Below are 72,089 nucleotides of genomic sequence, written 5' to 3'. Positions count from 1 at the left end.
ACCAACTTAAAATGATCCAAATAATGCTCAAGTATCACAAATCTATTAATTGACAAGGAAACAAACAATAAACAGCTGTACATAGAGTGCATGATACACCCCTATTGAGCAGATCGAAATTGTTGCAACAGTATAATGGGATATTCAGAAATCCTTAAATGAGAAGAATATAAAATAGCTCTGTAGAAAAACAGTTCTGGTGATACAATTTGGCGTATAAACATTGTATCATATATGACTGTTGAAAATTCTATAACTCTAGATTGACCAGCAAAGAGTTCCAAATAAAAAAAAAAATCTGTATTCACCAAATCTTTAAATAGCGTCAAGTTTGTATTAGTTTAATTCAAACATAGTAGAGATATATTTAAAATAAATCCTTATATTTGTCAGATAACCCTGGGACTTTTAAAAAAAAATAAGACAGTTTATTATGTTTACCAATTTAAAACAAAAATCAAAATGGAGTTTCCTTCTGTCCATCTTAAAAATAATGTAAAGTATAGAGGACAAACGATGTAGGATGAATAGTATGGGTACAATCTCAAAATCTTAAAAGCATAAATAAAATGCCTTCAATCATACGGTTAAATTAGAAAAAGGGAGCTTTCTTCCGTCAATTTTAATGTGTCAAAATTACATGAGTATCTTTTAAAGCATATTTGAGTTATTGTACAAAATGTTGATCGACTTACGGACGGACGGATATGGATACACAACATGACTTAGACTTATCGTCGGATTTGTTCTTACATGAGTGGTTCACAATATGCTTACCTTTCCAGTGCCTCTGAGATTACCTGAAGGTTTTGGTGGGGCTCGTGTTGTTCAGTCTTTACTTTTTTTATGTTGTGTTTTGTAAACTGTAACACACTTGTTTGCCCGTTTATGTATGTTTTTTTAACCATTGTTTTGTCAGTTGATTTTGAATGACCCTTTTGGTATCTTTTGGAAAGTTGACCTCCAAGTTTCAATATAAACAATATTAATATTTTAGGGACTATCTTAATTTATGCTAACAATTTCCTCTATGTATGATGACTGGTAGAGGAAAATAAAAAAAATGTTGGGAAATGTAATTAAAGAAAGAACGGTGCCTTATATGGGGTTTTCCATAAAAGAGCTTATAATTTGCACTTACGTGAATATCTATGTATAGAAGTGATTAGTGGGAATTATTAATTTATTTGTTAAAATTTATTGACATTTTCCGGGTAATACTTAATGATTTTTCATATCTCGATTACACATTTTTTTCATTCAAGTCATTGATTAATTTCTGTAAAGATATAATTTTTTGTAATGTAAACTATTCACACGGGAGAAAACTTGCACAAGCTGTATGAAGTGTATCATTAAAAAGACAATGCTATCTAGGGCTCCAAAAGTAGAGTTTAAAAAATGGCAATGGGGGAATGTGTAATTATCAAAGTGTTTTTCTTTTATTAAAAAATAACCCAATCTGTACTAAACTGCAATTTGAAACAATAAACATTTTACATGTAGGGAGTGACTGTGCGTTGTAACAACTACTCTCATTATGAAAAATCACATTTTGTAAAGTAACAAGATTTGGCATCTGCATTGCATAGATAATTGCAGTTGCGTTGTCAGTATGATTTAGATTTATGAGTTTGACTGTCCCTTTAGTATCTTTCGTCCCTCTTTTGCAAGATTTGGTCTTTAGTCCACTTTATATCATCTGCTTAGACTTGATCGTGTTCCCGCTCATTTTACTTCTTGGTGGAATAACGAGCAGGGTTTCCTCTAAGTAATAACCTCATTATCAAAATTATTATCGACATTTCATGTTTTTTTCATCATGTTTTATCCATTCAATTTTTTATCAATAGTGTTTCTCATTGTGAGCTAAAACATATCTCAAATTTTTTGTTTCATAGTATAACTCCCTCATATTTCACATGCCAGGCGGTATTTGTGGAATGAAACCTAAAACTTGATTTTGCCAGGTAATGTTATAAAACATTGTTAATACTTTTATTTTAAATAATATGTAGCGAAAAAAGACAGTAGTATTACTCCTTTACATTACAGAACCATAGAGAATTGACTCCAGTGCCAACCTTTCCAATCACAATTTAAAAACCACGATGATTCATAGTTTTTCAACACTTGTTTATATTTCCTGTTTCGATAGGAATTTAACTCATTATTCGAAAACCTTTACATAACTGTCAAGTGAAAATTTTGAATTCGTTGCAAAACCAAGTTGCAATGAAATTATGTAGCTGCGAAAATTTTTCAATGCATTTCACGGTCACTAATTTTATCATTTGTAGTATTATCTTCTGGAATTTACAGTATATAACCAAATACACATCTGACATTGTTAAAACAATCGGAGCATTTCTGCATTTTAGCTCAGTATCGTTACAAAAGATTTCAAATAATACTATTGACATAGATTAAAAAATAAAAAATAAAAGCTTAATATCAAAACTTAAATAATATGCATCCTAGATTGGTTCTCAGCTTCATTATGTAAGATGTCAAAATGTCAGGTCATATAAGTCATATATGTGTGATATTTTATAGCTTTATTAATATTTTCTGCATGCATTTGTTCAAACTACCTTATTACATGACACTAGTAAACAGTTGTTTGGTAAACAGAAGACTGTAATTTTATTGATTATGAACATAACCAAAAGTCAAAAGTTCAGTTATTTTGTAAGATAAAAAATACACCACTGAATGTAATATCATAACTTTGTAGAATATTTTTATTTCTAGAATCCAGTTTTATCTTGTGGTTCTTATCATAATGGCTGACAAAAGATGTTTCAATGCATTTTACAATCATTCATATAACTGAATATTTGTAATAATTATGTCAAACATGATACAAATACCAACTGGCAAAAGAATGTACCCAGAAGAAATATAAATTATAACTATAAATTTCCATATTAAGCCATGGCTCGATATGCTAAGCCTTTTTCAACTAATTTTTATACGCCCGTCAAAATTTTGACGGGACATATTATGGTATACAAATGTCCGGTGTCCATCCGTCTGTCCGTCTGTCCGCCTGTCCGCCGTTAACATGTCGCACTGTAACTTGAGAACAACTTATCTAAATTTCATGAAACTTAATATAGTTGTTTCTTATGATGGTCAAATGATCTGTATATTTTTTGGTGAAAATAAGATTTAAACTTTTTGAGTTACAGCACTTTGTAACTAAAACAGGTGTGTATAATTTTACATGTCGCACCGTATCTCAAAAACGATTCTTGATTATTGCTTAAAACTTTACACACTTCTTAGTTATATTAATCTCAATATCTGTATACTTTTTGGTGATGATTCAAAATTCCATTTTTGAGTAAATGAGTATTTTGTAAAAAAGGGGAGGGTTTTTTTACATGTCGCGCCGTATCTCAAAACGATTTATGATTATTGCTTAAAACTTTACACACTTCTTTGTTATATTAATCAAAAGATCTGAATACTTTTTGCTGATGATTAAAAATTTCATTTTTGAGTTATTGAATATTTTGTAAAAAAGGGGGAGGGGGTTTTTACATGCCGTGCCGTATCTCAAAAACGATTTATGAATATTGCTTAAAACTTTATACACTTCTTTGTTATATTAATCTAAAGATCTGTATACTTTTTGGGGATGACTCAAAATTTTATTTTTGAGTTATTGAGTATTTTGTCAAAAAGGGGAGGTTTTTTTTACATGTCGCGCCGTATCTCAAAAACAATTTATGATTATTGCTTGAAACTGTACACACTTTGTTATATAAATCTAAAGATCTGTATACTTTTTGGTTTGATTCAAAATTTTATTTTAGTGATATTTAGTTTTCTGTAAAAAAAAACCAGGGTTGGGGGTTTTCACATGTCCCGTTGTGTCCCAAATACAATAAATGGTTATTGCTTAAAACTTTCTAAGAAACTATTTATGATTATTGCATAAAACTTCCATACAAGACGTCGGGCGTATCATGCACTCATGGCGCAGCTGTTTATTATAGTTTGTTTTTCTGTTAGGCCGTTATAACATTGTACCATGCCAGGAGGTGGATTGAGCGTTCAGAAACATTATTTATGCATATGTCCCAAGTCAGGAGCCTGTAGTTCAGTGGTTGTCGTTGGTTCACGTCTGTCATATTTAGTTTTCTCGATTGAATTGTTTTCTATTTTTCGTGTTGGGGTCCTTGTATTGCTGATTATACGATATAGGGGTTTCTTATTGTTGAGGGTCGTTTGACGGCAGACTATTGCTTATATCCAATTTTTAAAACTTTGGCGGATAGTCTAATCCAGTAGATTTATTGACTCATAATTTTATTTTATAATTTATGAGTCATCCCCAAAAACTATCCTGGATTTTTACCAAACTTGGACAGAAGCTTCTTACAATCAAAAGATAGTATCAAGAGGAATATTTTTATTGATTTTTTCCTCAGTAAATCTAGGATGCATATTAATTAAGTTTTGATATTAAGCTTTTATTTTTTAATTTTGTATCTATGTCAATAGTGTTATTTGAAATCTTTTGTAACGATACTGAACTAAAATGCAGAAATGCTCCGATTGTATTAACAATGTCAGATGTGTATTTGGTTATATTATATACTGTAAACTCAAACTATTGTGGATTTCTACAAAACTTGGACAGAAGCTTGTTTATGATCATAAGATAGTATCCAGAAGTAAATTTTGTAATAATAAAATATTTTTTTCCCATATTTTACTTGTAAATGGACCTACATTTTCTGCGGGGAAACATAACATTATAATTTCACTCTGTGGTCAAAGTTTTTAAAATTATAATAACTTTCTTAAACTAACCTGGGTTTGTACCAAACTTGGACAGAAGCTTGTTTATGATCCAGAAGAAAATTTTGTAAAAGAATAAATCTATTTTCCGTTTTTTACTTTTAAATGGAGTTTTCTGCTAGGAAACAACACATTCACTCTGTGGTTAAATTTTAAAAGTTTTAATGACTTTCTTATACTATTTTTGATTTGTTTAAAACTTGGACAGAAGCTTGTTAATGATTAAAAGTTAGTATCTAGAAGGACATGTTGTTAATATTTTGTACCTGTGTATCTGTATTTTAATTATAAATTGACTTAATTTTTCTTCCAGTTAACATTACATACAGTCTGCAGTTAAAGTTTTTAAAACATTTATTATATTCATAAACTATCCTGGATTTTTACCAAACTTGGACAGAAGCTTCTTACAATCAAAAGATAGTATCAAGAGGAATATTTTTATTTATTTTTTCCTCATTTTTGTTGAGACTGCGATTTACAGCAAAAGTAGGCGAGACACTGGATTCAGCGGGACCCTTACAAATTTTTTAAAGGAATAATAAAGTTTGAATAATTCGAAGTACTAATTTATGGTGTATTAACCAGGACCCGTCTTTGCAGAATTTTTGACCTGTAATGGTTTCAACTTCGTGTTTGATTAGATATTTTCAGTTAAATTGGTGTCTCATACGTCGATGAAACGCATTTTTAGTGTTACAAACCACGCTTCGTACGTTATGGTCATTAAAGCGGTTGCAGGAAGCTTTTGTCATATATATAGAGAATAGAAACATTTTGGTTGTTGCATTCTATATACATTGGTATAACTATTTTTACATGTTTCTTAAGTGTGTCTGATTGTTTTCTATGCGTGTCTAGATTTTTGTACTAGTTTTTTTTTATTCTGTTTATTGGAACGGTTTAATAAGTTAAAAGAACAAGGCTGTATGCATGAGAATGTATTCAAAATCACGTTAATGTATACAATTACATCATAATGTTTATTCATATTTCCCGTTTCAAATGGAATATTTTAAATACCTATTTTTGTACATTTTTTTTACAACAGACTTTTGAACAGCTATAAACAATGTATTTTAAATATTGAATAACGATTATAAAACCGGCTGATAAAATTTAAAAAAAATTGTCAAGCTATAAACTTCCAAAGTAATGAATGTTCCCATTAGGGGGGGGGGGGGTAACTAACATTTTATAAAGTTTAGTTTGCTATGTCCATTATTCAGTTAGTTTCATATCTTTCACCTTTAAGGACAATCATGTCCTGAAACCTAAAACTGTTTGATGATATTGCATCTGTAATTGTAATTAATATGTGTGCATATATTTATTGTCAGATATGATTCTTTAAAATGAAGATGGTTCATATCATGTATATTGCAGTTAAATGGAATAGTCTTTTGTCCTTATCAACCAAGAAAGAGTTATTTTTTTATACGCAAAAACATCTAGGAACTTTGTTATTATTTCGATCAGTCTAATTTTAGGAAAGCTGAGACTCTGGACTTCGTGATTTCCACGGGATATGCCACATCTCTATTAGAGTATCATATCATTGAATGCACATGCATTCTTTCTTCGTGGGTAATCCAATAGTTCTAAAATGATATCATTACATGTAAAAATATATTGTGTTCATGAAATTTGAATGTTCACAAGAAGCTATATATTTAAAAATAAGTACGGTACCGTTAAATTATTTCACAACACATTTTAAATGAGAAAATGGTATACTAGTAAATAAATATCAAATTGCCATATATCTGTCATGAAAGGGATTTGGGCTGTTAAAAGGCTTATTTTCAAGACAAAAAAGCTTTGTATGATACAAATACTTTATCACTCTATTTTAGAAATTTATTTCAAGTGATGGTATGATCATCGACAAAAGCTTTTAGAAAAGACATACAAAATATACCAATTGGACATTAATACTCATTATTCGAAAACCTTTACATAACTGTCAAGTGAAAATTTTGAATTCGTTGCAAAACCAAGTTGCAATGAAATTATGTAGCTGCGAAAATTTTTCAATGCATTTCACGGTCACTAATTTTATCATTTGTAGTATTATCTTCTGGAATTTACAGTATATAACCAAATACACATCTGACATTGTTAATACAATCGGAGCATTTCTGCATTTTAGCTCAGTATCGTTACAAAAGATTTCAAATAACACTATTGACATAGATTCAAAATTAAAAAATAAAAGCTTAATATCAAAACTTAATCAATATGCATCCTAGATTGGTTCTCAGTATCATTGTGTAAGATTTCAAAATGTCAGGTCATATATGTCATATATTTGTGATATTTTATAGCTTTATTAATATTTTCTGCATGAATTTGTTCAAACTACCTTATTACATGACACTAGTAAACAGTTCTTTGGTAAAAAGAAGACTGTAACTTTATTGACTTATGAACATAATCAAAGTCAAAAGTTCAGTTATTTTGTAGGACCAAAAATACACCTCTGAATGAAATGTCATAACTTTGTAAAATATTTTTTATTTCTAAAATTTAGTTTTATCTTGTGGTTCTTATCATAATGACTGACAAAAGATGTTTAAATGCATTTTACAATCATTCATATAACTGAATATTTGTAATAATTAGGTCAAACATGATACAAATGCTAACTGGCAAAAGAATGTACCCAGAAGAAATATAAATTATAACTATAAATTTCCATATTATGCCATGGCTCGATATGCTCATCCCTTTTCAACTGATTTTTATACGTCCGTCAAAGTTTTGACGGGACATATTATGGTATACAAATGTCCGGTGTCCATCCGTTTGTCCGTCTGTCCATCTGTCCGCCGTAAACATGTCGCACTGTAACTTGAGAACGACTTATCTAAATTTCATGAAACTTAATATAGTTGTTTCTTATGCTGGTCAAATGATCTGTATATTTTTTTGGTGAAAATAAGATTTAAACTTTTTGAGTTACAGCACTTTGTAACTAAAACGGGTGTGTATTTTTTCACATGTCGCACCGTATCTCAAAAACGATTCTTGATTATTGCTTAAAACTTTACACACTTCTTAGTTATATTAATTTCAATATCTGTATACTTTTTGGTGATGATTCAAAATTCCCTTTTTGAGTAAATGAGTATTTTGTAAAAAAGGGGGAGGGTTTTTTTACATGTCGCGCCGTATCTCAAAACGATTTATGATTATTGCTTTAAACTTTACACACTTCTTTGTTATATTAATCTAAAGATCTGAATACTTTTTGCTGATGACTCAAAATTTTATTTTTGAGTTATTGAGTATTTTGTAAAAAAGGGGAGGTTTTTTTTTACATGTCGCGCCGTATCTCAAAAACAATTAATGATTATTGCTTGAAACTGTACACATTTCTTTGTTATATCAATCTAAAGATCTGTATACTTTTTGGGGATGACTCAAAATTTTATTTTTGAGTTATTGAGTATTTTGTAAAAAAGGGAAGGGTTTTTTTTACATGTCGCGCCGTATCTCAAAAACAATTTATGATTATTGATTGAAACTGTACACACTTCTTTGTTATATAAATCTAAAGATCTGTATACTTTTTGGTTTGATTCAAAATTTTATTTTAGTGATATTTAGTTTTCTGTAAAAAAAAAAACAGGGTTGGGGGTTTTCACATGTCCCGTTGTGTCTCAAAAACAATAAATGGTTATTGCTTAAAACTTTCCAAGAAACCATTTATGATTATTGCATAAAACTTCCACACAAGACGTCAGGCGTATCATGCGCTCATGGCGCAGCTGTTTATTATAGTTTGTTTTTCTGTTAGGCCGTTATAACATTGTCCCATGTCAGGAGGTGGATTGAGCGCTCAGAAACATTATTTATGCATATGTCCCAAGTCAGGAGCCTGTAGTTCAGTGGTTGTCGTTGGTTCACGTCTGTCATATTTAGTTTTCTCGATTGAATTGTTTTCTGTTTTTCGTGTTGGGGTCCTTGTATTACTGATTATACGATATAGGGATTTCTTATTGTTGAGGGTCGTTTGAATGCAGACTATTGCGTATATCCAATTTTTTAAACTTTTGCGGATAGTCTAATTTGCATTCGTACCACACTCCTCATTTTTATATTATATATGACATTAGTATCATATTCGCTATCATTCGTTAATCAGAAGACAGCGGGTATGTTCATAATGTCGTGACTACAATCCTGTCCCCTTTTCACGAATATGAGCTACCAAATTAGATTTATTATCGGGTTTGTATTAAAATGATCAACATGGATGGATTCCACATGTGGAGCAGGATTGGCCTACTCTAACGGGGGCACCTGAGATCACCCCAAATTTTGGTGAAGTTCAGTTTCAATGTTGTGTTTTTTGTCTGTTCGTCTTATTCTTTTTAACTATGGCGTTGTCAGTTTATTTTCAACTTATTAGTTTGAATATCCCTCTTATACCTCTATTTTAATATTAATATCAGATATTATCATGCTGACGGTCCTGATAGTTCACGAAGTCGTTTTAAAGCACTGGTGCTATTGTCCCTTTCATATTCAGCAACTATTCTAAATGATTCTTTCGCCAAGTTTGCTTTACCAGTCATTTGTGCTGCTATTCCAACAAACATTAATGACTATATACGTATAAAGCTTAATAACTGTCCTGGAGGAAGTGTCTCCATAGTTGTTAGAAATAACTGATGAAAATCGTGTATGCATGCATTAATGTCATGAAGATGGTAATAACTAAAAAATCTGAGGAAATGTAAAAAAGTTATTGCAGAAAACATTGTGTCACATCTAACATCATATTGTAGTTCTTTACGAACGGTATGTGACTTACTACAAAACCGAATGTTATTGATTGTCAATGATTTTAAGGTTGTTTTGAGCTTTTCCTTTTTCATCATATCAAGTGCAGCTTCCTGTTTAGGTGTCAATATATTCCTGCTATTCCTGTTTTGTGTTACAAATACATATTTTTCATTAGTTAACTTTGATACAGCATAGTTTATAATATCTAATGATGTTAAGTAATTCTCATGAACATAAAAAAAGGCCAACATTGACCATCCTGCTACTGCATCTGAATGTAATCCTGCTAACAGATAACTGAAGTCATATTTGTACTGAGCGTACTGTTTTTGTTTTGTTTTTGCTGAGTATATTGTAGTGTTGCTACATGAAGGTAAGCTCTTGATAGAAAGTATAGATAAACATCACTGCCATCATCTGCTTGCGATTGATAAAGCAAAGGCTTCAGTATATTATGAATACTTCTTTCATTACCATAAAGTCCTCAATTATTTTCAATGTATGATACAGTATGTATTAGTCTACTGTTAATATTCATCTGTTTGATAACTTCAGTAGGAACTCAGAGGCTGTAAAACAATTAATTCCTAGTTGATATAAATTCTTCAGCAATCTTGTGAACTTTTTCTTTTTTTCTGAATTTGCATCTAATCCCAAGTTAAAAAAATTATAGTCGGGAATGAAATAATGTAACAATACTGAATACTCTACACTATATAAAAGTCTCTTCAAACATGCCCTGAAACATTCTGTAATATTGTTTGATCTCCATACAGTTGTATCTAAGTCATCCGAAACCCAAAACATAAGAGTCTTCAAGTAATATGAACACAGTAAACCTTAGAAATCGTTATCCTTATTTATTATTTCTTTCAGGATTATTTTTAGCAAAGCATAACAAAGCAGCTGGGTATGGTTAAACGAAAATATCAGAACCTTTTCTGCCATAGAAAATGATATATACCATTCCAAATTTTCATATATTGACCCTTTTATACCAATTGGAACAAACAAAACACCAGACATTGCTATTTTAGAAATAATCTTAGGTGAAAGCCAGGATAAACGTGATCTTGTGACCCATGGTACTGCTTTGGATATTCATTTGTCACATTTTAGGCAGAATGCAAAATCATAATTATCATAACAAGTCAAACTTCAAACATATTATTTGTTGTTTGTTATATTAAGGGGGTTCGCGGGTCTAAATCATTTATATAGGACTTCTCTATATTTTTTCTATAAATGAACTTTATCTTATAGTTAATAGAAAAATAAAATAAAACAATGGGGTCACCGTTCATTTGCGCTCACAATCTGCCTTCGAAAGAAGCATACATCTTTGTGAAAGTGTTTTTTTTTTCTGTTGAACTAGTAGGAGAAATAAAGGTAATATCGAAATAAAAAAAGAAATTTATTACTGAAATCGCTCAAATTTTACAACAAGTTAGTTTAAGTACAGCATATATCGAAATCATATTAAAAAATATAGGTCACCGATGAGTTAAAAGAGATATTTCAATTTAAAAGCCAAAACATGGCATTTGTCCACCAAAGGGAGATAATTTGGAACTTTTTCAATGATGTTTACATTTTAAAGTAATCTGGGGCCAACACGAATTAATTGTTTTGAATGTTTTTTTTGTACCATATGATAAAGTAACAACAACAAAAGGTAATAAATAAAATTTGTAATGAAAAACAAATGTTTAATTTTTTTCTGAAATTTTTATACCCTCGAGCCTCCAAATAAAACTCAAGACATTGTTATTTTACAAATAATCTCAGGGGAAAGCCATGACGAACGGGGTCGATAGATCCACGGCACTGCTTGAGATATCCATTTGTCATATTTTAGGCAGAATGCAAAATCATTATTATCATACCAAGTAAAACTTCAAACTTATTATTTGTTGTTTGTTATATTAAGAGTAAAATAATATGAAATTGTATCCACATCTAACAACAGGGTTTCATTAGCAATAAGTGCTCACAGATCATCTTTTTTTAATTTTATCTTATGAGCAAAAAGTCGGATAATATATTGTAAACTTAACAGTCATAATACCACGTTCTGTTTTACAGGTTATGGAGAAATTAAGAATATTATTTGCAGGATATGCTGATTTTTCTCCAACTTGTTTATATTATGTGGAAATTTTCTATTATCACACCAGGGTAGTCAACATGTTAAGATTATGAAAGGTAATTAAACTAGTAAGCAAATTTCAGTCTGAAACTCATTTTGATCTAAACAATTTGAAAAGCATATGAAAATTCCAAAAAGAAAATTATTATTCATGTTCAGTCTTTTGGTCAATATTCAGATTCATTGACTGCATTATATAAAGTACTGTTGATATTTGCTCGTAGTCAACTAAGTTCTGTTCAGTAGCTTTTGTCCAAATTATGCATGCAATACTTAAGCAACTAACATTCAAATCTTCCAAAGAACTTTTACATAGCCTTTTTCATATTTCCTACATTGAATAATGTCTGGCAGGATTTATTACCTATTGTCTTTTTTGTCAGAATCTCTGGCAAAATTGTTATCTGTTATCTTATTTGTCAGAATGTCTGTTAGTATTGATACCTGTTGTATTTTTTGTCAGAGGGTTTGGCAGAATATATTATCTGTTATCTTTTTTGTCAGAATGTTTCCACAACTTAACAGAACTGATATGCGAGTTTCCAATATAAGTTGAAGGCAGTAGATTTATATTTGTACCAGGACCACAAGACCCAGGACCTATGACGATTTTACCTAGGTATGTATTTAATTTTTTACAGGTGCATGGTAGGACTAAATACCATATGACTATTTAAGATTAAGAAAAATCTGAAATATTAAACATTTGTTCACAATAAATTGAAATGTTTTGTTATTTTCAGTGAAACAAATTACCCTATTTTTTAATCAGAAAAGTTTTTCCAGTTCATTTGAGAATTGAAAAATGGTCAGGAGCCATTTGTTTAATTTTTTCTTTGGGCCCTTGGAAAGTGATTAAATTCTGTAGAATTAACTTTAAAATAATTTTTCTTATATTTAACAGACCACCTATACCTAACCCAGTTACAGAAGACATAAGGAAAAAGATCCCATCAGCACAGTTTACCAGTAATCCGTGTCGTATCCAGTACTGTACCCAGGAAATTGTAGTGTTCCGTGAAGTCATTGTTACAAAGATGTGTAGGCATTGTGTCAAATTTCCAGAAGATGGAGAAGTGCCTAGTCATGTAAATATTATTTGTGAAGTATAATTGATTTTATTAGGTCTCAAACTTTTCTGAACTGGATTGATTAAAGGATAATGATGAACATCTAGTTACAAGTACAAACACCATAGATGTGATATGAATGTACCGCATATAAATACTCTACCAGAATTCAAAATTCATGTAAATAATTGGAAAAAAATTATTGCCAAATCTTGTTGATCAAAAACCTTCAATTGAAATAAACCAACAATTTATAAACTTGGTGGATCAGATATAATTTTGAAACAAGAATTATATTTGAAAACTTTAAAGATATTTTTACTATATTTCAGTTTTGTAAGACAATTGTATCACAAGGCCATTTATGCCCATTACCGTTACATGTATGTCATGTGTATTGGGCTTATGATGCTGGTCTTCAGCTATATCCAGTACCAGATTTAGTTGTTTGTGCTGACAAGTTTGATTCATTCCACACAACATCAGTTGATTGTACAGTGATGAATCCGGTAAGTTACTATCAGATTGTTTTTATGAATTGTACTGCCAATATTACGATCAGTGACCAACAGTCTTAATTGTCCTGAGATGGATTTTGCCATTTGTTCCTGATGTTAATCGATACCTTTCCTGATGTGTTTCATTACTTATCAACTGATATATATTGTTTTTATGCCCACCTACAATAGTGCATGGGCATTATGTTTTTCTGGTCTGTGCATCTGTTCATCGTTTTGGTGATTATATTTCACCTTTATAACTTTTGAAATTTAAATCTATGGAAGATGCTATATCCATAAATATACACATGCATTACACAAATAGCAAGCCTTATTTATTAGACAGGAATGAAACTAACTGTGTATTGCTACATAAGAGAGAATTTCTTACCCAGGAGGTAAAGAGTTTCATTGGTTGCAGTCATACCTGGCTGCACCCAATCAAAAAGTGCATATAACATGATCACATGTGAATGTAGAAAATGTAGGTAAACAATTGCCACATGCTGATTGTGCAACAAGTCTCTCTAATTCCCAAATATTTAGTAACAATCTAAATGTTTGAAATCAATTTATAGAAGTTACTGTGTATGTGTTTTGCACAAATGTTGGAATGCCAACATATATTTTCGTTTCATGCTACACCAAGTCTGTAGACTCTAGATGGTACCGTCAATAATAATGTGTTTAAATGGGCGTGACTTTAACCACAGATTGATGGGGCAGCATTGTTTTCACAAATGCTGGCTTATTGATATTCATAGGAACTACTTACAATAAACAAGGATATTTTCTATAAGGTTACGTTACTGTCTGTACATTTAAGGTTGTCAACCACTTTCAGGCCCTGCTCACTACATCAGGGCCCAGTGACTGAATTAATAAGCAATATTGCTGTCCATCAGATTGTCTATTCTGAATTTCATGTTGATAGGTGAGATATATCTCTGAACAACAGTTTATTTCTATAAATATATCTATTATAAAATGCCTTTTAATTATTGCTATGCTGGAGGGATTTTGTTCATTGTTGAAGGCTGTACAGTTATCTATATTGGCTCACTTCCGCTTCATTTGGTCTCTGGTGGATAGTTGTGTCATCGGCAACCATACCACATTTTCTTGTTATTAAAGCAATAGTTTTCCTGCTATGGCGTATAGCCATCTTTGTGATTCAGATCAGAAACTCTGCCCGGAAACATAAACTATTGAGGGGTATTTTCAATGCCAGACCTTCTCTTCTCAAATAAACATAAACATGGGATGTAAATATAGTTTTATATTGTTTGAAACAATTACCTGCAAATGAGGATTTGACATTATTACAATTATAACAAAAACCATTCTTTTAATAAAACTTGACAATATTACTTCTTCTAATGACATCATGAAAGTGAACATTAGGGGGAAGAATGGCTACTTAAAACTTCGTTAACCCAGTCACAAGTCAGTATCCTGTTATTAAGTGGTAGTCGGCTAATGCTGTTTTTCGTTCATTATTTTGTACAAAAATCAGACTTAGTTTTCTTGTTTGAATTATTTTACATTTTTCAATTCGTAGCTTTTTATAGACGACTATGCGATATGTGTTTTACTCATTGTTGAAGGCCGCACATTGACTAATAGCTGTTAATTTCTGGGTCATTTTGTACCTTGTGGAGAGTTGTCTCATTGGCAATCATACCACAAATCATTCTTAAAGTAGACTTAGTTAAACAATCGAAACCAGGAAAAAGTTAAATCATAAAAATACTGAACTGACGGAAAGTCCCTAATCAAATGGCAAAACCAAAAGCACAAACAAATAAGACTGATGGATAACAACTGTCATATTTCTGAATTATGTAGAAAATGGTGAATTGAACCTGGTTTTAAAGCTAGCTAAACCTCTCCCCATTGTATGACAGTCACATCAAATTCCATTATATTGACACTGATGTTTCACAAAAACAAACAGACACAATAGGTAAAATGTCACAAGTAGGGGTACAACAGCAACACAAACTCCACTAAAACTGGGGGTGATCTCAGGTACTCCCGAAGGGTAGTCAGATCCCACTTCACATGTGGCTCCCGTAGTGTTGTTCATGTTATTACAAGGCCGGTAAGTAGTCTAATTTGGTAGATCACATTAGTTAAAAGGGAACAGACTTATATTTTCGGCATAAGGAACATATCCCATATCATTTGTGAAACGGATGTTCCATAACGGTCCATTACATTTACAAAGTGGTGATTTCAACTTCACTATTCGGAAGAACTCTTAGTTTAAATATGAAAAGGTCGCAATAAGGAAGCTAAAATCATCTCTTCTCGTAAAGTTTTGTTTTCAGCCAACACTCATTGTCAATTTCTATATTAAGTCAAATGACATGATTATCTTAAAAAATGTGTTGTCGTAACCATGGAAGAATATCTAAAAAGAACTTCTAAACTCAGGGTAAAGAAAAGTCTCTCTTTTTTCCCTGCGTTAAACCTTTTAAATCAGTAACAAAGGGTATAGTATCAAGTTGGGTAAAGCAATCAATAGGAAAAGCAGGAATTAATATAAAAGTGTATGGGATACAAGCTGCATATCAGCATACCATTAAGTGCTGCTGCACGTGTCAATCCAATAAACACTATACTGAAAACAGCTGGTTGGAACTCAGCACTTATTACAAATTTTATTTTGAAACTAATATTAATACTATTCAGAAATAAACATTAAGCAATAACATATTGGAAAACAAATAATAACATGTATTGTCAATACAAATATACACATTTAAACACTATAAAAGTATATTAAAAACCAATTGTTCAGAAAACATTTGAAGGTGTTTCCACATCAGATTTATAAATCATTGATGAGAAGCTATTTTCAGTTTACTTAGAATTACTTTAAGAGTCCAAACATAAGGTTCCTCATGCTGATTCCATTAATAAATGTTTCTTTATATTTTTTGTACTGAAATAAGGGAGATAACTGTCAAGTCCTGGGTTAAAAAATGTCACTTCCAGTCTCACATGATAGCTTTATTAACACTGATTCCAATAATATATCGTTTCTGTATTCTTTTGCATGTAACATGGACGAAATTAGTAAAAAAGATGTGGTAAGATTGACAATGAGATAACTCTGCACAAGAGACCAAAATGACTAAGAAATTAACAACTACAGGTCACCATACGGCCTTCAACAATGAGCAAAGCCCATGCTGCATAGTCAGTTATAAAAAGCCCAGAAAGACAATGTTAAACAATTTAAACGAGAAAACTAACAGCCCAATTTAGGTACAAAAAGTGAACAAAAAACAAAAATGTAACTCATGAAGAAACGACAACCACTCAATAACAGGCCCCTGACTTGGGACTGGCACATACATAGAGTTAATGTACTTTTGGTTCGTGAAATTTACTTGTGGTCTCCAAATGATATGTTTATGTATGTATATTTAAAAAACATTTAGTTTCTAGTTTTTTTCCATAAAATAAGTGCAAAAATAGCCACTTCTGGTTTTTTTAAGGTCACTCTGGGTTGATATTTTTTAAGGTCACATGTCAAACAACAGTTTTCAAAATACCCTATGTACATGGTTGGAGTAACAATCAGTTAACCTTAAATTGAATCATTTCTTGCCCAATAACTCTTATAAGATGTCATTGGATTGTTTCAGACCAAGTGCTTCATATCTTAAACACTAGTAGGCAAACATTTTGCACTTGTTCTTTTATATATAGATATCTTTAAAAGTGACAGAGGAGATCCATGAATAAGGAAAAGTCAAAATTAAGAATTTGACCATGACCTAGTTTTGGTTTACCAGTTACAAATGCATATCACTTAATTCATTATTATTGGGAAATAACTCTCATATGGAGTCTTCCATATCACTTTTGTCAAAAGAGGAGTAAAAATTATGAGGATAAAGTGAGCCTTTTGGTAAAATATTTTTTTTGCTTCTACATGTATTACAATAATAGATAAGATCTTACATAAAAGAAAACAGTGTTTTTGGGAGATAACTCTTACAATAAAAAGTCAAAACCCAATAACTGTCCGATACCATATGTAAACAATCAAAGCGACATCTTGCAAAACCATAAAACAGGGGACATATCAAATTTGGTGGTAGAAGACAAAAAATAATCAGAACAAATACAATAAGTCTTTCCACAGAATGGTGAAAGGCCTTAATTACCACAGATATCCTTGTGAATGTTCTCGAATGTAGAACTGTATTAAAGTCTCATGGAAGCAACTATGTCATCTATTGTTCAATATAATTTCCAAATAAATCCAAGCTTGTTAAAGATTGAATAGAATTTTATTGAACTATTGATGGCTAAGGGCTCAGATGCCCCCCAAGCTGTTTGACCAGTTCCCTCCATACCACTAAAATTCAGATCTATCATTCATATTTAAAGAATGACCTTAAGCAGTTATGAACTTCCGTTCTCTCTAGTGTAAATCTTTTAAGTGATCAATGGTTTAATAAAATTTTAATCTTCAACAACTTTTAATAAATTAAATTCCATGTGGTGAACCAACGCCTGTGTGAATCATTTCGTTAGAGTCCCTGAAGTGGATACCTTGGTATGCAGGGTTGTCAAATTATGCAAATAAATGCAACATTAAATAATTTATATTAACTTTTAATAAAATTTGAAATTAATTCATATACATTGACATCACAATAATGATCATGTGACTGTGTTAGTTCACTAAGTTTTATTGCAGCACTGGTGTAAACGTCCACATCCCTTTTAGCAAGTTCTTTAAAATATGATTTTGCTATATCTAGCCTACCGGTCATATGAGCTGCTATTCCAAAAATATAAATGATTGACAACATAAGAAGCTCATTGAATTTCCAGTAGGACGTGTATCAAAAGTTGCCCTTGATATCTGTTGCATAGCATCTTCACATGAAAATTGGTCATGTAGATGGTAGAAACACAAAAATTGAAGGAAATATGCATATACTAATGGATGAAAATCGCCATAACTTTTTATAACATCCTGTTGTAATTCTTTTGGAATGATTTGCGACTTACATGAAAAATGAGCATAATTTATTGTTGATGATTTTAAGATTGTTATGAGTCTTTCTTTTTTCATCAAATCAAGTGCAGCTTGTTCTTTTGGTGTCAAATATGTCCTTCTGTGAGTTGAATGATTAGAAAATATGTTAGTACATTTTTCGTCTGTGTATTTTGATAAAGCATAATTGATAACTTCTAAAGATGTAAAGTAATGTTCATGAACATAAAAGAAAGTGGACAACATGGACCATCCTGCTACTGCATCTGAATGTAAACCTATCAACAGACGACTGAGGTCATATTTGTACTTATAGTACTGTTGTTTGTTATTTTGTTGTTGTTGAGCATATGGTATTTGTGGTACATACTGATATGCTTTAGATATAATAAAGTATAGAAAATGATCACGTGACAAATCTGTTTTACAATGATGAAGCAGTCGATTCAGTAGATAAATGATACATCTTGCATTAGATCCCAGGTGCATACGCTTTAAAATTTGTAAAAAATCATATACTAATCTAGGAGTCATATTTAGTTGTTTGATTGTATATGTATTATTTGGATATCTAGTTTAATCATGTAGTGTTTCAGAAGCCGAGACGCATTGAATTCCTTGTTGAGATAATTTTTTAAGTAGGTTGATCAACTTTGCTTTTTTTTCTAACTCTGTACTTAAACGCAGTAAAAAAAAATTACAATCAGGAATGAAATAGTGTCACAATGTTGAATATTGTATACTATATAAAAGTCTGTGCAAGCATGCCATGAAACAATTTGTAATATTGTCTGGTCTCCAAACAGGAGGATCTGAATCATCAGAAACCCAAAACATCAAAGTCTTTATGTAGTATGAACACAGTAAACCTTTCAAATCTTCATCCCCTTCAATTATCTCTTTCAGGACTATTTTTAGCAAAGCATAACATAGTAACTGAGTATGATTGAAAGAAAATATAAGTTGTTTTTCTGCTACCGAAAATGATATACGCCATTCCAAATCCTCATATATTGAACCCTTACTTCCAATTGGAACAAACAAAACGCCAGACATAGTTATTTTAGAAATTATTTCAGGTGTAAGCCATGATGAACGAGGTCTACTGATCCATGGTGCTGCTTGGGAAATCCATTTATCACATTTAAAGCAAAATGCAAGATCATAATCACCATTAACATCTGATAAACATGGACCATGAACTTTAGTTAACCAAAAAAATGGAGTTATCTTTTGATGTTTTGACAGATTCTGTTTATATAGTTTATTTGACAAAAGATACTTCATTCCATGTTGCTCTACCATATTGAACAATGGACACTTTCCATGTTGGGTTAACATTTTGCTGTAAAAGTTAGTTGGTCTGTTATGTGTATACCGTTGTAGATTTAGATGTGTAAAACATGGCTGTGTTTCTGATGTGTCCATCAATAGGGCTGGATGCCTTCCTTCTACATCATCTTTTTCAGATTCATATACTTTCATGGCAGTATCAACGTTCATAATATCAATGTCACTACCTTTTAAATCCAGTCCTTCACTTCTACTGCCACTGCTTACTACGGTGTGAGTTGAAGAGTCAAAAGCTATGAAAGTTAATCTCCTACCCTTCACTACTTTCTCTGACCCAATCTTCCGACATAGATAGTCATAAAAGTGTAATGATTCTGATCTGTTTGCAGACATTATCTGTCTTCTTGATGACTATTCTGTTAATGATTTGCTGTTTTTACCAGGAGTACCTATCGTCTGAAAAATGAAATGATATCCTTCGATTATGACTTTGAATATTTTTATTTTGTTCATGAAATGTATTTAAAGAGTCAACAGTAATGTGTACCGTTAAATATCACACACACAAATTTCTATTGTATATTTTTTTCCGATTTGAAACTTTTTTCTTTTTTTTTTAAATTTATTACATTAAAGGGAAACTTCGCAAAAAAATGAAAATTTTATATTATGTTTATTTGATATAAATAATCATATATTCATTAAAATTATTGTTCAATTCTTCTAGATGAGTGATTAAAATAAAAATTAAAATCCCACTATCACTGCTCGACTTATCGCCATTTTGACGGCATCTCCGATACAAATTGTCACGTGATGAGTATATTTGAATAAAATATCTGAAAACCACAAAGCCAAAAAACAAGCATGGCATATCGTATATTCAGAATCAAAATGACTTGTCAAGCGTACGGATGTTCAATCGAAGTTCACATGGCATAAGCTTACACTTTCCAAGATCCTGTAAAAAAAAAAGAGTTGTACCAGACGTGGATGATTAACCTCAACATAACACCAACCAACTCACAACAAGTTCAAGAAAGTGTGTGCAGACCATTTTGAAGCATCTAGTTTCGATGGAAATTTGATAGTAATTATGATTTTTTTCTCATGAATGTTTTTATTGCTATTTCGTTCCAAGCCTGGTTGAAAGGAAATTGTCAGATTAATATAGTTCAGTATTTCTGCATTCATGCATTAGTAACAGATTTTTTTGTTTACAAGTAGAAGTTTAGTACACGGATAAAAAGTCACAGACAAAAAAAATGTTGAATATATATAGGAAAAACATCTTCAAATATTATATTATTTATTACATTTATTACATTTTAAGTTTATGAACATGTTTACAAGCCTTTAGAAATAAAAAGATATTTGATTTCAATCATGCAAAGGATATATATTTCTAGGGACAATGAAGCCATTTAAGGTACCTAGCCACTTTGGCATTTTGATTTTATAACAATTATTTGATGTCATTGATATTTATTTAATAAATTCTGTTTAAAACTTGGTTTAAAAATAATATTTCAAGAACAAACCAAAAAAGAATTAATTAATTTACGTTTTTTCGTTTAAAGAAAAATAAACTCGAAACTGAATTATGACGTTTTGTTCTGTGACTTTCTGTCGTAAATTCACAAGTTCAATGAAGTATATATTTTTTAGGTGCAAAAAAACCTAGTATACATAAAAAATTACTTAAAACATTTAAAGGGTCATTTGTTTAATATAATAATGGTTTAAAAATAAGACTTTATTTATTTACATGTAGTATAATTACAGATGCTGTTTACCCCCCCCCCCTCCCTTTTCCATATTGTGCCATATAAAAGGTTGAAGAGGTGATAGGTAGATGGGAGCATATGTCTTCCCCGATTCGTGTGGAAACTTAATAGATCTTACCGCCCCCTTGTTATGCTTTATAGCTGTCTACTAGGTCAACGCAGTTGCGTAGTCCTACAAGTTAAGGCTGAGCAGTTTCGGGATATAAAATGTCGACAGCTAGGCTAGCGAAGTTTGTAATGATTTATGGTCAATCGTAGTAGGAGTATTTTTTCTTTCTAAATTCATGATAACAAGATAAAAGATAGGAATACATCTAGTGGGGCGGACACTAATTTGGAAGTTGTAAAAGCATTAATATATTCTTATCTGTAGCGGCTTTAGACTTTTCGAAATGCTTGCCAAAAAAAATAATCTTTTTTATGTAATAGATTTTATTCATTTCGGGTACTTCTAATATGAAAACCGTCGATCTTTTGAATTATTGCCAGAGGTCATGTAATAGTGTCACATTCGGGTATTCTAGTGACTTCCTGCGGGCTAATAAACTGGTGACAGTACGCAATTCAGGTACATGCATCGCTTCCCAGCTGTTTGACCCAGGTGTGCACAGGTAAAAGTACCATCGAAAATGCTGTCAGGTGTATTATACATCCTGTTAACAATGTATGTCCCTAACCTGATTGAAATACACAAAGCCGTCCAAACATGAAATTAAGAGTTTAAAATTTATATCTACAGGCTGATTAATTCTGAAATGTGCAAAGACAGAAATAATAAGACCGTAAATTATTAGCTCACCTGGCCTAAAAGGCCATGTGAGCTTTTCTCATCACTTGGCGTCCGTCATCGTCGACGTCGTCGTCGTCGTCGTCTGTCGTCGTTAACAATTTTTCAAACATCTTCTCCTCTGAAACTACTGAATGGATTTGAATGAAACTTAACATGATTGTTCCTTAGTATATCCTGCACAAAATGTGAGCTTCGATTTTTGATCCGTCAAAAAACATGGCCGCCGTTATTTAAAATAGAACATAGGGGTCAAATGCAGTTTTTGGCTTATATCTCAAAAACGAAAGCATTTAGAGCAAATCTGACATGGGGTAAAAATGTTCATTAGGTCAAGATCTATCAGCCCTGAAATTTTCAGATGAATCAAACAAACCATTGTTGGGTTGCTGCCACTTAATTGGTAATTTTAAGGAAATTTTGCAGTTTTTGGTCATTATCTTGAATATTATTATAGATAAAGATAAACTGTAAACAGCAAAAAAGATCAGCAAAGTAAGATCTACAAATAAGTTAATATGACCAAAATTGTCAATTGACCCCTTAAGGGGTTATTGTCCTTTAAAGACAATTTTTTTCAATTTGTTCATCATATTTGCTAACTTTAAAAAATCTTCTCCTCTGAAACTACTGAATGGATTTGGTTAAAACTTAGCATGGTTGTTCCTTAGATTATTCTGCACAAAGTGTGTGCTTTGATTTTTGATCCGTCAAAAAACATGGCCGCCGTTACTTAAAATAGAACATAGGGGTCAAATGCAGTTTTTGGCTTATATCTCAAAAACGAAAGCATTAAAAGCAAATCTGACATGGAGTAAAAATGTTCATTAGGTCAATATCTATCAGCCCTGAAATTTTCAGATGAATCAAACATCCAATTGTTGGGTTGCTGCCACTTAATTGGTAATTTTAAGGAAATTTTGCAGTTTTTGGTCATTATCTTGAATATTATTATAGATAAAGATAAACTGTAAACAGCAAATATGATCAGCAAAGTAAGATCTACAAATAAGTCAATTTGACCAAAATTGTCAATTGACCTCTTTAGGAGTTATTGCCCTTTAAAGACTTTTTTCACAATTTGTTCATCATGTTGACTTACTTTAAAAAATCTTCTCTTATGAAACTGCTGTATCAATTTCAGCCAAACTTAGGCTAAATGAGTTTCAGAGTTTCAGAGTATCTAGTATAAATTTTATATTTCATTTCCTTGTATGTCAAGAAACATAGCTCCTATGGCTAAAATAGAACATAGGAGAAAATGATTTTTTTTTGCTTTTGAAGAAAATAGGACGATTCAAAGAACATTTAAATAAATTGAAAAGCCAAAATAATCATTGATGAGAGATTAAACCAAAAAAATTCAGGTGAGCGATTCAGGCTCTTGAGAGCCTCTTGTTAATTTTGACTTCTGTTTCAAAATTCATGTCTAGAAGATTATCTGGTACTGTACCATGTAAAATGATTTTTTTTTCAAATTTCAATTTTACTTTTCGGGGGCGGATCCAGCCATATTAAAAAAGGGGGGTTCCAAATATATGTCCCACTTCAAATGCATTGATCGGCAAAAAAAAAACGGGGGTTCCAACAACCGGAACCACTACCCCTGGATCCGCCAATGCTTTTGTACACAATAGCTTACATAATGTTTTGTCAGCTTGTTTTATTTGCTTAGCAAATGTTTAATTTACGTTATGCGGTCTAGAGTTGTGATGAATAATTTAAGAAAGAAAAAAACATACTGCATCATTTTACAACATTGTTTGGAGTAAATCCTAGAGAATTTAACCGAGAGATACGGATGACTATCTTTCATACTTTCTTGTCCTATTTCTGATATGAGCGGGCACATTTACGAAATATTTTGCCTATTAGAAAATTTGCGTTTACTTGTATGTGAAGAGACAAGCATGCGCAATTATGACACGAAGATGATACTTAGTTCGTGGCATGTCTCTAGAACGTGCGGTAATCGTTTGTCTTCCTGTACATGTACATTCAATTATTTAAAGGAGTGTCATTTTTATCAATATAAGATTTTGAGAACACTAAAACACTCCCGCGAAATCGCTGGCATTTCTAGCTTTTAAGCTGTTGTAGGATGATTTATTGTAAAAGATTTTATGTCTGGAGAAAAGGTATCAAAAGCCCTCTACATTTTTGCCAAAGTCCGTTTTTTGTTTCCTTTTCTGTTAAATTCCATTATTTTCAAGTATCTGACATTAGACCACAATTACTCTTCCCCTTTGCTACAATGCATTTCTTGGTAAAAGTCAAATTAAATTTTAAAAAATGCACCGCTTCAAACATGAAATAAATGTAACTGCTTATAGACCATTATTATTCTCATAAAATATGCTTCTAGGACAATCCATCAGTGCTTTTTCTTTTGTAGTAGCATGATACATTTCCAATATTCAGTTTCATGGTCTTGTTTGTAAAAAGGCAGAAGGTACCAAAACGGATAGTCATATTCAGTATTAAAAAACACACTGACAACGTCATAGCAAAAAATAACCAATAAACGATCGAAAGACAAACAAAGAGATAAAAAACACATCATTGAAAACTGGTTAAGGTTGCACAACAAGAACCCCAACAACATCTCGGGAGGATCTCGGGTCAAATCATATCAACGCTCCGTGGTACTGTGGTAGACCAAACCTTCATGTTAATACAACATGCAATCTATAAAATTGGACCTCAAAGTGAAATAATTCATAAATAGGTTTATTATTACACAAATTATGAAATGAATCTGAAACATTCGGTGAAAATTTGTATTGGTAAACCGTTTAAATGATTTTAGAACTATTCAGTCTGAAGTGTCACTTTCACATTCTTTGAATCATTCGTATACCCCATCCAACGATGGAAACTCTTTTCTAATTATGTTTACTACACAAGCCGGTAGGATTATTCTGTCTTTCTTGCCAAGTGGTTGGCCTTTCCTGACCCAACACACAAACTGACGATAAGCCATAAGCCTGCTTTGTCTGTTAATAAGTACGTCTGGAGCTCTCCCTCCCTTCCAGTAAGACAAAGTTGAAAATTTTCTGTTAACATTTTTGATATTTTCGTTCAAATAGCTGAAGAATTAGTACGTGGTGAGAATTAAATTATTTTGATAAGGACATTACTTCCTGAATATTTAAAAAAAAAAAGAATAAGATCGCTTTGAACGACCCACTTATATAACTGCAATTGGAAATTACTATCTATTTCAAAAATTCAAGGTCACCGATTCATATTTAGAATTTTTAATTCATTTACTCGTGTTTATAGGGACATCATTATTCATAAATTTATTCAATTAAATTAATTCAGTATTTCCTTTTTTTTAACAAAAAATATTCAGCGTCAATAATATATTTAATTAAACTGAGCTCATGGAAAATATTAAGATTCCCCCGTTTATCATTCATTCGAAATGTTGTTCACACCTAGAAAAGTGAACCGTGACGGCTTAAATTCACTGAGTAAAGATCAAAAGATACAAAATGCTAATCTTTTAATTAACTTGAATTTAACCACGCATTCAACAGGTAGTCACTATGTGTCAAAGTACAATAAACATTGTATTTGCGGGGCCGTATTTACACACTACAAATGTACTAGCAGCACATATTTACTAGCCTGACGTAAAAGGTAAAAAGTACAAACATGCATGTTTAAAACACTACCAGTTATACATACGTGTTAGTTCAAAATATCCGTCGGAAAATAAAAATCATAAAAAAATATTTTATATGATTTACTTGTATCACTATAATCATTTCAGAAAATATTAAAATATAAATCGTACATTATACTTTCAAGCTGAGCGCTGTTCCATCTTAATTATTAGTTGGTTAATAGCTACACCAAACGTCGTCTATACGCTTTAAATAGCGTTATAAGATGATTAACGATTAAGATTTAAAATGAGATTATTTCCACTCCCGGCATGCTTAAAGACTTAAACTACGTCACATAAGTCAGGAAGTTCGAAGAAATAAAATTATTAATTCTTAATTTTCTCCTTTATTGCTGTTCATATCCAGATAAAACTTGGTGAATATGTTTTTTATGGTATTATGGACATAATTAGCTGAAAAGTAAAAATTCACGAATTATCCCTTTAAATGATCTTGTGATTGCAGCTTTTAAGAATGGAAACACCTTGAGTCGAGTCCAAAATAAACTTTAGGAATAATATTGGTCCCATGTCATGAACAATTCAGCATACTTATGATCAATCTTAGTCGAATATTGTTGTGTGCAACCTACTAATGATACCATCCTTTCCCGTATAAGGTTGTGTGAATCATAGGTTGATGCTAAAAAAAAAGTTTTATTAAAATATGTACATTCATAACTCCCCTCACCCTGCAATAGTCTAAAACAGTTAACTTCCCTTCTTTTTACAGTAACATTCCCAATTCTAAACATTAAGACTGAAAGAACTGTCCAACTTTGCTTCATAAAATATATGGCCAATGCAGGTGAAAATATCCTGTTTTATGATTTGATGAATTATACTTAAAAAAAAAAAAACTCTCTTTTTCAAGCATAAGACCTCTATTAATGTATTGTATGATATGATACATTGTCAAGGATAGTCAAGGTCTTTAACCCCCCCCCCCTCCATTGCCGTCATTTAGAGAACATGTTTTTCTATAGACAATCTGCAATCTTATGGGAATGAACTGTGTCCCTCAACTTGTTACAATATTATAATGAGTCCAACTTTATTAAGAAGCTTTAAAGAAAAATTAAATTAAATTAAAAACCAATTGTTCCACTAGTAAGGATCTTTTTATGTGAAAATATTAAAACTCGGTTTTGAATGTCAATTTTGGGGTCAAATGACAGCTTATTGAAAGCTGATTCCAAAAATATATGGTTTCTATACAAAAAGATATAAATAAGGGAGATCATTTTTTACTTCTGGTTTAAAATATGTTATTTCCGGTATGTTTTGATAGTTTACTTGACACTTATTCCAAAAATAGATGGTTCTATATACTTTTACATTAAATTAGTACAAAAAATGGCTACTTCCGGTTTACAAAAGGTCACTTCCGGTTGTCTTTTTCAAGGTCACATTGCTTGCAACCTTTTGCAAAAAGTCCCATGGCTTTTTCATGTATATACAGAAGAGGAAAGAACAAAGGTCAAAATCTAGAACGTTAAATTTACCTATGACCTTGAGCTCAATTTCAAGGTCATCAACCAAGGACCTCAAATCAAAAGACTCTAGGCCTCTACTTTATATTGTTAATGAGATATATTACCATACAACTAATATTAGATACAAAAGGGGGGAAAACTCCCATTAAATGTTACGTATCCTTTTGAGTAAAATTTACGTGTTACGACATGTCGCTACTAACAATTGTCTGCAAATATTTTGTCGATATCTTGTATGATTTCTGAAAATAAGAGATAACAAGCTAAAATCAAAATTTGAACATGACCTTGACCTTTGACCTCATTTCATTTTTTTGGACCAAGGACCTCAAATCAAAAGACCCTAGGCCTCTATCACTTATGGTTTTCCAGTTACAAATTTATTTCACTTATTTCAATACAAAAGGGGAAATAAGGGGATACGTAAAGCTTCGGTCGTAAAACCTAACATCCTGAGGATATAATGAGCAATTTGGAAAAATAAATTTGTCGCTTTCTTTTAAGGTTGCGGAGGAGATCTAATAAGTGTTTGGGGAGATAACTCTTACAAAGAAAAGTGTTCGGTTAAACAGGGTCAGTTTCAAAAGCGTATAGACTGTATGATATCATATACAAAAAACTAAGCGACATCTTTTGAAACATTTTTACACCGCAAGAAAAAAATTAGGCGGAAGAAAAAAAATAAATTAAAAAATAATAATCAGAAGAAGAAATTCAATAGGTCTTTCCACACGGAAAGGTGGAAAGACCTAATAAATAGGCTGGCTTAATTCCCCTTATTTTTTTTCACCATAAAGAAGATTTTCTTTTCCTGCAAAGTTCATAATTTAATAAATTTTATTATATCCTTTCTTTTAGCATATATTGAGTGAAAGCCAAATTTTATCCATGTCTGTCTGAACCTCAGTACGTCTTTAGATACTGACAAGATATCTAAATCTTCCAATGTTTATCACTACCTTCGAGATACATAATATTTAGTGCATTGATCATACCATTCTAAACATTCTACCAATAAACATTTCCAGAAACTAATTGATGTAATATATGCTCAGATATTCAAGGAACAAAATCATGTAAAACTTGTCAAGCAAATTACATAACTTTTGCAAGGTGCAGGAAATTAATATCTGTTCTAAAAATATCAATGATATCATTGTTAAAGTCACTTTTAATTAGAAAAAAATGGAGTCCACTCAGTGTTGTAGTTGAATTAACTACAAGCAATGTTCTTTGATTTTACTTTCCACTCATAGATTATAAGCAATCTTGACCCTTCAGTGCTTTCAAACACTGATTTTTTTGCCCTATTTATTGGCATTATGTTTTCTGGTCTGTGCGTCCTTTCGTCTGTTAGTTTGTTCATCCGTCAGGCAGTTTGTCCGGCAATTTGTTCGTTCGTCTGTCTGTCCCGCTTCAGATTCAAGTTTTTTGTTGAGGTAGTTTTTGATGAAGTTGAAGTCCAACCAACTTGACACTTAGTATCCATGTTCCTTATGATATGATCTTTCTAATTATAATGCCAAAATAGAGTTCTGACCCCCTGTTTCATGGTCTATTGAACACAAAAAATGATAGTGCGATTAGGGCATCAGTGAACTATGGACACATTCTTGTAAATGTTTGCTCCACATAGTTTGTATGTGGCACAAAAGAAGAACATGCACAGGTAAAAACACACAAAAAGCAAAGGAACAGTGCTTAATGGCTGTTCTTCATATCAAGGTTGCAGTGAGGCCTTCAACATAAAGCAGGTTTAAGATTCCCCCCTAACACTGGCTTGAGCCGAATTCTTTGCATAATTAGTTCAGATAGACTGTAGAATGTAACACCACCAAATGGGCCTGGTACAAAAAGAACATACTCGAAAGTAGTACATATTAAAAAAAATATAGTTCTTACGAAAGGTGTAAAAAGTTAAATCACAAAAATACTGAACTCAGAGGAAAATCAAATCGGAAAGTCCCTAATCACATGGCAAAATCAAATGACAAAACACATCAAAAACGAATGGACAAGAACTGTCATATTCCTGACTTGGTACAGACATTTTCAAATGTAGAAAATGGTGGATTAAACCTGGTTTTATAGCGCTAAACCTATCACTTTGTATGACAGTTTCATCAAATTCCGTTATATTTACAATGATGCGTGAACTAAACAGACATAATAAATAAAATAGTCAAAATATGGGTACAGCAGTCATCATAGTGTTAAAATTTTGAAAGAAAAAATTTCGCGTGTCTGACATTAGAAAATTTATACGTTCAATATTTTTGTCCTTCAATGGTTATACAAACAACTCTAAAATTTCACATGGGCAATGTAAGCATACAGGGTAAAAAAATCAAATTATATAAGAATTAATTTTTATGAAGAATATATTTAGGTTTCAGATAAAAAGTTGAGGAATTGGTCATCTTTGTTAAATTGCAGTAAATTGCAATGTCTTTTTCTTTTTAGGGATCTTTTCCAAGAACAGAATTTAGTTTTAAAGTTTACTTACCAGCTACAAAACAGATAGAAGATAGCAAGATTGGAGACTGACATGTGTATCATAAACAATTGATTATATTTTGATGGGCTCAAATTTTATTATGGAAACAAATATTACTGACCATCATCTTGTGTTAAGTTATCATGCCATATTTATTCTATTTTAGTTTTAAATATCCCGTGCAATAATTTTTTGCTCACCTTTCTTAAAAAGTCAAATGGGCCTTTACTATTGATTGGAGTGATCTTACAGTAAGTTTTTTTGAAACACTGTAAAACTCAAAAAATATGATAGGCTTATGTTTGACAATATCTGAGATTTCAATATAATATTTTATTCAGGGAACAAAAATTTAATATTACTACATGGAAAATAGTTATCTGGTGAAGGTGGTAATTAGTGAATTAAGTGGTACACGAGGTAACAGTAGTATCAGCCTATAGTTCTTCCATTTCGATTAACAACTCGAGATAAAAAAAAAACCTCAGAGAAATGTATGAGCTCCAAAAGGAGTGAGTGAGACCAGGTGCATGAACAGAGTAATCATCTCTTGCTAAAAAATGTACTGAACATCAAGGAAAATTCAAAACGGAAAGTCCCTTATTAAATGGCGAAACCAGAAGCTCAAACACATCAAACAAAGGAATGACAACTTTCATATATTCCTGCCTTTATACAGGCATGTTCTTATGTAGAAAATGGTGGATTACACCTCTCATTTGTATGCCTGTCGCTATTCCACACTATGGAATATGACACAAAAGTTATTGAAGGATCAGAAAACCAGTCATTAGAAATATCACTTTGACATCAAAATCACATTGAATTTGACGTTTGACCAAAAAGTGGCCGCAATATATAGCATTTGGCCAAAAAAAGTTATCTGTCATGGCTTTACCCGAAAAGCAAACAGATATTTCAACACATTCCCATATTTCTAAAATGCAGTTCTTAGCAAAATATGGTTTTTTTTTGGTAAATTCTTTGATCAAATAGTAATTATTGAGATTATTTGGGTGGTCTTGAAGTTCTGAAGCCTTAAAGGGCACTAGCTGCCAAATTCATGTTCACCGATTTGACTCAAATTCTCATATTTTATTTATAACAATGTAAAACATTTTTCCAAACTATCAGAAGTATAAAAGACTCAATTTACAGGACATGGTCTCAATAAGATGTAGCTTCGTTTCGTGTGAATTTTTGCCAAAACGCCATCTAATTAACTATCGAGTTGACCTTCAATGACCATATAAGCGATGTAAACATAAACATAGATATAAAAAGATTAAACAACTGATGCATTGGGATTTTTATAGGTCTGTTAAATTTTGTATTATAGATTAAAAATTTATGTTTATCGTCGTTTTTACCTCAAAAAGAACGATTTTTGTGGATCCAATCATTTAATCAGATTATTTACCCTTGTTTCACTTTCAGTGTGTTCTTTACCAAAATTACCGTACAAGGAAATTGCATGCATTATTCTATCTCTTTCCACGGGGTTAAATTGGAGTTCACATGAATACAGATTTTATGAGGTCGAATTTTTCACTTGCAAGTGAATAATTCATTATCAATGTTTATTAGCTTAATTTGACAAAATTGAACAATTTTAGCTGATGAAAACAAATTATAATTCACTATTTCACTTTCATTAATGATTGAACAAAACAATCATACTTTTGATTTTTGGAAAGATTAGAACTTGTTCTAAATCTTTACTTAGGCACCAGCCTCTCTAACAACAGGACAGGTTAGCTACTGTTACTAAATGTATTCACACTGAAATATAGTTCCCTATGGTTCTGATGTATGTGCACATAATACACATATAAACTGAAAAAAACTGGGTATATTATTGGAGCAGTTCATTCAAGAAAAGGTGTGTTGATGTGCAGGCTTTTAAAAAACATATTGATTAGGTAACTGGGTATTGATTCAACTAGTATGATTGACAACTTTCATTATCACTAAACAATCAGGGACAAGGTGAACCTTTAATTACAATGCCCCACCCCCTAAACTGCCAATCAAATTGGCCACATTACCTATCAACCTCAGTCTTACATAACTATACAGACCACTCAATATAATTCTTAATACACAAGTATTTGACCTCATAATTGAATACACAAATGTGTATATTAGATGTTTGATATTTATAAGGATGATAGATTTATTTATTGCCAATTACTTTTGATCTACATTACATAAAGCGATTCTGTAAATTATATCTGAAAGATAAATGATTAATGGATTAACAAGATCTTAAAAAAAATGAAATATGAATATAAATATGAATAAATAAAAGGTATTCAAGTAAGGCCTATAATTTACTTGATAAATTTCCAATAATCATCTGTAATTAATCAACAATTAAATTAGTACACTTTTTTTTTTTTATCAGGAATTGGCTTGAAACAGTTTAAAAATTTTAAAACTTTTAATTATAACAAACCATTGTTTATTAGTTTATTTCCCATCAATCATTATGTCTATTTTAGTCATTTGAATTTTTATTAGAAGTGAATATATATTTTTGCAATCAAGAAAGAATCCACATTTCAATAAGATAAGTTTTTTAATTGGTTTACGTTGATAAAGTACATTTTCAATGCCCTGTGTTGAAAAATACTTTAAAAATTGATCAAAAGGCACTCTAAAAACTTTTAATCTTCAATGCCCTATAACCTCTGTTTCAACTTACAAAATGCCCCATAACAACATTTTTCAATTTTTTTTGTTGACACTTTAAGTTTTAAGCTGTTGGTCCAGATTTATGTCTTACAAGGCTAGTTGGTAACATTTACTAGAAGAATTTTTGCTTTTTTTTGTTTTTTTGAAACATGTTCAGAACCGGCAACATAATTTCGATAAGATATAAACTGCAGTTTAAATAAAATTGTGCAAATTAAGAGACCCATAATATTTAATTTGTGCTCATTTTATCCTCATACTGCATGTACTGGAAAAGCAAGTTTACTTCTAAAGACCTGCTGTAAATGGAATTTTCAGCAATAGTGCTTTATAAATGTTCATTTTTCCCCACCATACCTTAATATGAAATAATTCAAACTACTCTTCTAATCTTTCCATGAGTGATTTCCATCACTTTGATTTATATATCTTGTAGCTAGTGCCCCTTTAATGTCGGTCACAGTAATGTTTGATGAACATGAGAAATATACTTTATTTTATATATTTATAGTTCATTTTGATTTAAGAAATAACTTTTCATTTCAGTTTACACTTTTTTGAATTTCTATTTGGTAGTTGCCAATCAAACTAGGGAAACCAGTAACATCTCCATCTTAAATATTATTATATAGAAATACATTACTGCAGTCTTTAAGTAATAAAAGGTGACAAATTATTGATGTATTGATCGCTGTTTGCTTAACTACTAGTGGCATATAATTTAGGATTGAAATGGGGTATGTGTCGAAGATTAAAAATATCAAAGGTACGGAGCTTATAATTTGATACGCCAGACGCGTGTTTGGTCTACACAAGACCAGACCAAAGAGCAGAAAACATTTAAAATAGCAAATATATATACCGGCTACAATTATTGGTAAACATTGAAAGAACCAGGACCGCTCCTCAATTCCTCCTTGTAAAACTGCTTCTACCACAAACCATTATTTTACATTCAATCTTTTTTATATATATACATCGAAGCATTAAAGACAATAGTTGCCACTAGATTTCAGAGCCTTTCAATCAAAATACCCTTTCTTCGTTCTGTGCTGAATATGCATGAAATATAAGGTTGCTACTATTAATTTTTTTTATTGCGTAGTCCTTTGCCACAAATAGCTTCAAGATTTAATACAAGAAAGAGTAACTACACAATAAGAAAACTTAAAAAAGCGGTCATAGTGCAAACGATTTTGAAGTTCAAATTCTCGTTTATATTAATAAATTGTAGTAGCAAATATTTCTACATACCCCGATAGCAAAACATCAAGTTCAGGTCCAAGTTTACTTTAACAGTTTAATACTTGTTTTGCTGATAAGTTCCATTCAGTTCATTACACCAAACCAAATACCTAATATATACAAACAAAGAGTGGATTGACATAAACACTTTAAAACTACTTCAATTACCTCCAAACGGCATGTTTATGCTTTGTATCGATCTTTTGAGTATACATCTTTTCAATCGATTTGACAGTTTCCCTGTATTTTTAGTTGTTATGAAATTTTCCGAGAGAAGAAAGAGAGTTGGTAATGTGGTCATTTTTATAAATTTCCTGTTTACAAAACTTTGAATTTTTCGAAAAAAAACTTAGGACTTTCTTATCCCATGCATAGATTACCTTAGCCGTATTTGGCACAACGTTTTGGAATTTTGGATCCTCAATGCTCTTCAACTTAGTAATTGTTTGGCTTTATAAATATTTTGATGTGAGCGTCACTGATGAGTTATGTAGACGAAACGGACGTCTGGCGTACTAAATTATAATCCTGGTACCTTTGATAACTATTGAACGCTCACAGGCATGTTTATCCCCGCCACATATATATATATATTACATCTGCATATTTATATATGACTTTCACACTAATGGAATTGTATAAAGTAAAATCACAAAAATAATGAACTCAGTTTATGCGAATGTCATACTATTGAGAGGTTTAGCTACATGTAAAACCAGGATTAGTCCACCATTTTTCTATATAATAAAATGCCTGTTCCAATTCGGGAATATGATAGTTGTTATCCATTTGTTTGATGTGTTTGTGATTTTCCCATATGTTAAGGGACTTTCCGTTTATGAATTTTCCTCGTAGTTATTTTTTTTTGTGTTTCTTTTTACTTTTAGCAAGCAAGTAGTGTGTACTCCAGTTGTTAATTTGCCATGTTTCATGATGGCATTTCGTCTTATGTTATTAATTTAAAGAAACCCGTGAATTGTGTCTCTTAATTGTTCGGACGCATGGAATTAAAAATATATTCTGTTTGAAAAAAAAGTAAAAGCACAAAAATACTGAACTCCAAGGAAAATTCAAAACAAAAATTCCATAATCAAATGGCAAAATCAAACGCTCAAATTTGTATACTAGATTTGGTAAATAGTGTTACCAATGCAAACATAAGATGTATTTCATTATCATAAAAAAGCTTACCTGTATTACCTCTAACTTCTATCTTTAGTCATTCATAGAGATGATTAGAAGAAGTATGAAAATGTTTCGTTTGAAAAGTATTTATAAAGAGGTATTCAGTATTACTCTGGTTATTCCATGAAACAGCTATCTTCAGTTTTAGTCTATAAAAATTCATAGTAACAGTTTCCTCTATGTTATAGGGATGGAAAGATGCTATTTTAATTTCCTTGTTTGAAACATCATTTAAGGAACTACGGTGCACTATTTGGTTTTCCGATGAAATGATAGTTTCATTCAGGCAAATATTGTATTTATGATCTACATTATACTATGCATAGCAATGACACGTGGAAGTTAAAACATAAAAAAACCTCATACAGATTCCTAGCAGTGTTACATTACAATGTGTGCAATTTGGTTTTTTCAATTAATGTTATTAATTAACCGTGATGATACACTTATAATGTTTCAGTTGTAATGGTCGGTGAAAACAAGACTACAGAACACATGATCAAGCTTTGGTCAGTTTATTTTGAATACAATATTGTGCATTGTCCTTTGCACAAATTAATGATTTTACTTTTATATATATATGAATAATTCTTTCTGGGCAGAAATTTTCTGCATTGTAATATAACGCAATACGTACTTTGTCTGTAACCATAAATGTATAAACCCATCTTTATCTTCATTGTTACAGCATATATATAAACCCTTTCTATGCTGTAACTTTGAAGATAAAAGACTATCATGAACAATAATGCATTTGCAAAAAGGTTTAGAACATCTGTTGTTCAATCTTTACGGGATATACAAACAATTTTCAAACCCACCACAGCATTTAAAACACTACCCACCAATACTGTCAAGCAATTTTAGGACTTACAAAAAACTTTCAAGGTCAAAACATATTTCATATGAGCACTACTGAGCAAAAAGTATTTGAAGGACTTATCTAATTTTGAATTCAAAGTTTTTAGGTTTTTTTTAGATATGAAACTTCAAGTACAAAGTAAAAAGCTTTGTTTAACATTGACAATGAGGAAGAATCTGCGACTCATTCCAGCAAAGATTTTACGGACATTGCTATACCACATGAATTATAAAGTGAACTTTCGAAATATATTTATCACCGGGTTGTTCTTATATGAGTAACAAGACGGGTGCAATATGTAGAGCAGGATATGCTTACCTTTCCGGTCTACCTGAGATTGTCTCCAGTTTTTGGTGGGGTTCGTATTGTTCAGTCTATAGTTTTCTATGTTGTGTTTTGTAAATTTTAGTTTTTCAGTTTATTTTTTTTTTCTTTATGCTCATGACTTTGTCAGTTGAGTTTGAATGACTTTTTGGTATCTTTTGTATCTCTTTAATAAAATGTTGCCCTCTTAAGTTTCAATTAAAGAATGATTATATTTTTAGTTGTTATCCTAATTTATGCTAACAATTTCCTCCATGTATATGACTGGTACAGGAACTTTTTAAAAATAAATGTGGGAAATGTAATTAAAGCAAGAACGGTGCATTGTATGGGTTTTCCATAAAAGAGCTTATTTATACAAACGGTTCACGTGGATAGCTAGGTATAGAAGTTATTAGTTAGAATAGGTTAATTAGTTGTTAAAAATAATGACAGATTCCGTGTATTACTTTATAGTTTTTATGCCCCACCTACGATAGTAGAGGGGCATTATGTTTTCTGGTCTGTGCGTCCGTTCGTCCGTCTGTTCGTTCGTCCGTCTGTTCGTTCGTCCGTTCGTCCGTTCGTCCGTCTGTCCCGCTTCAGGTTAAAGTTTTTGGTCAAGGTAGTTTTTGATGAAGTTGAAGTCCAATCAACTTGAAACATAGTATACATGTGCCCTATGATATGATCTTTCTAATTTAAATGCCAAATTATAGTTTTGACCCCAATTTTACGGTTCACTGAACATAGAAAATGATAGTGCAAATTTCAGGTTAAAGTTTTTGGTCAAGGTAGTTTTTGATGAAGTTGAAGTCCAATCAACTTGAAACTTAGTATACATGTGCCCTATGATATGATCTTTCTAATTTAAATGCCAAATTATAGTTTTGACCCCAATTTTACGGTTCACTGAACATAGAAAATGATAGTGCAAATTTCAGGTTAAAGTTTTTGGTCAAGATAGTTTTTGATGAAGTAGAAGTCCAATCAAGTTGAAACTTAGTATACATGTTCCCTTTGATAAGATCATTCTAATTTTAATGCCAAATTAGAGAATTTATTCCAATTTCATGGTCCACTAAACATAGAAAATGATAGTGCGAGTGGGGCATCCGTGTACTGTGGACACATTCTTGTTCTATTCGAGTTTACATATTTGCACAAGTCATCAATTAGTTTTTAGTGTAGATATTTATTGTTTGATGCACATTCCATTGTCTCTTTTCAGTATGTTTTTTAAGTGAAAAGTTCGTGTTTATCCGTAGTCTATATTGTATACAGTTGTTTTATTATCAGTACGTCTCATATTGTCAACCATTTCTAGGCCGTGTCTACAAAAATGTTTTAATGCCCCAACTACGATAGAAGAGGGGCATTATGTTTTCTGGTCTGTGTGTCCGTCCGTTCGTCCGTCTGTTTCGCTTCAGGTTAAAGTTTTGGTCAAGGTAGTTTTTGATAAAGTTCTAGATTCGGATCCAAAATTCTGCGAATTGGGGCCCTTGTCCCAAAACCACACCAAATTTTGGGGTGGTATAGATAAAGAGTCTGGATCAACCATAAATGTTGCTATATAAGATGGGGCCCAGGCAAAAAAACAAAAAAAAACAAAAAAAAAAAACGCCTTAGCAATTCGTCTCACCATAATTTTATCGTTTAAATGATTTATATTAACAGAACTATATAACAGTCACGACCATAAGTCTAAAATTAATCATATAAATTGTGATACTAAGATTGCATTTTTTAATTTTTTAGATGACGAATGATGATCCATAATATACTGGTATCAAGTAAAACAACACTATACCAAATTCAATTTTCTGATTAGAGTATGTTTACATGTCTTAATCGCTGATGAATTGCATTGTGTTTCTGTGTCTGTGTCGCACACTCGGTAGTACTCGGCTTAATATCAGTGATGAACTGTGGTGTCAAATTTACTAGTCTTGAGTTGTCCCTTTGTAGCCTAATATGTATGTTCACTAGAAGCAATTATGCTGGAGCTTCGGGGAACCGGACCACATCTTATTCTAGTTTGTGAACTGATTCCAACGAAAACATTGGTTGCCAAATGTAAAAGCGCTATCTAAATATCGGTGTGAATGAAACCAAAAACAGTGGAAACAAAAAAAAACAATTAAATTTATAAGTACAAACTGTATCATGAAATCCGAAGTAAAGAAATTCAACCATTCGATGACATCTATGTTATCTGTATTAATAAGGCATATGATATATGCACTTAACTTAAGGGGAGATTTGGAAATGCACAGCTGTCCTAGGTTTTTCTAATTTTATTTAATTATTCAACATTTATATACAATAGATATATTACATATAACTTTAAAAAGTTCACAAAACAACGGTTAAATGTATAATGACATATATCATCAACACAATCATCAAAAATGACACAAATGCAATGACACATTCAGTTTCTTGCATATGATTATTATACTTTAAAAGTGTTTCTTTAAAACATTTCTCGTACATCTTATACCACACAAATACTAGTGTACATACATCTAATACCACACAAATACTAGTATACATACATCTTATACCACACAAATACTAGTATACATACATCTTATACCACACAAATACTAGTATACATACATCTTATACCACACAAATACTAGTATACATACATCTTATACCACACAAATACTAGTGTACATACATCTTATACCACACAAATACTAGTGTACATACATCTTATACCACACAAATACTAGTATACATACATCTTATACCACACAAATACTAGTATACATACATCATATACCACACAAATACTAGTATACATACATCTTATACCACACAAATACTAGTATACAAACATCTTATACCACACAAATACTAGTATACATACATCTTATACCACACAAATACTAGTATACATACATCTTATACCACACAACTACTAGTATACATACAGTTCATTTTTGTACATAACTAAGGCCGTTAGTTTTCTCTTTTGAATTGTTTAACATTGTCTTATCGGGGCCTTTTATAGCTGACTATGCGGTATGGGCTTTGCTCATTGTTGAAGGCCGTACGGTGACCTATAGTTGTTAATGTCTGTGTCATTTTGGTCTTTTGTGGATAGTTGTCTCATTGGCAATCATACCACATCTTCTTTTTTATATACAGGTAAGTTATATAATGTTATATAAGGTATTTGAATAGTCTAATAAGATCAACATTACTGTTTAAATTTTAAAGTAAATTTCTATTTCTGAAGATACAATCTTATATCTCGCTATAGATACCATGAACTTGACAAAACTTACATTTACACCGTTAAAAGATTCAATTAAACACAACACTAAAACCTCTTCGTACACTACATTATTAGTTGTTTTCAGAGGCAACATTTTTCTGTTGAAGAAACATATGATAAAACAAAATTTTGTTACCGCTGGACACCGTCCTTCAATCTGTCTGTCGAGCCATTCGCCCAAATAACAGCGAATAAGGGTAGAAATAACGACAACAGTTATATACAGCTGTTCAATATTCATAATGCGATACAAATACATCGGGGTAACAAACTAAATCTGAGGGGAAACACATCAGCTTTACGAGGAAAACAACAGAAACAATGAACTACAACAAAAGTAAAGGCCAACACACATATAATGTTTGTCAAAGTATTCCTGGCGTAATATAATGGGAATATTTTGTCTGTTTTATTTTGTTTTTTAAAGCAATGATTTTATATATAGTCTGTAGCTTGATAATGTTGAGTTGTACTGTGTGAGCAATTTTGACACCTGCCATGCAGCCACTGTATGTTTCGGATATTTCGAAAACTTTAAACACTCATTGTACGAGTATATTTTTCGTCAAAGATTTCTTGACATTAATAAAAAAGAATCATGAATATCCTCTTTTATACATGTTACCTAAATTAATTGCATGCAGCGAATCATGTCTTAACCGGATATTTGTTTTGTTTCTACTTGCATCTCTTTTTTTGTTGCATAAACTAGTCTACAATGATCTTTTTTTTTTGTAGGAGCTCAATTGAAAACTCATATAGATTATCACTGGTCCATTTTCAGTCCACGAATTCTTTTTGCTGCACTGGTTAGATTCTTTTTGTCAAATTTGGCAAGTTTTTTAAAAAACGAATTCGCTGTGTTTGTTTTACCCATCATATGTGCTGCTATCCCCCAAAATACGGATGATTTCATATGTATATAGCCTACTTGGTCATAGATCATACCAGTTTTTATAATTTCTTTACACACCACAGTTAACTGTAACATAGCATCTTCACTTGAAACACGATCATGAAGGTGGTAGTAACACAAAAATCGAAGAAAATGAGCAAATGCTAAAGGATGAAATTTATTCTTACGTCCAATTATATCTTGATATAGTTCTTTTGGAATGATTTGTGAATCACTTTCAAACTGAACTTGAGTGATAGTTAATGCTTTTAAGGTTGATATTAGCTTTTGATTTTTCATCATTTCAATTGCAGATTCCTGTTTTGGTGAAAATATTAATTTATTTTGTATCTGGTCTGAAAATAAATTATCACATTTTTCATCTGTTAATTTTGACAAAGCATAATGAATAATGTCTAATGCTGTAAAATACTTTTTCTTAACATAAAAGAAAGAAGCCAACATCAACCATCCTACTACTGCATCTGAATATACACCTATCACCAGATGACTGAGGTCAGATGTGTACTTATTGTACTGTTGCTTGTTGTTTTCTTTGTACTGATTATAAGGACTTGTGTAAAACTGGTGTGCTCTTGCCAGATGGCATAGAAAAATAGCTCTGCACAATTCTGTCTTAGAATGGTAAAGCATACAATTCAGTAGTTTCGGAATACTTTTTTCAGTACTTATAAAGTGACAAGAACAAGGAATTTTCAATATATCATGTACTAATCTACTATTAGTATTTAGTGGTTTGTCGAATTTAGTGGAACAATTATTGAAATCATGCAGTGTTTCAGAGGATGAGAAACATTCAATTCCTTGTTGATATAAATTCGTAAGCAAGCTGGTCAACTTTTTCTTAGAATCTAATTCTGCACTTAAACGCAAGTCAAAAAATTAAAGTCAGGAATAAAATAATGTAGCAACACTGAATACTCTACACAATATAAAAGTTTCTGCAAACATGACATGAAACAATCTGTAATATTGTCTGGTCTCCAAAAGGTTGGATCGATTTCGTCAGAAATCCAAAATATCAAAGTTTTTAAATAGTATGAACACAGTAAACCTTTTAAATCTTCTTCCTTCTCTATTATTTCTTTCAGAACTATTTTCAGCAATGCATAACAAAGTAACTGAGTATGATTGAAAGAAAATATTAGGAATTTTTCTGCCACAGAAAATGATATACGCCATTCCAAATCCTTACGTAATGAATCTTTAAATCCAATTGGAACAAACAAAACACCACTGCTTGTTATTTTATAAATAATCTCATCAGAAATCCATGGGTAACGTGGTCTATATATCCATTGTACAACATCAGATAACCAATTGTCACACTTAAAACACATTGCTACATCTAAATTATCATCTTTATCTGAAAAACACGGTCCATGTATTTTCTTTAAATAAGTTCTTGTTTTGAAAAATTCGAAATGGAATTGTTTATAGAGTTCATGTGATAACTGATGTTTCATTTCGTTGGGCTCTAGCATGTTTAGGTAATTTTCATTTGGGCTATCGGAACTATTACGTAGATACAAACGCGTAAAACATGGATGTGTATCTTCTGTGTCCATAAATAACACTGACTTGTGACTTTTGTCAGCCTCCGTTTCAAATTCATACACTTTTAAGCGGAAATCAACGAACATCACATCAATGTCACTACCTTTTAAATCAAGTCCTTCACTTTTACTGCCACTGCTCATTTGACCTTCATTGAAATTGTCAATAGCCAGAAAAGTTAATCTCCTACCTTTCACTTCTTTTTCAGACCCGATCTTGCGACATAAATAGTCATAAAAGTGCAAGGATTCTGTTCTATTTGCAGACATTATCAATCTTTGTGCCGTAATCTCTGTAAAATTCAATTCAACATGTATCAGAATAATTTCTTCATAGAAGAAATAAAATACTTTCTGCTATAAGGACAATTAATAGGTTAAGCTACACCACAGAAAACTACAGACTTCAAAAAGACCGAACCCAGTAAAAAACTGGAGATGGTCACGAGTGCTCCGGAAGGGTAAGAAGATCTTGCCCCACATGTGGCACCCGTTGCTTATGTTATTACAAACCCGGTAAATATTCTAATTCGGAAGGTCACTTTTACGATCTATCATATTTTATAAAAGAAAGGGATAGAGAGCATTTAACAAAGATGTTAAGCAGAAGTGGAAATTTGAATAAATCATAATCTAAATCGTCATTTGAACTTATCAGGAGTTTATGCCATTGAAAGAGGACTTTTTTTCAATTTTTACAGTATTTACAAAACTAAAATAGATACAGAAAAACTGTGACGCAAAAATGTTTAGCACATCAGTCATCTAGGTTGTAATTGTGAAAATAATTCTTATTCACCAGAATGACGTGACAGTAGACATTGTTTGATTAAGATTATAACACAATGTTTACTGCTTTACCCCTATTTTTCACATTTTTACCTATTATGTATGTTTGTTTTGTTAACACATTGTTGTCAATACAATAGAATTTGATGCGACTGTAGTAATACAAGTGAGAGGTTTTACTAGCTATGCAAACAGGTTCATTAGGTTCAATCCACCATTTTCTACATATGAAAATGCCTGTACCAAGTCAGGAATATGACTTTTGTTATCCATTTATTTGATGTGTTTGAGTTTTGATTATGCCATTTGTTAGGGACTTTCCGTTTTGGATTTTCTTTGGAGTTCAGTATTTTTGTGATTTTTCTTTTTCTTTTCGTTCAATGGTTTTGCGATTTTGATTTTGTCATTTGAATATATTTTTGTTATTTTACTTTTTATCGAAATTTGTGTTTTTTTGTAAAAAAAAATAAAAAATGAAAGAGTCGGAGAAAAACTTCAAAATAAAAAAACGATCAGCAAAATAATGTCTACAAGTAAGTCAACATGGTCAAAATGTCACACTGGTTATAGATACAAGTATCTTGTCTTAGGGAGGGATAAATCCTACTTTGGAAAGGATCACTCTGATTCGAACAAAAAATTCTCTGAAACTGATATTATCAAGATGCTTGATTTCTTGATTGACAACATATTTGTTACGTTCGGAGGACGTGTTTTTCAACAGACTGTCGGCATTCCAATGGGAACAAACTGTGCCCCTCTACTTGCCGACTTGTTTCTTAATTATTATGAGGCTGACTTCATGCAGGAACTTCTTAGGAATAAATATAAGAAGTTAGCAATGTCCTTTAACTCTACTTTTCGCTATATAGATGATGTTCTTTCACTAAATAATTCAAAATTTGGTGACTATGTAGTTTGATAACACAAATTGGTCTTGAATTTTGAATGAATTAAAAATAGTGAAGAGCAACACTTGCAGTCATGTCACATTAAATAAGTATTGTTACCCATATAAAAAGATAACTACAAAATGTCTTGAAAAGCTTACCTAGAAGAACTAATGTGGCAAAATGTCATGAAAATGTGACATGACTGGTTAGTAATTTTAAAAGACCACAGTCAAGACAACAAAGTGCAAGGTGATAAAACATAGCATACTCAAAATCCTACAAGACTTTGATTCCATTCAAAGAGGGACGAAAGATATCTAATAAAATGAAGAAGTACAGTTTCCGCTTTGTTTCTAGATGGTAGGAGGAAATCTTAAACTTTAAAATATATTGTTTATAATGTAATTTAAGATATAACCGTGCACAAAAGGGTATTTCCATAAAAAGCTAGCCTTTCAGATTGAATTTTGTATTCCTAATATTTGAAAAACAAAACCTAATGCAAATGTTGAAGAGCTGTTAAAACATAAACAAAAAGGTTGTGTAAGAAATAAAAGTCAAGTGTTGAAGGTAAACATAAAACTAACACTGATTTAATATAACAAAGCAAGAAATTGCTATCCGACACTTGGAAAGCTCTCCGTAAATTTGTAATCATTTCTGGTTATTGTGCACAAAGCTTACTTTTATTTTTCTATGTAGCAAATTAAAGTGAGTTCGATCACTTGCATTGCTACATGCAGCTATGTATATATAGTTGTCAGACGAAGATTGAAAATGTGTTGTTTTAAATTGTTATTATATGTGTTGTATAATATTGTTTTCAATAAACAAACGTTTATTGCTTGTTTTTATCGAGCAAAAGGTATACTTTTTTTGCCAACATGTGAAGCCAGGGTTTAAAGAAACAATGTATCATTTTACAGAATTTTATTTCACATTTTTATTTTAATCTTGCAACATTTACTAACAAAGTTAAATATCATTATTAATTTAAAATAGTCATGTATGTCACTGGTGACAAGAGGAAGAAATAACATTACTTTTTTAAAATACACTTACAGCTTCCGGGTATAATTTCCTGGTTTTTGAAACTTGTAAGTGCACATTTTTATAGCAAGCATATAGATGATTTCCAGAGAAGACCTTTAATAATTCATGGAATTATGCTATTTTTTTTATATCATTGTCACTCAATAGCAAATGTGCAGTCATTGTTACTTAGTATACTACCAGTTTATTATTAATTCAATTATAATTCATGGTCCTTTGCCAGAATCAAATTGTAAAATATGAATTATTGACAGAGAAGAAAATTTTGAACCAATCGTCTGTTGTATATTCGTCTTTAGTACATAGACTACTGATACAGTATATGTGGCGATAAAAGAAGGTGATGGTTAATTGTGTTTAAATACGGATTAGAGCAACTACTGTTCTTCGTCTAAAAAAAATAGCAAATTCTTACAAATTTAAAACGGAAAGTCCCTCATAAAATTTTAACATAGGTCAATTTTTGCTGAAAGAACTGAGAAAAGTCCCAATTCATGAATGATATATTTCCAACGTGACACTTAATAATACAGTCGAATACATTTATTTTTTAGGAATTGAATAAATTTCATTGCACCATTCTGTTTAGACTCTATATATATGCATGCATTATAACGTTCTTAATTTCTTTCTGTCAAAAAACTTTTCTAAAATGTAAACGGACAAATATTTATACATGTATAAGATATGTAAAATATACATTTTTGGCTGTCATTTTGAAGTTCTTCGTAAAATTTCAATTAAAGAGTCCTTTGTAAATAGTGCATATTAGAATGGTCTCAGTACAGGTTATAATGAAAAATAAGTATTACGTAAATAAGAAAAAGCTTTCATCTTAGTTTCTATATTACTAATGTTACATTGATGTAAAATATCTTAAGGCCGATATTGATTGCCTTAACAAAAGGATGGAAGGCAAAGTTTTTAAAATGCCTTTCTAAGATGTAAGTATATGTTTTACTATATGATTTTTCGGTATTTTGTTCAAAGAAGGAAACATCATCCTTTTAAGTTTCAATTATTAAAATTCATGTAGTTTCCGCCATATATATGAGGAAATTACTGGTTTTTTTTTATTTTAACACTTAACATAGCAGTAACAAGTGGAATTTCTCAAATTACTTGTAAAAAATCATTTAAAGATTCAGGGTATATCTACACGGTTTTATTCAATCGAGATTTCGCAATACATTTTGTGACAAGTCATTTATATTGATTTTCTGTGAGAATGATAGGTACAAATATAAGTTTACTTTTTCAGTAAAAATTGGCATTGAGAAACAGATGTTTAGTGATTGTAGCATAAATCGCTCGATTATTGTGAATCCAAATATTTTTCATGGTGCTTTGCCAGAAATCGATGGTTTCAATATAAATGATTAATACAAGAGCACTCTACACCAATTACTTAAAAGTTCAAGTATTGAAAAAACTTTTCTAAAAAGGGCAAACATTTTCAAATTCATTTTCCCATTTTGAAATGTTGAACAAACAAACACTGTAAGTTCTTTTTTTAGCTCACCTGGTCCAGAGGGACAAATGAGCTTTTCTCATCACTTAGCGTCCGTACTTCGTCGTCGTTTACTCTTAATACGAAAAAATAAAAAACTAATATTCACAAAAGTTTGCTCTAGACACTATATTTTGGAAATAAACAAGCTTTCATAAGTTTCCATGCATCTTTGAATTGGTTATTGTTGACTAAAAAACTTTAACTTCAGACTGAACCTGAGTTTTAAATGTAAAACAGTCTACTAGTATTTATCAGTTAAATACAGGAAAATGAAAATAAATATTTTCAATATCTTGCCCTGGATACAGAATGTTGGTCATAAACACGCAATTTTTATAAAATTTAGACAGATGCATTTATGTTTGACTAAGTTATTTATAACATTTCATTTATGTTTGACTAAGTTATTTATAACTGTAAAACTTTATACTCAGACAAAATCCGAAGTTAACTGTAGAATAAACTAACTCCATTTAGTAAAATACGTAAAAATGAACATAAATATTTTCAAACTTTTGCCCTGGATACTACATTTTTATCATAAACCAGCTTATGTCCAAATTTTATAAAATAACAATGCATGTTTGACAAAGTTATATATGTAAAAACAAACTTTAAACACAACCTGAATCCAAATGTTGATGCCGACGACTCCGAAGACGGAATCTATGATCGCTTTGTCTGCCCTTCGCGAAATAAATTTCGCAAGCTCCACAAAGATGATCTTACACAATAGTTGCATAGATATTTAAGGTATGTGTTGTTTGTTTATTTTATCTCTGATTTTTATCATATTGATCGTGTAACCGCTCTGATTACTTACCCCTATTAAAGTAACAGGTTAGTTTTCCTGTAAAGTCTCACAAAGTTATGCAATAAAGTAATTAAATATATTTTGTTTGCCGATTACATTTTAATAACTATAAAAAGACTATAAACAAGAAGATGTTTTATGTTTGCCAATGAGGCAACTCTCAACCAGAAACCAAATGACACAGAAGTTAATGACAAACTAGTTTATTATATTTTTATTCATTAAATGCTAGAATTCATCTATTTATACCTTCCGGTAGGTTAGAATAAAAAGAAAAACATGTTTTGTTTTGTATATTGACGTCCTGTTCCATAATTCAAAAGGCATCTGGTTTAGCATGTTTAGTTGGTCTACACTAGATTTAGCATAAAGCAATAGGTTTTGCCAGGTAAAATGACAAAATCTCGGGGCATTTTCTATTTCGATTACTATGTTTTGAAGAGAGGGTACTGTGGAATTCATTGTCTTTATGAAAATATATTTTATTTTTGTTAATATTGCCTTGTTTGACACGCCGTACCTAAATAGATGTACGAACGTCTATATTTATCATTACACATTTTGAACATTTTTGGTATGTTATGTAGTCCCTGATTCGTTAGTCGAAAATAAACTGACAACGCTATGGCAACCAAAAAAAAAAGAGACAAAAAGTCAACAGAATACAATATGCAACATAGAAAACTATTAAAAGGGTGATAACAGTTGCTTCGGAATAATAAATAGATCTGGTTCCATACGTTGCTTCAAAATTCATGTTTGGGACATACTCAAAATGGCGGACAGCAAGCATATTATATAAAAGAGCAAAAACATGCAGAAACTCAATTTTTATACAATTTTAATAGTATACAAGATCCTAAAAAAACAAGACATGGACATGAATAAAAATTGCTTTTGAAGTAAGAAAAATAACATCCCCCCCAAAAAAATATTTAAATTTAGAAAAATAAATATAAGCTACGACAAATTTGTTTGAGCCGAAGATTTATTTGTTTCCATGTATTTTTTAACTTTAGGAATAATAATACTAATGGTATTATCTCAGCTCAAGAAGTCTTGTTGCAGCACTTGTATAATTTGCCTTGTCTTGTTGAGCAATCATTTTGAAAAACCATTTTGCTAAGTCTGTTTCACCCAACATCTGTGCTGCTATAACACCAAACATAAATGATCGCAAATAATACGAACCTACAAGATAAGGTGATGTAGATGAGAGCAGCATAAAAATCTGAGGAAATGTGCAAATGTTAACGGATGATAAGATGTGTTACTTTTGATTACATCCTGTTGTAATTTTTTTGGAATGATTTGCGACTTGCACGTAAAATGCAGAATAGTGATTGTTAATGCTTTAAATGTTGCTAAAAGCTTTTCTTTATTCATAACATCAAGTGCAGATTGTTGTTTTGGTGTCAGTATAATCCTAGTTTTGCTTGAGAATAAATGATCACATTTTTCAATTGTAAATTTTGACAAAGCATAATTTATAAAGTCTAAAGATTTAAAATAATTTTCATGAACATAAAAAAAAAAATGCCAACATCAACCATCCAGTTACTGCATCTGAATGCAAACCTATCAGCAGGTGACTGAGGTCATAGTTTTACATATGGTACTGTGGTTTGTTATTTTGTTGATGGCGACTTTCTGATCTTATTGGTAAAACCTGGTGTGAAGCACACACGAAGTAAAGAAAAAGATCATGGCACAAGCCTGTTTTCGAAAAATGACCTAAACAATTCAGAAGTATACCGGTTCTTCTTTCATCATATAGAATATTGAAATTGCGAACAATTTGTAATACAGCATGCACTATGCTGGTATTGCTATACATTTGTTTGCTGATTACAGCAAAAAAATTAAGTGTTATCATGAAGTGTTTGAGTGACTGAGAAACACTGAACTCCGTGTTGATATAAATTCGTTAGTAGGTTGGTCAATTTGTTATTTTTTTTCAACTCTGTTCTTAAACGCAATTCAAGAAAGTTACAGTAAGAAATGAAATAATGTAATAAAATGTTGAATATTCTATACAGTATAAAAGTCTCTGCAAACATGACATGAAACATGGTATAATATTGTCTGAGCTCCAAGTAGTGGGATTAGCATCATCAGAAACCCAAAACACCAATGTTTTTAAATAGTATGAACACAGTAAAGTTTTCAACTTTTCATCTTTTTCTATTATATCTTTCAGAACAATTTTAAGCAAAGCGTAACAGAGCAACTGAGTATGGTTCAAAGAAAATATAAGGAATTTGTCTGCCACAGAAAATGATATACGCCATTCTAAGTGTTCATAGATAGAACCCTTAAAACCGATTAGAACAAATAAAACGCCATTCATAACTATTTCTGAAATAATTTCAGGTGAAAGCCATGATGAGCGTGGTCTATCAATCCATGGTACTGCTTGAGATATATATAAATTTTTCACATTTAAGGCAAAATGCATAATCATACTGTTCATTTTCATCCGATATACATGGACCATGAATTTTATTTAAAAAAGGCATAACTTTTAATAAATATTTTTTGAAAAGTCCTGTTTATAAAGATTGTTTGACAAAAAGTACTATATTTCATGTTGCTCGAGCACTTTCCTTTGTTCTTTATGTAACCTGTTGTAATTGGTAGGTAGACAAAGGCGTGTAAAACATGGCTGTAAGTTTTCATCAACGAACATCATGTCAATGTCCTTACCTTTTAAATTCAGTCCTTCACATTTACTACCGCTGCTAATTCGGAATTTATTGACAGTATCTAGAGCTATGAAAGTTAATCTCATACCCGTCACGACTTTATCGGTTGTTTATTTAAGACTTTATACGTTAAAATATGTTTTAAATCAAGTATGAGAATTTGGGTCAAATCGATGGTGATGAAGTTGACAGTTTATGCCGCTTTCAGAGAAAAAAACATGGTGTTTTGAAATGTTTGCAATGAAACTTACTAAAACTGATCTGAAAGCGTAACGTATGTCATTGATTTATAACATTTGAAACTTTATTTTGTTTAAATAACTAAAACATCACTGAACTTTTGTTACAAGTACAAAATGATTCGATTCAGTTTTGCTGACAATGCAAAAATAATAACGATTAGACTATAAAGCTTACCTCTAAGTTTCCATGTTGCTTTAATAGTCTACCTTTGTAGTCTTGTATATGGAAGGTAGGAGAAGTCGTTACACTTATTGTTCATTATGTATTTATATGAATTACCATATAATTTTCCAGGAAAGATATAATATCTCAGTTTCAAACTATCAAAATGTATACTAATAATTTCCGCCAAGAAATAGGTGAGCAAAGGAAATGTTTAACTTTTTTCTTTAAAATTTGAATAAAGATATAACCGGACCATACAGATTGAAAGCCAACATTTTCTTTTCGATCTTGCAAAGTTTTTATTTAACATTGCAAAGCAGTGTCAATAGGAAGTATTAAAATTACTTTTTGTAAATCTATTTACAGATTCCGGGTATTTCAACACAGTTTGTCCAACCCATTTCAATTCAAATGTTTGACAAGTCATGTACTGTTAACTAGACTATAGATTGTGTCTCAACCTAGACCTGATGGTATATCAGGTTATAAACTTAACACTGATATAAGAACATTTAAATGGACAAATGTTAAAATTTGTGTTAATTTCAAAATAGTGATTATCCATAGATTAAAAGATAACCTTGATGCTACATGTACAGTAAAAAATAATTCACTTCTTAACTGAACATAATTCTTAGCGGGTTATTCACTTCATTGTAGAATGTGGGATAGGAAAAAATATTCCTTTTTTCTTTGTTTTACATACCTGGAAAGACGAGACAAGAGGGTGATCTTACACTGACATATCAAGTCCTAGTGGTATTACTGTTTAAATCCATGCTCTTCTAGAAAATATGAAAAAAAACATTTACGCTTACTAACATCTATTTTAGAATGATATATAATGAATCTAATATACTTTATATATTGCTACATAGTATATACCCTTTATTAGCCCCATATACAATGTTTAAATATGTTAAACTGACCGTTATAGGGACATGGATCGTAGCTTTATATGCTTAAGAGCTCGATGGACATCGACATGAACACTAGACATTTCAGTGAGTTTTGGTACATGAATGTTGAAAGTTAGTCTTTATTCCGTATAAATACTTCGAAGATTTATTCTGTGTTCGACATTTTCTTCAAATTGTTACAGAATTAAAAAAAAGCATTCAGAATAAAGAAACTCTAATTAGGGTGATCAGGGGTGATATTACTCAGATCAACTCTGCTAGAACAAAGGAGTTGGGGTGTAAAATTGTAAATTGTATATACATAGTCACAAAAAACTGTACATGTAAAATACTAATACATTTGTTGCATTTATAATTAAAAAGTGTATTCAATTGCTTTATAACCATACCTGAAATTGAACAATCTTTTTTAAAAGTTTCGTGTTGGGCCTGTTTAAACAAATTTTGTAAACATCTAGGAACCTTAAATGTATTTCATAAAAGTTCATATATTCTGTAATGGAGCAATTCTGTATGAAACTGGATTCGACGGGCAAGATATAACGAAGTCGGTGCAACATCAGATTGTCAACCTATATGGATAAACGTTTCTCTTTGTGTGAATCAACTTGTTAAAGAACTTCATTAACACAGATGTTCAGTTATATCATTTAAATATGTTTCCCGGATTTATTATATGTATTAGGCGCAAGGGATCTTAATATAGATGTACGGCTGGGATAAAAAAAAAACCCACCCATATTTATATAATAAGGTTTGAATAATCAAGACCCATAAATATATTTCGCAGTTATCACAAAAACATTTTTTTCATTTTAAGTATAAAAAAAAATATGATAAATTAGCATGTACATGTATACAGATATTTCATCGAAATTGCTAATCACTTTAAAATTTCGCTTGGCTAAAATTGAAGCCCATTGATTTAATTGACATCAAAGAAGGGATCAATTCGCAGCGACAATTTTGTGTAAACTTTCATATAGGAAGAGAACCTCCCCTAATAGTATTAAGATTGCAGGATTGTATTGCATATCGCTTATGTAATAGTTCATATATAGTATTGAGTAAACGACATCATACATATCATAAATAAATTGTTTTAAAAAGTTTAAGATCCATTGAAATAACTATACCTGCTTTTGAAGTTGTCACACATTAAACTGGATTCATCTAAGGAATTATTTTGTCTTGCTTGACTTAACAATGAATTATAAGCAGGCTTTTGTAGATGAGAATGTATCAGTCAGTCAATTTCAAGTGACCTTGACTTCATTTACATACTTAAATAGTGACGATAATTTTTCCTGATGAGGTCTGTGATTCATTACCTGTGTATGTAAGGTCAACAATATTTACTATATTGATTGGCTGTGAATAGCGTTTGTTGGTAAAAACAAATGTATTATGGCATTGATTTTAACTTCAGGTTCAGTGTTAGCGAAAAGTTCTCATGAGGAGTATATATGTGATAGGTCAAATAGGTAATATTTGGAATGTTGATTGATTACAAAAAAATATAAATATAAAAAAGAAGATGTGGTATGATTGCCAATGTGAAAACTCTCAACAAGAGACCTAATAACACAGAACTTAACAGCTACTTGTCACCGTACTCGGCCTTCAACAATGACCAAAGCCCATACCGCAGTCAGCTATAAAACTCCCCGAAATCACAAACTTAAAACAATTTAAATGAGAAAAATACCAGCCTAATAAATGTTAAAAGAAAATGAACGAAAACCAAATATGTAGCACAGAAACAAACGCCGACCACTGATTTACAGGGTCCTGAATAGGGGCAAGCACATACATTCAGAATATGGTGGGGTTAAATATGGTAGAAAAGATTTCACCTATGACTTAACTTCATTTTAATGATAGTATATTAAATAAAAGTTAGCCATAGAATATGATAAACTTTGCATGATTGAGTCACATTTACTTGAGAGGTGTTGATCATATAGACCAGCGTGGTAAAACATTTTGTTTGCACTCGCATAAGCACAACATTTAAAAGGTCTAACAACTACTTAAAAATTGAATGACGTGTATGCATTTTAATCAATACACAGAGATTCATTTTCAATGACAGCACAGCTACATTTATTCTGACGTAACAAATGGTAAATATTCAAAAATATATATATATTTTGTATTATTTCATTAATAGAATTAACATAAATGGAAATCTTGACTTTAAGATTGATTTCAAATTTAAATTTCAGGAAAATTTTTAACAAAAAAACACCTTATCCTTTATACAGAAAAAAATGCTTTTGGATGAAAGACAATTTAAATATTTAGCTGTATATTTATTTGTATTTCACTTGAGTGAATAAGTGAATAATTCATTAGCTATGTTTCTTTGCTTATTTTGACAAAACTTAATCAACCTGGTTGCTAAAAGCGAATCATTTGGTTCACTATTTCATTTTTATTAATAATTGAATAAAACAAATCATATTCTATTTTTTTCTACATCTCATAGTTAATGTCCCTTTGATAAATCAATATCTCATAATTAAATTAAGAAATAATTCATGGAAGCCATATATTGTTGGAAATTTACACATTGTCTGGGCCGTGATATTCGAATTTTATCCTGAGCGTTAGCCCAGGCCGTGTGTAAATTTCCAACAATATATGGCTTCCATGAATTATTTCGATTCTAATAGGACAAATACGGTCATTAAAAAACCGAAGCGAGGTTGGGTATGCTGTGTATGTGGCTGTTCTTTTTTACTCCCTGCTTTATAAATATGTAGCTTGCGTAAGTTAGTTCGTGAATAACTGCTAGAAAAAACTTTTTAATTCTTTAAATTCTCAAACCCAACATTTCCAATTTTTAATTTACATGTTTTTCTTGTAAGCTTCCGTTAAATCCAAAGTTGACATTTTGTAACTAAGGAACCGCCATGTTGACTTGCTGAAACGAGTAAATATGCGAATAATGCAATAGAATAGAAAATAAAACAAAACCTACCTCAAAAATCAGTTTTAATACAATATTATTCGAATTCCGATGGTTCACGCAACAGAAAACTTTCAACTTTAGCGGTTTCATTTGTATGACGTCATGTTTTGAACTGACTAAACTGCGCCATAAAGATTAATAGACTTTCGCGGAATTTTATTTAATTTTTATTTTGTTGATTTCTCCGAGCTCTTGTGCATTACTTCTTTTTATTATGCATACGAATAAGAAAAAAATATTTTGTCTTTTTTTAATTGCCCTTTTTAAAACAATAAAATCGGCAGAGGGTCTGCAAATAGGTTCCAATACATGTAGATTTACGTGGCAAATATATTGTAACAGCCATTATTATGTATATCTCTGAGTCTGCGCTAAGTATATTTTATCGAGAATTTTATCACAGTGTTGTTTACAAAGCTAAAGAAGCACGTCATATTAGAATAATTTGTTCTGCATTGTATATTATATGTGACTAGATTATTGTTTAAATATTTTCAAATGTTAGGTTAGTATATGACTGACCTTTATTTATATCTACACTAAAAATACTCTTTTCTATCTCTTTTATTCGTCTATTTTGTAAAAGAGGGACGAAAGATAACAAAGGGACAGTCAAACTCATAAATCTAAAACAAACTGATAACGCCATGGCTAAAAATGAAAAAGACAAACAGACAAACAATACTACACATGACACAACATAGAAAACTAAAGAATAAAAAACACGAACCCCGCCAAAAAACTTGGGGTGATCTCATGTGCTCCGGAAGGTTAGCAGATCCTGCTCCACATGTGGCACCCGTCGTGTTGCTTATGTGATAACCAATCCGGTAAATAGTCTCACTCGGTAGGTCACATTCATGAAAGGGAAGGGGATTGTAGTTACAACGTAAGGAACATATCTGATATCATTTGTCAAACGGTTATTCCATAACCGTCAACCAACTCGTGATGGCGTCCGTAAAATTTACGAAGGGATGATTTCAACTTCCCCTATGGAACTCTTGGCTTAATAGCTTCCTTGTGAGCAGCAACCATCTATCAAGAAAATCATGATAGAAAATGCAAGCACGGGAATATTGTATCAATGGGGAGATGTATACCCCGTATGAAGGTGCTGCTGGAATGTTGCTACTTAGAAATAGATGTTCACAATTGGAAAGCTGAAATCATCTCTTTTGTCGTAAATTTTGTTTTCAACCGACCCTCATTGTCAATTTCTAGATGTAAGTCAAGATATGAGGCCGACTTAACTGTATCTGTAGTATCCTTTATCACTAGCTCGATGGGATAGATGTGTTCCACATAGTCACCAAATTTTGAATTATTTTGTAAAAGAACATCATCTATATAGCGGAAAGAAGAGTTAAAGGATATTGCTAACTTCTTATCTTTCTTCCTAAGAAGTTCCTGCATAAAGTCAGCCTCATAATAATAAAGAAACAAGTCGGCAAGTAGAGGGGCACAGTTTGTTCCCATTGGTATGCGGACAGTCTGTTGAAAAACACGTCCTCCTAACGTAACAAATATGTTGACAATCAAATAATCAAGCATCTTGATAATATCAGTTTCAGAGAAAAATTTGTTTGACTCAGAGTGATCCTTTACAAAGTAGGATTTATCCCTCCCTAAGACAAGATACTTGTATCTACGTTGGCCATTCTTTTTCATGAAGCAAAACAATACCAACTCTTTCGATTTGTCTTTTAGTTTGGAATGTGGAATACTTGTGTAAAGAGTAGAAAAGTCAAATGTTTTAATACTGTTACAAGATGAAAGAGACTTAGATTGTCTGTACTCTTAAAGATCTTTGGAATTTTTAAGTATCCACATCTGATTCACGCCACCTCTAGAATAGGTAGTTTCACAATAACTTTGAAGCCCGTCTTTGATTGCTGATGGAATAGATGTTAATAATTTAGAAAGAGGTTTCGTGGAGCACTTGGAAGACCCAGCAATATACCGTTGTTTGTAAGGACACTTATGTAGTTTATGTATCCAATGCAGTGATGGAAGATCCAGCTCTTCATCTTTGGTTGAAATTCCAAAGGAGCATAGAACAGACCTATGATTATCCAGGATTTCCTCTTTGGTAAGTGTCGTGAGGGTATAGATAACTGAATATCTATTTTTATTGTTTGAATAGCTAAGATTCGAATACCTGTGATTTATCTTTTTCATTAAAATCGTGTATTTGAAGTGAGAATTTTGTCGACATTTAAGAATCTTTTAAATATTTATTCGAGCGAGGTTCTTGCCTTGAGAAATATTTTTTTTTTAATACAGCTTTAGGTTTAAAGGAGCACTAGCTACGAGATATATAAACAAATTAATATATATATATATTTTTGCTCAATCAGTTATGAAATGCAAATAGTGAAATGAAAATTTGCTTTTACCAGCCAGTATATTTCTTTCTTGTCAAAATAAGCTAAAAAAACATTGATTATGAATAATTCACTTGCAAGTAAATAATTCAACCACATTTTAATCTGTATTCATGTGAACTTCAATTTAACCCCTTAGCTTGAGATTGATAATACGTTAAATGTTTGTGTATAGTTTTTTATTAAAGAAAAAGAATGTCAATTTTGAAAGTGAAACAAAGCTAAATATTTTGATTGACTAATTTGATCCACAACAAAATCATTCTTATACAGGTAAAAACGATGATAAACATTTATTTTTTTATCTATAATATGAAATTGCATACACATAGAAAAATGAAACAGCACGAGTTTGCTTAATCTACTTGTTTATGTTTACATCAATTATATGGTCATCAGATGACTTAAGAGTTAAACTCGATAGTTGGCGTCTATATTAAAATACACACGAAACGAAGCTACTTTGATATTCGACATTTCTGTTAGAATATCATTTCATTAAAAAGGATGCATTATTTCCTAGTGAGAAATATAATAGTTAAAAAAATTACCATCAATGGAAAGGAATGTAATACTGAGTTTCGTTTACGGTTTCAATAATTTCTTTGTGCGAAATAGAAATTTAAATACTAGAAATGTTAAACTACTTGATTTACATGTATTCTGTACCACTAATAACTGTTCATTTTGTTAAGTCCATGTTCAAAATTTATGGAACGCCACAGCTGTCTTATGTGGAACTCTGATTTTACTTTATGTTGTATTATCATTACTTAACAATAGTTTGTCTTTATTTGATATGGTTTTGACATTACGTAATGATGTTTTAATATAAGTCAATATGGAATAGTCATTACTTAATGATATTTCGATATTACACGATATGGTTTCGTATTGACTTGATACAGCTTTGTTATTACTCAATATGGTTTTGCCATTACTCGATGTGGTTTCACCATTATTTAATATGGTTGTGTCATTAGTCAATGTGGTTTTACCATTACTTGATGTGTATTTGACTTAACGTAATGTAATTGTTTCATTACATGATGTGATTTTGTTATTTCGTAATGATGATTTGTCTATTCTTTATATGGTTTTAACATTACGTAATGATGTTTCAAAATTTGACCATTTTACACTACTTGATGTGTTTGTTTTATTATTTGATGTGGTCTTAATTAAATTATTACACGTGTCTAAACCAATCCAAGGAGTAATCAAGCATTTCTATAATGTCTTCGTTTTTTGGAAGACATTTTGCAGTTTTCTGTTTATTATAATTTGTCATGAGGGTTTGATTTTGACACTCGTTGTGTGTTCCCAAGTGTATTGGTGTCATGTAATTATTTAAGTATTCTTTCTATTGTGTTGGATTAAATGTTTTATTGTTTTCATTCCGCATGGTGTTTCGGATATCAATTTAGGTCATACTCGGACCAAGGCCGTTCATCCTCATCAGGTGCTCTGGCCAATACTTAAATTATTTATTTGATCTATTAATATGCTTGCATTTTATATCGGATGCGATAACCTTAAAGAGCACGACACCTGGCGGATCTTTTATTCTATATATACTATCTTTTCTTGTGTGTCCTTAATTACATTCAAATTATAGTTTTGATGATGTAAGATATTCCTTTAGATTTTTATGTCGTTTATATGCAATTATAGGTGGTTTTGGGAATAGTTGTTTTGCAGTTTTATTTTTCTCAATGATGTGCCAGTGTTTTCTTATCAGTCTGCCAAGTTGTTTAAACAAAGGATTGTATCTAGTTGCCAACACTAGAGGTGGCGCTATACGTTTTTTCTTCTTTTTATAAATCAATGTACCATGTCTAGATCTTTTTAATGTTTCCTTCATAATCGGTTCAATTTGGCTTTCTTTATATCCTCTTTGTATTAATTTATTTTTGAAAAGATCTATTTCCTGTTTTCTGTCGATTTCATTGTTAGACGATCTTATTATTCTTATTGTTTCCCCAATAATGAATCCTTTGAAGACTGCATTAGGATAAGAGGAGGTTTTGTCTAGGTATTGGAAGTTATCTGTAGGTTTCCGGTATAGTTTAACATCCAAAATGTTGTCTTCCAAGAATCTCTTCCCCTTATATATTGTTACGTCTAGGAACTGTATTTCAGTATTTGAAATGGTGTGTGTGAACTTAATTAATGGATGAATGCTATTAGCAATTTTTATAAATTCCATGAAATGTCTTTCAGATTTATTAAAAATTATAAACCCATCGTCCCTGTAAATTGAGATCATTAGGATGTCCTCCGAATATTGGAATCGATTTAGTATGTCTGATATTATTTCAAACATTCTTAGATCTGTTAGGCATGGTGCGGCTGATAGTCCCATTGGGACACCCACTCTCTGCCGAAAAATATTTCCGTGAAGTTCAAAAATATTATTTTGAAGAACTATTTTTAGTAGTTCCAAAAATTCTGTTTTAGGTGGAAGTTGGATTTCATATACACATTTATTTAGTTTAGGCCAAGCACGATCCACCGCCTCAATAATTTCTTCATGACGCATATTTGTGTACATAGAAGAAATATCAAATGAACACATAATTATTTCCTGAGGAAGTTTGATTTTTTCTAGTTTATTAATAAAGTCAGTGGTGTCTTTAGTGTAGGTCCATTGTTGTTTTACCACCGGGTTAATGAAATAATCGAGGAACGTCCCTACTTTTTCAAGTGGACTATTGCATAATGATACAATAGGTCTACCCGTAATATTAATATTGTCTAGCCACTCTTTGTTAACTTTTAGTTGATTTCTGTCTTGGTCATTCACTTTGTGAATTTTTGGTAGGAAATACAGTCTTCCAAGTCTTGTATTTTTTGGAATTGATAGATATTTTAGAGTAGTATCGTCAATATAAGATTTCCGGTACAGATTGTTTATTTTTTCATTGAGAATCTTTATAAGTTCTTCAAAGTCTGATTTATCCACCTGTTCATAGTGAATTGGGTCATTCAAATGATCCATGGCTAATTTGTCATATTTATCTTTGTCCAGTATCACTGTCGATGAATTCTTATCTGCTTTTTTTTATTATGATATTCTTGTTATTCCTTAAGGTCGATAGTGCTATTTTTTCTTTGATGGAAATATTTGATTTGATTTTTTTAGTATTTAATTTTCCAATTTCAATCTTAGTAGCAAAGATGTAGTCTTCAATTGCATTATTAGCAAGAGAAGGATTGTATCCTGTTTTCTGTTGAAATGGGTGAGGGATAAACTTATTTGATCCGTCGTCAAACTGATATTTGCATCTCATTTTTCGGGCTAGTTCTTGAAAATCAATGAGAAGATTAGCTTTGGCATTTTTAATGTTTGGGCTAGGAACGAATTTTAACCCTTTAGCAAGAATTGATATTTCGTTCTCGTTTAGTTTTTGCTTGGTATACATATCAATATACTTTAAATTATTTATGCTTTTAGAAGTTTCTTTCAGTTTTCTTTTGTAAGATTTCCTACGTTTGTTGTTTTTGTTTTTCCTTTGTTTGTTTTTCAAAACTTTCCTATTCTTATCCTGGTTTCTCATGCGTCTTCTTTTACTATTAGGCATATTATGTAATGTAGCACAGATGCTCAAAAGTCTTTCGTTCTCCAATCCCTCTTATTATAATTATATCTATATTTGATATATCTGTTTATTCTGTATATGTTCTTGAGTAAATAGTTAAAGGAAGGAGTATTCCTACACTCAAGTTTTTTTTCCCTCAATATTTTTCTTTAAATATTGCTCCGTAAGATTATATAATTAGCTATATATTTTGATAGATAAATGATTGTTTGAGGAGTTTTTTTCTTTTAAAACACCTCTGTCTGTATACATTATTTAGTCCTAGATATTTTCTGTAGCTCTATATCTAAAAATATTATTGATTGTTTGAGGTGTTTTTCCTTTTAAAACACCTCTGTATGTCTACAATTTATAGCTATGTGTATCTGATCTGACCATCGAGGTGAGTTTTATCTATAGGGATTTTTAAAGACTGCTGTGCACGTGTTTTCCATTAATTGTGTATAGTTTTGATTGGTTGAGGTAAACTGATAGTACTTTGCTATTTGATTGGTTAAAAGCATTAAATGTTCCTATTGCGTAGTAGCAAATGTAAAGATGCATCATATTAGTTGTGACGTCATGCAGTTATTTGGCTACCAATCGATATGTTTCGTTCTGAAAACGAGTCATTTGTACATTGTATTTGTTATTTTTCATAGCAGCTGACATTTCGTTATATAGTCTGATCGAACTTTTTTCGTTTTTTATATATAGGTTTGCTTTAATTTCTGAGAATGAAAATTGTTGTAATATTTTTCATTTGTTTTAGCAGACGATTTTTATTTTAATTAGTAGGAAATCTAACCTTATCTAATTACAAAATGTGTTGGTCTTTGTATAGTTTTAAGATTATCAGACGATATCATTAAGTATGTGTAGCTAATCACCAGACAGTGTTTGTTGACCTAAATCTACGTTATGAATTTATCTCGGTTGATTAGAGTGAGATCTATAATAAGATTGTGTATCATTTATAATATCTATCAATTATGTGTAAATAATCACCAGACAGTGTTTGTTGACTTAAAATCATTTCATGATTTTATCTCGGTTGATTAGAGTGAGACATATAATAAAATTGTGTATTATCTATAATAGCTATTTATTTGGTCGGGTTGTTGTCTCTTTGACACATTCCCCATGTCCATTCTCAATTTTATTTCTATAAATTCATTTAATGAACACTAAACATGATTTAAGTATTTAATTATAATCAGTAGTATATATAAACTTTACCTCATATCAGCAAGTAAATAATTATGCGTATGCATATAAATAATAATCCATTATTTATGTAACGTCCGGTATAGATTTGAATTTGAATTGTTTAATTGATTTTTAACAAAAATAATAAATCCGAGTTCATTATAACAAGTATTCAAATAGCATTTCAGTTCACATATTGGCATCCTTTTTGTCTTTAGTAAGACTAACGTCTGTATTGGTTGTTAAACCGACGTCCTCTGTGTCCTCCTCTGTAGTAGCGAGAATCTCTGTTTCTGTCTAGTTCTTTTTTCAGATCATCTAATTCTTTTTTTAGCTCCGATATTTCTGACTTGTCCTTTATTCCAGTTTTGGGTTCTGCTCTTCTTTCTTGTTTTTCCGGTATACCAGCAGCTTTTTGGTACTCAGCCGCCCATTTAGTTTTCAATTCCATGACTCTGTCATTTAGTTTGCAAATGTTTTTTCCACTTTCCTTATGGCCATTATCCAGCTTATTGCATGCCTCTCTCCATATTGTCTCAATCGCCTTTGCCACTGTGTTGACCACTTCCTTAGCACAGTCCAACATATTTTCTCTAAATTCCCTGCGAATTTTCTTGTTGAACTCTGACACTTTGGTGTCAAAGAATTTTTCTGTTTCTGTGTCCCCGATGAAAGGGGCGAATGTAGCCCTTGCAATTCTTGCATAAGAAGGTAGTTCATCCAAAGAAAATCTTCTTAGGTCTCTTGTAAGAGTTGCTGCATGATGTCTTCTTTTAAGTTTTGCCTCGATTTTTTCACTGGCTTCTGTGATTATATTACTCCCTTCTTCATCGAATACCTCGTCTAGACTCCCTATATCAAAGTTGATAGGGATAATTCTATGCATGGGAGGAGATTGCTGTGAGGAAGGAATTTCGTCATCCATTATGTCCAAATCTAATCTCGAGTTATTCATATTTTTACTTCCAAATAGTAGTGCGTTTAAAAGCAGAATGAGGTTTTCTGGTGTATTTTGCTGTAATTTAGGTTTCCGTTTGTGTGTTCGTGTTAATGAAAATTATCTTTTCATCTTGTGATATATAGTTTGATCCCCCAAGTGGTAAATGCTCCATAGAAAATCGCATTCGTTATGGTGTATCATAGAGTTGTAGCGATCCTTTATTCCAAGTTGTGTGTCGGCTCTTTTTAATTGTTTAAAGCTTTCTTGCTAATTTGAAAATCACTAAATTAACTTTTCATTCAAATTGTATATTGAGGTCCAAAACGTTTTTTGACAATTTATATATTTTATATATATATCTTTCTCAACTTGATCTACTTTGAGATTACTTAATCTGATGATTAGGCAATACGAAGGCAAGACAACGAGGGAAGCAGAGGCTTCAAGCTATCATAATTAAATTATTACACGTGTCTAAACCAATCCAAGGAGTAATCAAGCATTTCTATAATGTCTTCGTTTTTTGGAAGACATTTTGCAGTTTTCTGTTTATTATAATTTGTCATGAGGGTTTGATTTTGACACTCGTTGTGTGTTCCCAAGTGTATTGGTGTCATGTAATTATTTAAGTATTCTTTCTATTGTGTTGGATTAAATGTTTTATTGTTTTCATTCCGCATGGTGTTTCGGATATCAATTTAGGTCATACTCGGACCAAGGCCGTTCATCCTCATCAGGTGCTCTGGCCAATACTTAAATTATTTATTTGATCTATTAATATGCTTGCATTTTATATCGGATGCGATTATCTTAAAGATCACGACACCTGGCGGATCTTTTATTCTATATATACTATCTTTTCTTGTGTGTCCTTAATTACATTCAAATTATAGTTTTGATGATGTAAGATATTCCTTTAGATTTTTATGTCGTTTATATGCAATTATAGGTGGTTTTGGGAATAGTTGTTTTGCAGTTTTATTTTTCTCAATGATGTGCCAGTGTTTTCTTATCAGTCTGCCAAGTTGTTTAAACAAAGGATTGTATCTAGTTGCCAACACTAGAGGTGGCGCTATACGTTTTTTCTTCTTTTTATAAATCAATGTACCATGTCTAGATCTTTTTAATGTTTCCTTCATAATCGGTTCAATTTGGCTTTCTTTATATCCTCTTTGTATTAATTTATTTTTGAAAAGATCTATTTCCTGTTTTCTGTCGATTTCATTGTTAGACGATCTTATTATTCTTATTGTTTCCCCAATAATGAATCCTTTGAAGACTGCATTAGGATGAGAGGAGGTTTTGTCTAGGTATTGGAAGTTATCTGTAGGTTTCCGGTATAGTTTAACATCCAAAATGTTGTCTTCCAAGAATCTCTTCCCCTTATATATTGTTACGTCTAGGAACTGTATTTCAGTATTTGAAATGGTGTGTGTGAACTTAATTAATGGATGAATGCTATTAGCAATTTTTACAAATTCCATGAAATGTCTTTCAGATTTATTAAAAATTATAAACCCATCGTCCCTGTAAATTGAGATCATTAGGATGTCCTCCGAATATTGGAATCGATTTAGTATGTCTGATATTATTTCAAACATTCTTAGATCTGTTAGGCATGGTGCGGCTGATAGTCCCATTGGGACACCCACTCTCTGCCGAAAAATATTTCCGTGAAATTCAAAAATATTATTTTGAAGAACTATTTTTAGTAGTTCCAAAAATTCTGTTTTAGGTGGAAGTTGGATTTCATATACACATTTATTTAGTTTAGGCCAAGCACGATCCACCGCCTCAATAATTTCTTCATGACGCATATTTGTGTACATAGAAGAAATATCAAATGAACACATAATTATTTCCTGAGGAAGTTTGATTTTTTCTAGTTTATTAATAAAGTCAGTGGTGTCTTTAGTGTAGGTCCATTGTTGTTTTACCACCGGGTTAATGAAATAATCGAGGAACGTCCCTACTTTTTCAAGTGGACTATTGCATAATGATACAATAGGTCTACCCGTAATATTAATATTGTCTAGCCACTCTTTGTTAACTTTTAGTTGATTTCTGTCTTGGTCATTCACTTTGTGAATTTTTGGTAGGAAATACAGTCTTCCAAGTCTTGTATTTTTTGGAATTGATAGATATTTTAGAGTAGTATCGTCAATGTAAGATTTCCGGTACAGATTGTTTATTTTTTCATTGAGAATCTTTATAAGTTCTTCAAAGTCTGATTTATCCACCTGTTCATAGTGAATTGGGTCATTCAAATGATCCATGGCTAATTTGTCATATTTATCTTTGTCCAGTATCACTGTCGATGAATTCTTATCTGCTTTTTTTATTATGATATTCTTGTTATTCCTTAAGGTCGATAGTGCTATTTTTTCTTTGATGGAAATATTTGATTTGATTTTTTTAGTATTTAATTTTCCAATTTCAATCTTAGTAGCAAAGATGTAGTCTTCAATTGCATTATTAGCAAGAGAAGGATTGTATCCTGTTTTCTGTTGAAATGGGTGAGGGATAAACTTATTTGATCCGTCGTCAAACTGATATTTGCATCTCATTTTTCGGGCTAGTTCTTGAAAATCAATGAGAAGATTAGCTTTGGCATTTTTAATGTTTGGGCTAGGAACGAATTTTAACCCTTTAGCAAGAATTGATATTTCGTTCTCGTTTAGTTTTTGCTTGGTATACATATCAATATACTTTAAATTATTTATGCTTTTAGAAGTTTCTTTCAGTTTTCTTTTGTAAGATTTCCTACGTTTGTTGTTTTTGTTTTTCCTTTGTTTGTTTTTCAAAACTTTCCTATTCTTATCCTGGTTTCTCATGCGTCTTCTTTTATTATTAGGCATATTATGTAATGTAGCACAGATGCTCAAAAGTCTTTCGTTCTCCAATCCCTCTTATTATAATTATATCTATATTTGATATATCTGTTTATTCTGTATATGTTCTTGAGTAAATAGTTAAAGGAAGGAGTATTCCTACACTCAAGTTTTTTTTCCCTCAATATTTTTCTTTAAATATTGCTCCGTAAGATTATATAATTAGCTATATATTTTGATAGATAAATGATTGTTTGAGGAGTTTTTTTCTTTTAAAACACCTCTGTCTGTATACATTATTTAGTCCTAGATATTTTCTGTAGCTCTATATCTAAAAATATTATTGATTGTTTGAGGTGTTTTTCCTTTTAAAACACCTCTGTATGTCTACAATTTATAGCTATGTGTATCTGATCTGACCATCGAGGTGAGTTTTATCTATAGGGATTTTTAAAGACTGCTGTGCACGTGTTTTCCATTAATTGTGTATAGTTTTGATTGGTTGAGGTAAACTGATAGTACTTTGCTATTTGATTGGTTAAAAGCATTAAATGTTCCTATTGCGTAGTAGCAAATGTAAAGATGCATCATATTAGTTGTGACGTCATGCAGTTATTTGGCTACCAATCGATATGTTTCGTTCTGAAAACGAGTCATTTGTACATTGTATTTGTTATTTTTCATAGCAGCTGACATTTCGTTATATAGTCTGATCGAACTTTTTTCGTTTTTTATATATAGGTTTGCTTTAATTTCTGAGAATGAAAATTGTTGTAATATTTTTCATTTGTTTTAGCAGACGATTTTTATTTTAATTAGTAGGAAATCTAACCTTATCTAATTACAAAATGTGTTGGTCTTTGTATAGTTTTAAGATTATCAGACGATATCATTAAGTATGTGTAGCTAATCACCAGACAGTGTTTGTTGACCTAAATCTACGTTATGAATTTATCTCGGTTGATTAGAGTGAGATCTATAATAAGATTGTGTATCATTTATAATATCTATCAATTATGTGTAAATAATCACCAGACAGTGTTTGTTGACTTAAAATCATTTCATGATTTTATCTCGGTTGATTAGAGTGAGACATATAATAAAATTGTGTATTATCTATAATAGCTATTTATTTGGTCGGGTTGTTGTCTCTTTGACACATTCCCCATGTCCATTCTCAATTTTATTTCTATAAATTCATTTAATGAACACTAAACATGATTTAAGTATTTAATTATAATCAGTAGTATATATAAACTTTACCTCATATCAGCAAGTAAATAATTATGCGTATGCATATAAATAATAATCCATTATTTATGTAACGTCCGGTATAGATTTGAATTTGAATTGTTTAATTGATTTTTAACAAAAATAATAAATCCGAGTTCATTATAACAAGTATTCAAATAGCATTTCAGTTCACATATTGACATCCTTTTTGTCTTTAGTAAGACTAACTAAGATTCGAATACCTGTGATTTATCTTTTTCATTAAAATCGTGTATTTGAAGTGAGAATTTTGTCGACATTTAAGAATCTTTTAAATATTTATTCGAGCGAGGTTCTTGCCTTGAGAAATATTTTTTTTTAATACAGCTTTAGGTTTAAAGGAGCACTAGCTACGAGATATATAAATAAATTAATATATATATATATATATATTTGCTCAATCAGTTATGAAATGCAAATAGTGAAATGAAAATTTGCTTTTACCAGCCAGTATATTTCTTTCTTGTCAAAATAAGCTAAAAAAACATTGATTATGAATAATTCACTTGCAAGTAAATAATTCAACCACATTTTAATCTGTATTCATGTGAACTTCAATTTAACCCCTTAGCTTGAGATTGATAATACGTTAAATGTTTGTGTATAGTTTTTTATTAAAAAAAAAGAATGTCAATTTTGAAAGTGAAACAAAGCTAAATATTTTGATTGACTAATTTGATCCACAACAAAATCATTCTTATACAGGTAAAAACGATGATAAACATTTATTTTTTTATCTATAATATGAAATTGCATACACATAGAAAAATGAAACAGCACGAGTTTGCTTAATCTACTTGTTTATGTTTGCATCAATTATATGGTCATCAGATGACTTAAGAGTTAAACTCGATAGTTGGCGTCTATATTAAAATACACACGAAACGAAGCTACTTTGATATTCGACATTTCTGTTAGAATATCATTTCATTAAAAAGGATGCATTATTTCCTAGTGAGAAATATAATAGTTAAAAAAATTACCATCAATGGAAAGGAATGTAATACTGAGTTTCGTTTACGGTTTCAATAATTTCTTTGTGCGAAATAGAAATTTAAATACTAGAAATGTTAAACTACTTGATTTACATGTATTCTGTACCACTAATAACTGTTCATTTTGTTAAGTCCATGTTCAAAATTTATGGAACGCCACAGCTGTCTTATGTGGAACTCTGATTTTACTTTATGTTGTATTATCATTACTTAACAATAGTTTGTCTTTATTTGATATGGTTTTGACATTACGTAATGATGTTTTAATATAAGTCAATATGGAATAGTCATTACTTAATGATATTTCGATATTACACGATATGGTTTCGTATTGACTTGATACAGCTTTGTTATTACTCAATATGGTTTTGCCATTACTCGATGTGGTTTCACCATTATTTAATATGGTTGTGTCATTAGTCAATGTGGTTTTACCATTACTTGATGTGTATTTGACTTAACGTAATGTAATTGTTTCATTACATGATGTGATTTTGTTATTTCGTAATGCTGATTTGTCTATTCTTTATATGGTTTTAACATTACGTAATGATGTTTCAAAATTTGACCATTTTACACTACTTGATGTGTTTGTTTTATTATTTGATGTGGTCTTGTCATTCTTTGATGTGGTCCTGTCATTCTTTGATGTGGTTATCCCATTACTTGATGAGGTAAAACCACGTAACCAATTTGGAAAAACCTGTTCTAGTTTTAGATAGATTTCCATGTTATGCCTTTATTGCGTTTTGCCATCCATCTAATTAGTGTTCAAATTAAAGTTCGGGTTACTGTTTAAGTTAAACTTTAAGTTAGTTTTCAAATGAAAGTCATACTTATAATTAAAGTTCAAGTTAGAATTGATTTTCGAGTTTGACTTCGAGTTTGAGTCACATTTAAAGGCAGAGTTCTAGTTACAACTTTGAATTTGAGTTATTTCTTGAGGTAGAGTTTGAGTTGGATTCGAATTTAAGTCTCATTTATATTTATTAAGATTTCAAATTGAAATTCGAGCTATTTTATATGTCTTTTAGAGTTTGTAATTAAGTTTTCTATCGCTGAACAAGAGCTTTTGCTCGGGCTTCGGAAAAGAGGGCTTCGGGATATGAGTACTCAATAAACAGTGTTGCAATTTACAAAACGCAACATAGGAGTTGAAATAAAGTTAGATGTGGTGTGATTGCCAATGAGACAACTATCCACCAGAGTTTAAATGCAGTGGATGTAAGAAATCATATATCGGCAACCGTACAGCCTTCAAAAATCCGTAAAGTCAGCTACAAAAGGCCACCATGCACTATGTGAAAAAAATTCAAACGAAAACACTAACGGTCTATTTTACAAAAAAAAACAAATATGACACATATGTATACAACGACAACTATTGAACTTCGTGCTCCTGCATGACTTGGGCCAGGTACATAAAGAAAGTGCACGTGGCGGAGTTTAACATGTATGTGAGAGAACATCGAACTGTAACAGTAGTGAAACAGCACAACACGAGAAAAAATGTAAACTAGACAAATCGATGCCCCCGCACTCTGCTTGTACCCCAAAAAGGACAAAGTTCAATTTTTCTCCAAAAAGAGGAAAAATGATAAACAGAAAAAACCCTGACCACATGCATACCATCAATAAAATTGAAAATGGAAATGGGGAATGTGCCAAAGAGACAACAACCCGACCATAGGGGAAAAAAAAAAACAACAGCAGAAGGTCACCAACAGGTCTTCAATGTAGCGAGAAATTTCCGCACCCGGAGGCGTCCTTCAGCTGGCCCCTAAACAAATATATACTAGTTCAGTGATAATGAACGCCATACTAATTTCCAAATTGTACACAAGAAACTGAAATTAAAATAATACAAGACTAACAAAGGCCAGAGGCTCCAGACTTGGGACAGGCGCAAAAATGCGGCGGGGTTAAACATGTTTGTGAGATCTCAACCCTCCCCCAATACCTCTGGTCAATATAGAAAAGTAAACGCATAAAAATACATGTACAAACAGCTAGCAGAGTGATAAATTCCTAGCTTTCAATCTGTAGGAGGAGTTATCTGTAAACGCCCTACTTATGCAAGTAAATTTCCTAAATATGACAAAATTCAACTTTCTCCCGAAGAGCACATATTAATAAAAATTAAACCCTGACCACATGCAGCACACCTTCAATATATGTACAAACAGACAGTAAAGAGAATACTTCCTGGGATTCAAACTGTTGGAGGAGTTATGCGGAATAACTGTATACCCATAATGGGACGGAAAGACGGACGGACGGACGGACAAATGTTAAACACTATGCCCCCCAACTGTCAGTTGCTGTCAAGTTGCGGTGGCTAAAAAACCATTTCAATTGGCTGGCTCATTAGATCGTTATGACTGGGTAATTGAAATCCATCGGGGTGATCTCGGGTTCCCCAGAAAGGTAAGGAGATTCTGCTCAACGTGTGGCATCCGTCGTGTTATTTGCAAAATTACAAACCGAGTGATTTGGTCTTATTTGGAAGTTCACATTCGAGTAAAAGATGAAGGTATTATGGTTACGACAACTGGAACATATCGTCGTCACATGTGAAACAGATATTCCAAAAAGTGTTCCAATTAGTGCGAGGTAGATCAGAGAATTCAATTGATTAAAAGTAAAAGATTGATATTCGTATATATGTTCTAATGATTATTATTTTTTTTTTAGAGAATTCTTATTTTATAGTATTGATGCTTTGTCGCTTAGTCCGAGCCCCTTCCTCCGATTTTCCTGTGACTTAAGTGTGAGTTGATTTAAAGTGTCTCATTTGTTCATAACTCTGAACAACCACTCGAACTTTAATTTGATTTTTAACTTTGGCGATACCCATCCAAAGCACATTAAACAAAACGACATATTGAAATCTGTTAAACAATAGATTTTTTTTCACATAGTGCATGGTGGCCTTTTGTAGCTGACTAAACGGATTTTTGAAGGCTGTACGGTTGCCGATATATGATATCTTAGATCCACTGCATTTAAACTCTGGTGGATAATTGTCTCATTGGCAATCACACCACATCTAACTTTATTTCAACTCCTATGTTGCGTTTTGTATATTGCAACATTATTTATTTAGTACTTATATCCCGAAGCCCTCTTTTCCGAATCCCGGGCAAAAGCTCTTGTTCCGCGATAGAAAACTTAATTACGAACTCAAAAAGACATATAAAATAGCTCGAATTTCAACTTGAAATCTTAATAAATATAAATGAGACTTAAATTCGAATCCAACTCAAACTCTACCTCAAGAAGTAACCCAAATTCAAAGTTGTAACTTAAACTCTGCCTTTAAATGTGACTCAAACTCGAAGTCCAACTCGAAAATCAATTCTAACTAGAACTTTAACTACAAGTATGACTTTCATTCGAAAACTAACTCAAAGTTTAACTTATACAGCAACCCGAACTTTAATTTGAACACTAATTAGATGGATGGCCAAACGCTTTAATAAAGGCACATACAACATGGAAATCTATCTAAATATAGAACAGGTTTTTCCGAATTGGTCACGTGGTTTTACCTCATCAAGTAATGGGATAACCACATCAAAGAATGACAGGACCACATTAAAGAAGGACAAGACCACATCAAATAATGAAACAAACACATCAAGTAGTGTAAAATGGTCAAATTTTGAAACATCATTACGTTAATGTTAAAACCATATAAAGAATAGACAAATCATCATTACAAAATAACAAAATCACATCATGTAATGAACCAATTACTTTACGTTAAGTCAAATACACATCAAGTAATGGTAAAACCACATTGACTAATGACACACCCATATTTAATGATGGTGAAACCACATCGAGTGATGACAAAACCATATTGAGAAATGACAAAACTATATCAAGTCAATACGAAACCATATCGTGTAATATCGAAATATCATTAAGTAATGACTTTTCAATATTGACTTATATCAAAACATCATTACGTAATGTCAAAACCATATCAAATAAAGACAAACTATTGTTAAGTAATGATAAAACAACATAAAGTAATATCAGAGTTTCACATAAGACAGCTGTGGCGTTCCATAAAAAATGGTTAAAATATTCTATGAACAAGTTGGAATAAAATGATACAAAAAATTAAAATTGTAAGAATCAAAATCAATCTATATGGCAGGGGATAGCTTATGAGGCCTTTGACTCAATGACCTGTATCGAAACATAAGCCGCATTTTCTGAAAGTGAGAAAACAAAACACTCTACAATATAACGGTAAAGTAATACATTAAACACACTATTAAATATACGATACTGGATCGATTGGCATTTATTAATCAAATTTTGATTATAGATAACACACATTAAAAAAATATAAATAGATTGCTGTGAAAACAGATATGAGCTATGTACAATGAAATTTTATAGACCAAAACAGATATGTCCGGGACAAGTCTAATTTTAACTTCAATGATTAAAAGTGTTGTTTAGCATTTTTTTAGGGTGGGTTGGAGGGGTCCTGATCCCGAAATCCCGGGCTTAAAAACGCCAGATCCCGAGGTCCCGGATTTAAATAAATTCAATATTATGGTATAAGGAACAATTCTATGAAGAAACGCATTATTTTATTACAGATCTTATGACACAACACCAGAAAATTAACGAAACAAAATGAGTCCTAATCGTAAATCAAGGCTTTGGTATTTACCAATTTACCATTTTATGAAGGCAAATCAATGTTACAAACTGATGGAACCGAATGAAGTACAACAGGAGTGAGACTGGGCGGCTTGATAGTGTGAGCGTCTCTTTTTATGTATGCGTCAACCACCAAATTAATTGACACTAAGTCAAAATGTCGCAATGGGGAA

General features: G+C 31.4%; 1 protein-coding gene across 1 annotated transcript; it reads left to right on the top strand.

Moving 5' to 3' along the window:
* The first annotated feature begins 12,286 nt into the window (after positions 1 to 12,286).
* LOC143068957 (DNA polymerase epsilon subunit 2-like) lies at positions 12,287 to 30,014 on the top strand. The gene is made up of 4 exons (XM_076243365.1): positions 12,287 to 12,377; positions 12,663 to 12,846; positions 13,161 to 13,337; positions 29,857 to 30,014. Exons 1-4 carry the CDS (start codon positions 12,361 to 12,363, stop codon positions 29,938 to 29,940), a joined length of 462 nt encoding a protein of 153 aa, XP_076099480.1. The 5' UTR covers positions 12,287 to 12,360; the 3' UTR covers positions 29,941 to 30,014.
* The last annotated feature ends 42,075 nt before the right edge of the window (positions 30,015 to 72,089 follow it).

The sequence above is a fragment of the Mytilus galloprovincialis genome, chromosome 3, assembly GCF_965363235.1.
Source record: "Mytilus galloprovincialis chromosome 3, xbMytGall1.hap1.1, whole genome shotgun sequence".
Lineage (NCBI taxonomy): Eukaryota > Metazoa > Mollusca > Bivalvia > Mytilida > Mytilidae > Mytilus > Mytilus galloprovincialis.
The sequence above is the reverse complement of the archived record's forward strand: the minus strand, read 5'-3'. Positions and strand labels throughout refer to the sequence as shown.

Bases quoted from the DNA above. Each gene is read 5' to 3' on its own strand.
- LOC143068957 (XM_076243365.1), top strand. The intron at 12,847-13,160 runs GTAAATATTATT...ACTATATTTCAG, and splicing joins ATGGAGAAGTGCCTAGTCAT to TTTTGTAAGACAATTGTATC. The intron at 13,338-29,856 runs GTAAGTTACTAT...TTTTCTTTTTAG, and splicing joins ATTGTACAGTGATGAATCCG to GGATCTTTTCCAAGAACAGA.